This window comes from Citrus clementina, unplaced genomic scaffold (assembly GCF_000493195.1).
Source record: "Citrus clementina cultivar Clemenules unplaced genomic scaffold, Citrus_clementina_v1.0 scaffold_3, whole genome shotgun sequence".
NCBI lineage: Eukaryota > Viridiplantae > Streptophyta > Magnoliopsida > Sapindales > Rutaceae > Citrus > Citrus x clementina.
The window spans coordinates 21,591,725-21,652,672 of NW_006262339.1; the positions used below are offsets into that span (position 1 = coordinate 21,591,725).

The following is a 60,948-nucleotide window of genomic DNA, read 5'->3' on the forward strand; positions in this document are numbered from 1 at the left end:
ACATATATATACAAAATAAAATTCAATATACACTTAGGCTTTGAGTTTAAATACATGAACAAGATAATTCAGAAAACAATAAATGTACATCAAAGTTCTCCTTTGGGTAGATACTATGACACAAACAATCTTGAGGCATTTGAATTTTACATTATTGGATAATCATTTGTTTGCTTTATAGACAAGCATGTTATCTTGGGATAACATTACCAATCTACATTATACAATTATTAATTATTCCAATTCTGTTCATTATTCAGATAATAAATTATGCACATTTTTGGGCGAATAAGAATAAGAAAAATCAATAAACCCATAATTTATTGTTAACCGAATATGCACCACCAATTTATATGTAGTTGATCACGTTAATAGCCATTAGACAATTTATAAATTCACTATGATTTTAGTTTGGCCACATTGGTGATTAAAAAACTACTATACAATGAATTTTGATTGTGCAGATATTAAGAGATGTTATACAATTTGTTATTCAAGATAGCGTTTAGTTTGGTCACTTTGGTGACTAACAAATTATAGTAAAATATGAATTTCAAGTTGCATGAACATTAATAGATATCAAACAATTATTCATTATACTTTTTCGTTTGGCTGCTTTGGTGGCTTGCAAGCTATATTGTAATATGAATTTCAAATGGTATAATAGCATCATTATGATAATCACATAAAATATCTCACAACCTTTAACATATGATAAATGTCCTTGTAATGTTATACACTTTTCAGGTACTATAACAGTTTTAAAAATATTACAAAAACAAATGTAAATAAATATATGGGTACTGCATAAATTAATATTTGACCTTTCATTAGATTTTTATGCCAAATTTCAGATTCTATAATAATCTTGGAACAATAAAGCTTTATCAGGATTAAATCATTATATTTATTATCAGATTTCATTTGTCATAACATCTAAAACTTCTGGGGATATTATCAAATTATGCATGTAATATGCAAAGCCAGACCGAAAAAACCAAACAAGGGGGGGGGGTGGAATAGATTATTATTACCCATACAAAACCTCATATATCTGAAACATTCATGGTCTGGTATGAAAGTGGGTTTGTTTATAATTACTCATTTAGTGTTCAATAATCGTTTAGTGCTACAGAAACCTCATGTATCTTTAGTGCTACAAAAGGGGGGTGGGGGTTGGAATAGATTATTATTACCCATACAAAACCTCATGTAACTTTTGTGCTACAGAAACTTTCATGGTCTTGTATGAAAGTGGGTTTGTTTATAATTACTCGTTTTGTGTTCAATAATCATAACTTATTGAAGTTTCATTGGTCATAAAGAAATTGCACATAAAATTAATTCACACCAATTTTGGTTGAGGACAGTATGTGATGGCTATTGATAATTGTCTTCATGTATAATTACATAAGCACATGAATCAATTATCAGTAGGTAGAATTTCACCATTACAACCACATGCAACTATAGTATTATACAGAATACCGCAGCATCACCATTTCATTCCCATTGACTTGATATTACAGAAGTCATACAAGAAAACTATTATACATTATAATAAATTTTAATTCAGAATAACATATTTCAAAACTAATCTAACTACTTTGATTCAAAAACAAAATCCAATCTCTTAAACAGTTGATGATTCGTAAAGTCAAAGAATTGGTTCATGCTAGAATTAATTAAAATCTATAAACATGATTGAACCTGAGAAAGGATTTGTTTATTTATTTTTTAAAACTTTAGTGGAAAAATCATGAATTATCAACCCTACTCTAATACCACATGTAAATTAAATTTTAATATTTATGCTAAAAAATCAATCACATAACATAATACAAAAGATTCAAAAAAACATGATTTCACACATCATTAAACATAATTACGTACCTTAATCCAAAACTGCTTTTGATTATTGAATATGACAGTGGCAGGAAACTGTGTTTCTCTCTTTTAGCCTCTTTTGATTTTTACATAAAAATTTTTGGGCGTAACCCTAATGGGGAATAAGATTTCTTATATAGGCAGGGAGATGACCAAATTTCTCTATGTCACTTATGACTTATTTTCCATCAAAATTGAGTCTTATTAGAAAAGAAAAATCTCATATCATTTATATGATATGTCTAGCTATCTTGCAACAGTTGCAAGGTACCCCAAATTTAAGAATAATTTACTATTTATTCTTGATTAAGAAATAATTGAATAGTAAATTTATTAGTTTCTAAATGTCATTTTAAATGTAGGGTGGTTGCTTAATTTTTATTGTGATAGCTTAAACTTTTTGACAATGGCTAATCAATCAACGTAAAAGACCCTACCATGATTGTTTTTACTTTCTCTACATCCCTTTCGGCCATCATTACTCAAAGAGTTAAGGGTTTGTTTGACACATTGTATTATATTATACTCTATTGCATTATTTAATATAGGTGTATTATATTATGTTATATTTCATTAACAGTATATTATAATAATATTGTACAATGATTGGTATTACATTATACTGTATTAATTTTATTTTTTAGTATTAATCAAACATTATTTAAATTTATTATTAATTATATGAAATTATTATTTTTATATTAATTATTAATTTATGAATATAATATAATATATTTTATTTTTATATTTTATTTATTATAATAAAAATAAAAATAGAATTAAAGTATATTGAATGCTATTAAAGTAGAACAATAATAATGGCTATATTATTAATTAAAACAAAAAAAATCAATAAAGTTTAATAATAATGATGATGATGATGATATTAATAGTAATATAATAATTAAAATAATAAAATTCATGAATTTTAATAATAATAGTAGTATTAATAAAAATAATAATGATAATAATTAATAATAATTAAAATAATAAAATTAATATATTTTAATAATAATAATAATGAAATTAATGACAATAATAATATTAATATAATAAGATTGACATTAATAACAATAATAATAACAATTAAAATTCTTTTTCAAATGCCATTTTATTAAAAAAGGACTTAAATATAAAAATTTGTAACTTTTCGTATCTACTCAATTTTTCATAAAAAATAAGATAGTGTGGCGTAATTAAATGAAAAAAACAAAAGTTAAGTGGTACGTTATAACCGTTGTAACATTGTTTCATCCCATTTATATCGTTATTTTATTAAACCTATCAAAAATGTCTATACCGCCGTAACTAAAAACACATGGGCCACTGAATTCGTACACTGCTGTCTTCTCTTCCGGCGGTCAATCTCGATCTTAAGACTTGTCATTTTCAACCTTAAAAAGTTATAACGATTTAGCATGATCTTTGTCGGACGCTGACTAGATTTGAACATTACTTATTTTCAGCACGGAATCTTCTATTTCTCTTTAATTTGAAGCCCTATCACTTTGACATCATTTTTTTTTTCTGCCTTTAAAGCAAATTTTAACGGTAAAAGGAGATTATATTTTGATATAATAATAATAGTAAAAGAGAATTACAATTTGAAGACAGAACATGATCAACTCAACCAATTGTAAAAATTCAAGACAAAAACAAGAAGAACAGCAACCTAAGCATCAAATTATTATGGGCTAGGTCAAGAAAATATAAATGCATACTCAAAAGCAATTCATTTTGAAAAAATAAAATAAAAATAAAAGGGTACAAGGGCAAAGGGAGTGAAAGTAAATCACTCATAGAAACCAATGACACTAAATGCAATTAATTTAGTAATTCAAATATCCATGCATGCACATTATAAATGATCACCCTACGGGTACAGTGTACTTGCATGCTTGCAGCTTGGGGAATGATTGAAACACCGAAAAGCTTGAACAAATGGTTGCCTGCTCTGTGCTTTAATCTTGTACTTGGTCACTGTTGATCGTGTAGCGGGATCAAAATAATCTTCTTTTAAAAACTCATCATTTTTTGTTGCTTTTTTTTTTTTCTTTCGGAGACAAGTATCAATATGTGTTTAGTATAGATATTAGAGAGTGCTTAGGATTAGGATCTTTTTATGATCTAATTTTTTTCTGAGTAAATTTAATTAACATGATTGGGGATTAATAAATTAAAAAGTAAATGTAATTAAATCTTAATCACACACTAGCACTAAGATACATGTGGCACAAGATCTGTAAACGATCAAGAGAGATTAGATCGGGAGAGAATCTTAGTTCAAGTGAATTCATAGGGCTTAATTTTGGCAGGTGAAGGGGACAAGTGTTTCGTTGTGAAATTTTCCATAATTTTTTCTAAACATTAAATGCATATGGTATCTTTGCAAGTGGTAAGTGATGAAGCAAATGAATATGTATACAAAATCATGTGGATCCTAAAGTAGATGTGAACAAAATGTCATGTATTGTCAACTGCAGTGGGGTATTCTCTTTGACAACAAGGCCAAAGCATTAAAGTTGAATAATAAACCTTCCTTTGGCTGCGTTTCTAGGATATTGAGAATGTTGCCAATAGACAAGAACACTAATCTATTAATAAATTCACATGATGAGGTTGAGCATAAAAAAATTAATAAAGAGAAATTAATGAAGAAAAGACCTGCTATTTTTTTTGGAATAAATAATTTTCACTAAATCAGAAAAAAATAAAGCTTAAAGATCACAAATTAATAACTGTGGAAACTCTTCTAGCGGTATAGTAGATCTACATTTACAAAAAGCGAACTTAACTAGCACACCGCAACTTAATTACATATTCTTGGATATATCGAATCCTAAAATCATGTTAACTAAAATAGATAAACTGAGAAAATGCTGGACTACGAGAAAGAGAATTTACTGTGTAATTCTTAGTTTTTAAAAATCAGAATTTCTAGAAGCATTAAATGCTTTCCCGGCGGTGAGCAAAAAAGCGGACAAGTACAGCAAGAGGTAAAAATTAAAATGATACTCATTAGTAATTACTGAAAAAGGCTTTCACATGATATCACCTTTGTCATTGTCATGGTTTTTAAACTTTTAATTTTGAATCAGCGTAAAGATGTATCATTTGGTTATCATTGATTTTTTAGGATTAGCTTTTGGTCATTCAAATGAATTAACCGGATTCTCTCTTCAGCATCCTTAGTGAAGGACCAAGGGCGGTGATTTTTAGTAGTTTTATTTTTTGTTTGTGTTGCTTTTTATTTATCTTCGTCGTTTAGTTTGTTGAATATGACCAGAAATCATCCGTTTCAGCTTTCAATTTAATTCAATCTGATTGATAACTTTAAGTAATTTGAATAAAATATTAATGGGATAGGATCCGTAGGCCCTATTTTTTTACACAAATTTTCCCACAAAATCTCAGCCCTTTAATGCTAATCAATCTAATAGTTCAAATTAGTGTTGATGTGAATTTCTTTTTCAAAGAAAAATGAATATAATTTGACCCTAGCAAATATTATATGTCGTTCTATTATCCTTTTCTCTCTTATTTTAGCTTATTTTAATATTTTTTTCTTTATTTCTCTCTTTTATACGTAGTATTCTCTATCTGAAAAGAAATATAATGCTGAAAATATTATCTTGTTTCCTGTAAAGAGCGAGAGGGTTACAAGCTTATATACAAGTGTCAAAGCCAGCCAAATCTCTTAGAGATTGGCTAGACAGGCTGTCCTATTTACATTAAGGAATGGCATCATTTGTACATAAGGAATATCAAGGATACTTGCTCAAAATAAAGATTGTGTCTAGAATAAGAGATCGTTGAAGACAAATCTTGGAGGATGCTCATCTTTATTGTGATTTTGTTGAGATATTTGCCGCCAATAATATTTGTGGCCATGTGCCTGATTAATGGTGAGTTGTAGCTACTGATTGTATGGTTTATCACTATCAACAAAGAAAAAGAAGAAACAATAACAGTGTTATATCATAAATTAAAGAGTAAGAGAAAGTACATAGAAGAAAAAAAGTGTTGTTCACATTATATAAGACAAAAAAAAAAGCTCAGTTATGCTTTATAATTTTCCTTTTATTTCTGATAAAAATCATAGCCATACAAAGCTTATAGTCATGTACGTCTGTTTGTGAAGTGATTACTTCATTATTTAATTCTTATTACTGACAAGGAAAAAAAAGAAAAGTCAAATGGATGCAAAGTGTTGTATGACTATATTAATAAGGCTAGATCATTTTCTTAATAAGGCTAGATCATTTTCTTATAGTCATGTACGTCTGTTTGTGAAGTGATTACTTCATTATTTAATTCTTATTACTGACAAGGAAAAAAAAGAAAAGTCAAATGGATGCAAAGTGTTGTATGACTATATTAATAAGGCTAGATCATTTTCTTAATAAGGCTAGATCATTTTCTCTTAAAGCTTGAAATTGGAATATTAGATCGTCTAAGACCTTTTTTTTTTAAAAAAAAATGCTAATGAAGAAATTATGGAGGAAGAAGATGCTGTAAAAGAGAGAAAAAGATAAAAAAAGGAATTAATAATATTTAGCGTATCATCATTATTTTCAACCATCAGATTGAGATCGAAGGAACGAGATTTTGTGTCAACATTTGTGTAAAAAAAATAAGGGCTTCCAATACTGTTCTAATTTAAATTGTATTTCTTGAATCTTACACAGTAACTATCACAAGAGTTATTATATACAGGATAAATCACAGAGTTATTACTTGATATATTACTAGCCATTGGAGTGAATCATATGTTGATGAAAATATCAACTATTGAAGAGACTAGCCGTTGATATGATTTATTGCCTTGTGAGGTGCTTGCTATGACTTAATCTTGATGGCCCAATTTGTCTTGCCAAGCTAGTGAAGATTGCCAAGTTGGTTTCGATCATGTGCTTGGACAGTGGCTGAGATTGTGACTGCTTTTTATGAGGCTCGTTATTCCTTTCACTGATGATATCAATTCTTGATACCGCAATGTGAACTTTCGTAATTCTATCAACATTTGCCTAAGCTCTCATACGTGGTCAATGTCAATGGCAAAAGTAATTAATTTATTTCATATTAATGATGCTATGTAGTTAATCCATAATGTTGTGCTAATGACAAAACTGTGTTTAATTAACTTTGTGTGCTAAAATTATGGTTTAAGGAAAAAAAAAGGGACAATTATCCACCAACCACACATTTCTTTTCTTGTATTTTTTCACAAATACATATATAATTTTTTTTCTTTTTATATAATTATACTTGAGTTGACATTGTCTTTCATTCATCGACTTCCACCTTTACTGAGTTAAGAGAACTAACGGAATATTAATTAAATGATATTTTTACCTCCAAACATAAAATTATTGTTTTGCCCTAATTATAAATGCCAAAAAAAAAAAAAAAATCAGAGCTTGAAACTTAATTTACTCTGAGCTTGAAGCTGAGCCACAAGGAAGGAATTATCATCAACAAAGCTCTAACAAGAAGAGCAAAAGGAAGCAAAAGCAACAACAGAAGCAGCTGAATCTTACGGCACCCACAAAATATAATTTTCTTCTAATAAAAGAGTAAGATTCAAGGATTGATTTTCTTTCACATTCACTTCCTAAAATAATCCGGCATCCAACAAAAGTGCAAGCTTAATCCGCCATACTTTTTAACTCCAAGTTCAAATTGAAAATGGAGAGTTTTAGGGAAAAAAATCCAAAAAAATTACATTCAGACACCCTGAAAAGTATTGCTGTATATTTATAATTTATTCACCACCCATTAACAAAATGTGGGAGACCAAATTTAAAAAAAAAACAAAAAAATCTTTCAGAAAAAGGGGAAAAAAACAAAAGCCGAAATCATCATAGACACCCATTTGAAAACAACAGCAGACAAAACTTAAGAGTAAGCATTAAATTCCAACTTTTTTCTCCTTCCTTTTCCCCAACTTTCTTAGAAACAAAACAAAGAATAAGCTACAAAATATACAAATTTTTATTTGTCCCAGATAGCCGCCTTATTTTCAACAAACACGAGCTTAAATTATAGACAGCCAAGTGGCAAAAAGGGGGCAGGGGTGGCTTTAGGTATAAGCGAACAAGACAGTCGCCTAAGTCCTCATATTTTAAGAAGGTCTCATTTTTTTAGTATTTCCTTAATAATTCTCTACTTAATAAATTTTTTAAATACGTATTTTAAGAAATTAAGAGTTATTTTTGATTAAAAAATCTATTTTTGGAAACCTTAATTTTAAAGAAATATAATTAATAATATTATTTAACCATTAGTTGATTCATTATTATTATTTCCAAAAAATTATTTACCTTTTTAATTATTCAATGTTAGAATCTTTGATTTTTAGTATTTTTTTTAATTTCTATTAAAAACCTTATAATCTTAAGAATTCGTAAATGAAAAAATTTTCTTGTTCTTTTCTCTACAAAGAAAATTATTATATTCATTATTTCATGTAAAATAATTAGTTTCTTAAAATATAAAGTCCATTTTTGTTTTTGAACATCAATTCATCATTTCAAAATTTTGTACTCTATCATTTTAAATATTCTATTTGAAAAAAAAATATTATTTTTATTTATTTGTCTGTTTGTTTTTAACAGTTTTAATGGAATAAAAAAATATATCTTCTTGACTATTTTTTAGATTTTATTTTTAAAATTTTTGATCTTTTTTTATTATTATTGAAATTCAAAAATTAAAGATGAAATAAATTTTAATTCTTTTTTATGTCTTTGAGTATTGAAATTACAAAATAAATAGAAGTTTGAAAGAAATAAAACTCGTGTTTTTTCTTACAACATGAATCCCTAAAACTCTTCTCTCTCTCTGCAAATGAAGCTCTAAGAAAGAAAAAGAATAAAGAATTAAATTTGTTCATTTTGAAAAACCTAAGGAAGTATGCTCTGCACTTGCCTTTTCTAAGGATCCTGTGCATCAGAAAACTTTTGATCATTTCTTATCTGGTTTGGTACCCTGTTTTAGACTAAAGGAAAGTCTGTTTTGGGTTGTATAACCCGAGAAAAATGTTTTAAAAGTTTTGCGAAAGTATATCGGCTGGAAACCCGAGCTTGCGGACTACTGGTCCTAAGAACAGTCTTGCCTCATAAGAAAATTTCACCTAAGACCCCTCATACTCTAAAGCCGGCACTGGGGGAGGGATTTAGAGAATACGCATAAAATGAAGCAGTTGAATCCTTTCCCGCTTCACCCAGAAGATCATAACAGCAAATTAGACATGCATGATCAAGAAAACAACAATGTAATGTTGCAAGTTTCCTACTCGATGCGGCCACCGACAGAACCACCACTCTTGACAGCCTACCCACGGCATCGGAGGAGGGTCCACTGTCGTCTCCACCGCTGTTGAGTTACGGTGACGGTCACCGTGAGTGCAGTGATTATGGGCTTGTACGGATGGCGATGGGGTGATGCGATTGAGGAGAGGTGGGTGAGTTGCAGTGAGGCGGTAGATTTGAAGAAGAAGAAGAAGAAGAAGAAGAAGAAGAGGATTATTAAAGAAGAGGAAGGGAGCAGTTGCCTTGATGATGATGATGATGATGGGGATGCTGATGCTGCTGGTGCATGGCGCGTGAAGCAGGTGCAGGGGAAGAAGCTTGATTATCAGGAGATCTTGAATGCTTGGTCTGATAATCAGGAGGTCTTGAAAGAAAATACCTTGGGTTTCAAACTTGGCTCGAAGTCAAGCTTCCAATCTCTATAATAAGGAAAGGAAGGGGAGGCTATGCGTGCGAGATTAAGGCAATCGAAGGGGGAGGAAGAGTGAGGTCTCCGGGGAGAGAGTAGACGAAGAGAGCCCCACAGCGGGAAAGACATCGTGGTTTTGCAAGTTTTTTCTGTTCAGGTCTAATAACAAGTTTACCTCTTTTGATGCCAGTAAGTTATAACAGCTTAATATGGAAGTGCACAAGTCAACTTTTGGTGGAATTCTGCAAAGAAAAAAATTATATGGGTATTTGTGGAAAAGTCTAAAAAAATGAGTGGTGGTTGAATAATTGCCCCATATATCCCCCATATATATATATAAAGCAAATTGAAGATTTCTAACAACACGAGGAGAATATATTTATGAAATAACAAAAGAGGCAAGTGAAAAATAAAAATAAAACTAGATGAACAACCACCTAAACATAGAAGGATAGTATAAATAAAAATGTCACAACCGAGATTAAAACAAAGGCACCACACCAACACCACGTTTATTCTTCTATATATTATATATCTCTCCAACGTCAGATCAGAGTTCAGTCATATTAACCCCAAGCCACTTGAAGTTGCAGCTGTACTCACAGAAAGAAATAAAATTATATAAACAACCCACCCACGTGCAGATCAGCATGCATGTAAATTCTTCAAGGCACCACTGCGAGGTGCCATACACCGAGAATTTGAATTTCTCTGGTCACTCTAACCCTGTACCTCATCATTTGTGTAGCAGTAGCTTGATCATAATAATATTCCTTAGAAAACCAAACAGCGTCACCGATTTGCACATTCTTGTCTCGAACAAATTTCATCCAACCACCGGAGATAACAGGCTTTCTGTAACCATTCGAACGGATACTCAAATGAAGTCTCCAACACTGACCTTCATCGTCCGCATCAACCGCCACGAATTCTCGAGACTGCTCACCAGCTGCCAGTTGAAAAAAATGGTTATCAAGACTTTCGGTCGAAACTGAAAGTCTGACACGGGCATCAGTTTTAGTGATCTTCTTTGAGTACACCTCCATGTTTCTTGGAGAAGATATTAATTTTCTTGAAGAAGATATTAATGTACACGTCCTATAGGTATTAGAGACTTGCGAGAGTGCTCTGCAAGGCCAGTATGTGGCATACACATATTTATGGGGTTTCGGGAAGAGTATGTGGGGAGTTGCAAATTCTAATATGTGACAATTAACAAGGTTCTTTGTCATCATGTGCTTTTTAATTTTGTCAAAACTCATAATAACCATGCGAATCCCAAACCGGCAAGAAAATCTTGAGAACTTCTTGGACCACATACTGACGAAGGGTACGGCTGCGCATGGCTTTTTGACAAAATAGGCCAAGAGCCTGCAGAAATTAAGCCAACCGATCCTATATTAGTAATTCAACGTCTTTTAACAGGGATATGTATATTGAAGTTTAATCATTATATATAGAGTACTCATATTTCTAACGAGGATGTATGTACTAAAATTTGAATCATTATAATTATTTATAGAGTACTCATATTTGAACTGAACGAAAAGAATCTGACAATAGATTACTTAAAGACTAGTTCACATAAATATTAAAAAATGTGTGTGTGTATATATAGACAGAAAGGAAGTAAAAAGAGACTTGATAATATATATTGGAACTGGGATATAATTTTTGTTTATATATATATAATTTGTGTGCGTGTGTGTGTTCCTTATTTTTCCAATAAGGGATTGAAGACAAGTTAAAATAGTAAAAAAATACAGGTTTCTATACACTGCATTAGAGAGTTTTTTTTTTTCTTTTAAATTATCCTAAAATTTATTAGAGTGAGGAGTTTTCTTATTATAAAATACTACGCGCTCTTGAAAATTAAAGAAATGAACCTCGTTAAATGTCTTATGACAATGTGCGATGATTGTGGTAATTAAAAACTTTTTGTGCTTTCAAACTTTCAACTACAAGGCTGTGAATGTGCTAAAAGGGACATGCGTGTTTAATTTGGGATGGAGAGAGGTGAGGTCCGGACATCCAACCTAAAAATGGTTATATATATGTATAACAAACTATGCCACTTCCACTATCGCAATGGTCTAAACCATATCTTCCGTACCAATCAAAAGGCTTCTCACTTTCAAAATTTCAATCGTTTCGATCTCCAACAATTTGCATAATCTTTGCGGATTGCCGGACCACATTTGAAGATTTTACGTTCTGCATGGAATTTTCTATTTTTCTTTTTGATGATATCACTTGAATTTATTTTTTGTTGTTTTTCTGCTTTAAAGTAAATTTTAGCCATAATAACAACAACAACAACAATAATAACAATAGCAATAATAATAATAATAATGATGATTGTTGAACTAAAGTCTGATAAAAAGGCTGATAAAAACACCCTCCAAATGGCATTGTTTTGATATATTTCAGAACAAAAAAAATTAAAGTCATCTAAAATGAGTTTTGTTCAACTTTTGTTAAGCGTTAATTCTCATTTCAATGCTCTTATAACAATAAAGAGAATTACATTTGAAAAGAGAACATGATCAACTTAACCAGTTACAAAATTAAAGGCAAAAAAAAAAAAAAAAAAGAAGACCAGCAACCTAAACATCAAATTATAAGCTAGATCAAGAAAATAAAAATGCATGCTCAAAAGCAATACAATTTTTTTTATCAAAATAAAAATAAAATAATTCACGTGCCAGAAGTGATGGAATATTCTAATAAAAAGCTTTTTATTTGTAGGGCTTTATTTTGGAAGCGTATATGTGAATTTTTTCATAATAATAAAACATTACAATGCAATTGATAAGTGATATCTTTTCAAGTACATATATAATCATTCTCTAGTGCGACCATGGATACTAGTAAGAAAATACACTATCAAATAAAAAAATATAGTTTTCAATGTATAAAAATATGTATTTATTGTATTTCAGTGAAATCCTTTCTTTAATAAAGTGATGGTGTTCTCACTAGAGAAAGACTCTATATATATAAAAATGGTGATGGTCAAAGCAAGAGAATACGAAATCTTGTGTGTTAGGCAATAAATATGCTTGATTCAAGGAATCAATTCAAGCATATTTATTGCTTAATAATATGGACTAAAGCATATGCAAATACTTGAGCCCATATTTGATCGAAAAAAATTAGAGAAGATGTGAGAAATACGAAGGAGAGAGAATGAGAGAAATAATAGAAAAAGTGTAAGAGAGATTGTAACATTTTTCATTTTTAGTTTGACATTCTGGAAGAAAACGACTTGCCATTTTTGGAGAAAACGGCTAACCGTTTAATTCCAGAGAGCATGTTTTCTGTTCTACAGAAAACGGCTAACCATTTTGGAGAAAACGGCTAACCATTTAATTCCAGAGAGCATGTTTTCTATTCTATAGAAAACGGTTAACAGTTTATTTCCAGAGAGCAGCTTATTTGACATTCTGAAATAAAATGGCTCGCTGTTATTGAGAAAACGGCTAACCGTTTATTTCCAGAGAGCGTGTTTTCGCGTCAACTGAAAAAATGGTTAGCAGGCTTGAAAAATTCAATTGTGAATCGATGCAAATTCAAACAAAAAAGAGTGTCTTTGAAGAAGTACTATTTCTAATGGTTGTATTCTTTCAAATAAACATATTCTTCATTAAAAAATAGACACACACATTAGATTAATATTAGATTTTTTTTTTACAGATTTCTTGAGTGTTTTGGAATACAATCTTATTTGCTAGAGATTGTCTTCAGGATTTGTTATATCTTGGAGGTAATTTGCCATTAAAAACTCTATAGTAAACCAAGATTGATTAGGGTAAATAAAACCTTAAAGGAAAGTGTGCAAACACATCTCAAATCCTAAGAAATTTCTTTGTTCTTTGCTTCCATATCTGAAAATTATACCAACAATCTTTAAGGTTTTATTTCAAATGGAGGCTGAGAAGAATCTGACTTCATTTCTTAATCCTAGTGTCCATCTCGATCGTTTTGATGGCACTAATTTTATTCGTTGAAAGGGAAAATTGTTCTTCCTTTTCACTGTTTTGAAAATTACATATGTTCTTGATCCAAAATTGGAACCATTTTGAGAGCCAAAAGAAGATGATACTGAAGATCTTAAGGCTGCAAGGAAAAAGCATGAAGATGATGAATTGATGTGTCGGGGTCACATACTCAATATGCTTTCTGACAGACTCTATGATCTTTATAATTCCATGACTTCTCCGGTGAAAATTTGGAAGGCTCTTGAGTATAAATATAAAACGGAGAAGGAAGGTATTGACAAATTCCTTGTGCCTAAATATTTTGAATTTATTATGGTAGACAAAATCCATTCTTGATCAAATACATGAATTACAAATTATAGTTACTAAGCTTGGGGATTTGAAAGTTAAAATTTCTGAATCATTTCAAGTTGGGGCTATTATTGCTAAATTGCCTCAAAGTTGGAATGATTATAGAAAGAAACTTCTTCATAGTAGAGGGAACATAACTTTAGAAGAGTTATAGAAACACTTGGTAATCGAAGAAGAAACAAAATCTCGAGATTCCAAGTACAAGCATGACAAGAAATTTAAGAAGTCCAACACACAAAAATTTCCTGGAAATTGTTTCTTTTGTGGCAAGAAAGGCCATCACCAAAGTAATTGTAGATTCAAGTAGAAAAAGAAAGAAGTGAATTCTCATAAGGCCAATGTTGTTGAAGACAAATTTGAAGAGATTTGTGCTATGATTTCTGATATGCAAATTGGCATGATTACTAAAACTAATATGGCTGAAACTAAGTCTTGTGATTGGTGGCTCGATTCGGGAGCAACCATTCACGTTTGTAATGATAAGAAATTTTTCTTAGCATACAAAGAAGAAACAAAAGGACAAAAGGTTCTCATGGAGAACAATGATGCAGCCATAGTAGCAGGGAAATGAGTAGTTGCGATTAATTTTACTTCTGGAAAGAAAGTTACATTGTATAATGTCTTTCATGTATCTTCCGTTAGGAAGAATCTTATTTCTGCTAGTTGTATGTGTGAGCATAGGCTTAAGATTGTGCTTGAGGGTAATACTTGTATTATCTCAAAGAATGGAATATTTGTTGGGAAAGAGTATTCTTGTGATGGTATATACAAACTCAACATTAATAATAATGATATCAATTTAGCTTATATTGTTGTGTCTTGTGATGTTTGACATGCTAGATTAGCACATTTGAATTTAGATATTTGAAATACATGTCTAAGCATGGTTTAATTAATTGCAATGATGTTAAGTCATAAGTGTGAAATCTGCATCCAAGCTAAATTAAGTAAGAAACCTTTTCCTAAAGCCGAACGAAATACTCAAATATTGGATCTAATACATATCGATATTTGTGAGTATAATGGCATTTTAACAAGAGGAGGTAAGAGATACTTTATCACTTTTATTGATGATTGTTCTAGATACACTTATGTGTATTTACTTAGAACAAAAGATGAAACTTTTGATAAATTTAAAATTTTTGAAGCTGAAGTTGAGAACCAAAAAGATAAGAAAATCAAGATGGTTCGAAGTGATAGAGGTGGTGAATATTTCTCAATTGAGTTTGATAATTATTGTAAAGAATTTGAAATTATTCACCAAAGATCAACTCTATTTATTCCTTAACAAAATGGTTTAGCTGAAAGGAAGAATATGATCTTTACTGATATGATTAAATCCATGACTCTTAATGCAAAACTACCAAACAATTTATAGGGGGAAGCTTTACTCACTGTATGTCGTATTCATAATAGAATCACATCTTTGAAAACACATGTATCTCCTTATGAAATTTGGAAAGGAAGAAAAACCAAACTTGATGTATTTAAGGGTCTGGGGTTGTTTAGCTTTTTATAAAATACATGATCCTAAATCATCAAAGTTAGGTGCTAGAGGTATGACAAGTGTTTTCATAGGATATGTTGAAAATTCCAAAGCTTATAGATTGTTAAATTTAGATTATAATGTGATTGTGGAATCTAGAGATGTTGAATTTATTGAAAATAAATTTCAACATGATTTAAATATTGAACTAGAATCAATCATTGATCAACCATGTGGTAATACACCCGGTACCTCCATTAATAACAATAAAAGGAAAGAGTCTATGTCATCTTTCGAACCAAAGAGGATTCAATGTGAAAAGAAAGAAAAGAGTTTAACTCCAGATTTTATTTAATCACAAGCATTACTCTTCTTAATTGAAGGGGATAGAAAGAATGCACTTAACAAAGTACCATTGTTGTTAAATGTTGAAAAGGATCCAAAGACATTTATCGAAGCTATGTCTTCTAGAGACGCTTCCTTTTGGAGAGAGGCGGTAAATGATGAAATGAATTCGATCATGTCAAATCAAACATGGGTCTTGGTTGATCTTCCTCCAAGATCTAAACCAATTAGCAGCAAATGGGTGTTTAGAAGAAAGTACAATAGTGATGGTTCTTTGCAAACTTTTAAGGCTAGATTAGTAGCCAAAGGGTTTAAGCAAAGAAATGGTATTGATTATTTCGATACATATGCTCCGATGGCAAGGTTAACATCTATAAGAGTGCTATTTGCAATTGCTTTATTGAACAATTTGTATGTGCATCAAATGGATGTTAAAACCGCTTTTCTTAATGGTGATCTTGATGAAGAAATCTATATGGAACAACCTGAGGGATTTGTTTTGCCTAGAAATGAGAAAAAAGTATGCAAGTTAGTCAAGTCGCTTTATGGTTTAAAGCAAGCACCAAAACAATTGCATGAGAAGTTTGATTTAGTAATCTTATCTCACAGTTTTAAGCATAATAATGCTGATAAATGCATATATTTTAAATTTACTAATGATTTTGGTGTGATTATATGCTTGTATGTTGATGGCTTGCTTATCTTTGGAACAAATATGCAAGGAGTAAATGATACAAATCACAATTTAAGATGAAAGATCTTGGTGAAGTAGATATTATCTTAGATGTCAAAGTGAAGAAACATAGTGGGGGTTACTCGTTGTATCAATCTCATTATCTATAGAAAGTGCTTCTTAAATTCAATTATTTGAAATTTAAAAAAGCTAATACCTCATATGATTCTAGTATTAAATTACTAGAGAATTCAGGCCGAGCAGTAGCACAACTAGAATATGCCAGTGTTATTGGTAGCTTGATGTATGCTATGCATTGTATAAGGCCGGATATAGCCTTTGCAGTTTGTAAAATGTCAAGATTCACGAGTAACCCTAGTGTTGAACACTGGAAAGCAATTAGTAGGATACTTGGTTATCTTAAAATGACCATTAATTTGGGTTTGTTTTATAATGATTATCCTAAAGTACTGGAAGGATATTCAGATGCTAGTTGGGTAACCAATACAAGAGATAATAAATCCACTTCTGGTTGGATTTTTACAATTGCTGGAGGAGCGGTTTCTTGGGCTTCAAAGAAACAAACATGCATAACTCATTCAACAATGGAAAGTGAGTTTATAGCACTTGTAGCTGCAGGCAAGGAAGCAGAATGGTTGAGAAATTTGTTGTTTGATATAATGTTGTGGCCACAACCGATGCAATCTCTATCTTTGTACTGCGATAGTGAAGCTACATTGTCTAGAGCTTATAATAAAGTGTATAATGGAAAGTCTAGACATAGATTGAGACATGAATATGTGAAACAATTAATAGCAGATGGTGTTATTAATATTGTTTATGTTAGGACTAATAAGAACCTAGCGGATCCTTTAACAAAAAGTCTTTCAAGAGACTTAGTTAAGAATACATCTTTTGGAATGGGATTGAAACCTTTCATTAATAAAGTCACCAACGACGGTAACCCAACTATGTAGTAGTTGTACCACTACTCCATAGTTAAATGGGTAATAACAAGTTGTTGTTATGTGACTGGTTTAGCACTTAATAATAAATAATCACATTCGAGATATTCGGTGCAAATAGCTATGAGGCTGAGGTTGAGTATTTACTCTTAATGAAGTTCAAGTCTTACAGTAGCTGAAGACGTGATTTGAAGCTTCACCTAAGTAAACATAAGAAATGGTACTGTTTCTAACAAGATCGTGGTTTAATCTTGTAAATGTTCATGAATCCAAGATAGAGCACAAGGCCGGAATAGTGCTAAATATTGGAACATAACTTTGAAATCTGCGATAGCTTATATGTGATGTATCTCCGGTATTTACTTAAGAGACAAAGTTTAATGCTTAGCACACTATTGTCTTGTAAATATTTTGAGATACACTCACTAATTAAAGGTTAAAATCGAAAGATACGTTTTTGTATGTATAAGTTTATCATTAATAAATCAGGAAAAATATTACAATCTAGTAGAGTATTGTAAGAGAGATTGTAACATTTTTCATTTTTGGTTTGACATTCTGGAAGAAAACGATTTGCCGTTTTTGGAGAAAACGGCTAACCGTTTAATTACAGAGAGCATGTTTTTTGTTTTACAGAAAATGGTTAACCGTTTAATTCCAGAGAACATGTTTTTTGTTCTACAGAAAATGGAAAACGGCTAATCGTTTGGAGAAAACGGCTAACCGTTTATTTTCAGAGAGCAACTTATTTGACATTTTGGAATAAAATGGCTTGCCATTATTGAGAAAACGGCTAACCGTTTATTTTCAGAGAGCGTGTTTTCGCGTCAACTGAAAAAACGGTTAGCAGGCTTGAAAGTTTCAATTGTGAATCGATGCAAATTCAAACAAAAAAGAGTGTCTTTCAGATAAACATCTTCTTCATTAAAAAATAGACACACACATTAGATTAATATCAGATTTTTTTTTACAGATTTCTTGAGTGTTATGGAATACAATCTTATTTGCTAAAGATTGTATTCAGGATTTGTTATATCTTGGGGGTAATTTGCCATTAAAAACACTATAGTAAACCAAGATTGGTGAAGGCAAATAAAACCTTAAAGGAAAGTGTGCAAACACGTTTCAAATCCTAAGAAATTTCTTTGTTCTTTGCCTCCATATCCGAAAATTACACCAACAAAAAGAGACTCATTCTTAATTTTATTATTTAGTTTAATAATAATATCATCCTTTTTTTTCTTTTCTCTTCCATTCTTCTTATTTTCTATGCTCTCCTTCCCTTTCATTTCTTCAGACTAACCATGCCAAGAGTAGATGCGTACTAAAATAAATGTATACAAACAAGATTTATGTGGACAAGTTTCAGCGCATGTGGACCAAAAGGGCAAGTTGGTGAAAAAGTAGAAAATGACGATTCTCTCTCTCTCTCTCTCTCTCTCTCTCTCTCTCTCTCTCTCTCTCTCTCTCTCTCTCTCTCTCTCTCTCTCAGATACAAATTTTTTCATTGATTTTAGTTAAACTTTTAAAGCACTAAAAATGGGCTCCCGCTAAGTAGTACTCTTCTAATAAGGTTTTCTTTTTACTAAAGATTGTAAGTTTATAAATGCCCCAAATTAGGCCATATTTAATATTATGGTCATACAGTTATAATTCTATGTTACAACATTAAAGAATTTTAGTAGACACTTAAGTTCTGATTCATTACACATCATAATGGATATAATCTAATTTGCTCAACATTTTGGTATAATTCATTTTACCCTGCGAATAAAACATTTAAAATATTTAAAACCCCAATAACTTTAATAACAATACAAAAATATTAGGTTTATACAAATATAGGAAATATATGAATTGTTAAGGATATCTTTTAGATTTGAAATTAAAATTTATTATTCAAGTTTCACTTTAGATAAAAATGGACTTTTTTTATGTTTTCTATTCAGATAAAATTATTTCACAACAACTGGTAAGTTAAGAAAATAAACAATACAAAATAAGTAAATATCTAAAAAAAGTTCAAACTTAGGCGGCATTTGTTTTTTTGTATGAAATCTGAATAGACCTGAATTAGTCTGAATTCTGAATGGAGCTGAATATTTAAATTTGAATGACATGTTTATTTTTTTGTTTGAATAGGTAAAAATAAATATTAAGTTGTTTGCTTTTTAACTTAAAAAATCTAAAAACTAATATTTTTACATTTATGCCCTTACAAAATTATAATGTTAAACATATAATAAACATCTCAAAGAATATAAATAAGGTAATAAATTATCATAACATAAATCATATTCATTTGAGTACAACTCTTTAATATTTTATATCATGATTAGTATTAAAAATTGTTTAATTATCAAGCGATAATATGTTATTTTATGCTTATGTTATAATTTATATTTGTGTTTATGTAATATATTATGAATTATTAATTATGTTTTAAATATATTTAATTTTGTGTATTTTTATGTGTTTATTAGGAAAATTATTAATTTCACGTACTTCGAGGCTCCAAACAGATAAACGGAGGTCAAATTTGGATTCCGGAGGTCCGAAAACCTTAAGATCAGTCAAGATCGGCTTAAAATTGGGCTTGTGTAAAAAAAGTTGACTTTTCCTGTTGACCGAGCACTGATTGGATGATGAAATGAGCTTACAATAGATATGAGTGCATAGGATAACTGGCAATCTTGACTAAATCTCAACCGTTCATGATTCAATGGCCATGATTGTGCCACGTGGCAATGGTTGGTGAAGCAAGTTGGAGGATCCGAATCTTTGTATTCAGGTCGACTCGATCCACCCATTAACCCGCCAAATCTCAACCGTTCTTTGGGTAAATCGGACGAGTCAAATGATGCCATGTGTGATGTTGACTTTGGAAGTTTGACCATCCATTGGATCTTGATCTAAGGGTTGTGAGGAGCACATGCATGAAGCCTATGATGGACCGCAAAGCACTGGATTATGAATTTATTTTTCTATCAATAGAGCCTCATTTTTATGTTTTAATCATCTCTCTACAACTCTCTTCTTCTCAAATTCTCTCCATCTCCTTGTAATCTTGATTTCCAGGTGTGTTTTTAATATTTTGTATAATTATTTTCATTAATAAAATTAGTTTTATTTCCAATTTTAGTTGTTTTTATTTCTTTTAATTATAAGTAATTCAATTTTACTACTTCTTTTTATTTTAATTATGCTTAACTAAATAATATTAGTTAGGGGAAGGTGAAACTCTTAAGAAATAAATATGATTTAATCAAATTCTATGTTTAATTTTATAAATTAAATTATTTTCTATTTAATTTTATACATGTTTTATATTTTGAAAATTTGATTTATTGTAGACAAACAAATGAATTTGGCACAATAAATTCTTAAGATCTTAATATAAGGCATGGTGAAATGGTATTTTGACTTATTGTAGACAAATTAAATTTTGGCACAATAAATACTTAATCCATCATAAAATTAAAGGGAAAATAATAATAATTTGTATAATTAATCTTTTGGGTAATAAATCTAAAACAAATTGGCAAAAAGAATTTATTAAGTTTTATTTATTTCTAAGAGTGGATCCATAACCTTAACTAGTTCAATTCCATAGTTTCATTTAAATTAAGTTGTTTATATTCAAGTTTTAATTTCAATTTTTAGATAAAATAAAATAAACTAATTAAATCTTTTCTCTGTGGATCGATCTCGGACTCACCGAGTTATAATACAACAAGACACTCTTATACTTGGGAGTTAAAATTTACTTTTAAGTTGTGTCATATCACATATGCTAATCAATTTTATCATAGTTTGTAATGTTTTTATATGAAAAATATTCATAAAAAATTATGAAGATAAATAATGCTAATTTGAACAATATAAAAAGATAAAAAAAATAATAGTCTACCACTATATATTATCACAATTCATATATAGATGGGTAATAATACTAATTATTAAATTTTATTTAGCTAAGGATGAAAATTAATTAATTAGATAGGGATATTTTAGAAAATATATTTTAATGATAGCGTTAAAACTTTTTAAATTAAGTAAAAAGCTAAAAAAAATTAGCGTAATAACTTAATGGCTTAATTATTGAAAATATTTATTAAGTTAAAAAAACAAACTTAATGACTTAACTTATTAAAATTAAGTCAATTAAGAATTTAAGATATTAAGTCAAAAAAAAAAAAAACAAACAGCCCCTTAGTAAAAAAACATATAACACCTTAGTGCTGTAATTTAGAATTTAAGTTGATTTTATTTACAATAGAGTTGGAAATTACGGATTTAAAAAAAAATTGGAATCAAATATCTATAAATGTGGGGGGCTAAAATTTAATTTTTTAAAGAATTAGCTAAATTTCATTTATTGTTCCTGATCTTTCCAAGAATTGTTTTTTTCTATCATAGTACGTTAATTTTCTTAAAACAGCCCCCGGTATTTAAAAAAATAAGTAAGGATATAAAATGGTTTTTCGTTGACTTATCACTCAAGCAGTATTTGGTTGGACTCTGTGGTCACTGATGAGACAATTCACAGGAAAAGTAAAAAAAACAAAAAAAGTCCAAGACTGATGGTTGATAATGATCATCATCATGTGGTAGTATGAAAACGAAGTTTTGGTGGGTGTGGAGGAGCATTACTGCTTTAATAATTTGTTCAATTTTTCAAAGGAAGATATATTCAACAAGACATTACTCATTACTACAGCTGCTACAAGATAAAAAAAAGAAGCATTTTGGTAATCAAATTGAAAGGGAATTCACATTTTGGTAATCAAATAAAAATATACAATATTTTTATTTTTTCTAAATTAGTATTTAAAAGACATATTTGGTGCACAATATTAAATTTTATTTCATAATTATTATTTTTTCCTATAACAATTGTACCTTTAAGTTACAGTACCTCAATACTAAACAATATCTTACGTGCTTTACAAGTCATATTATTAGCATTCTACTCGTATCAATTAGAGACGATGACAATACAAAACTTTGATGATGTTTTGAGATATATTCCTATCCCATTCCCGTCCATTAATAACGGACAAGCGAAAGCAATTTTTCTTAGGTACTGAAACTAAGCAATAACAAGTTGCTGGTTGCTTCATTTTTTTTTATTTTTTTTAATTACTGTCAATAAAAATCAGCCTTTCCTTAGTACGTTACAATACACAATTGCACACTATTACTGGCTTTTAGCGGGTATTTGGAGGTGCCGCGGTGAAATAGATTAAACACAAAATTAACCGGATGCTCCCTTAAGCCAACCTTGGATAAGGGCGGTAATAGTTGATGGCTTTAGTTTTCGTTTTTGTATTGCTTTTTATATATACCGTCGCGTTGGCAAAATGGCCAGAGCTGGTTCAAGCCCGCGACGACCTGGCCTAGGCCGCAGGATAAAATTATGAATAAAGGCTTGGAAAATATAAGGGCCGCACATATTGGACTTGGATAAGGGCCCTTTAAAAAAGAGCTCGGGCTTTATTATATATGTATATATATAGTAAAATTTTTATATAATCATATTGTTGGGATTGGAAAAATTTGTTCTTATAAAGAGATTATAACTCAATAGAGGTATATTACAAAAATTATTTTCTTTTCTTAATTATCCCTAATGCAAGTGTTATAGAAGTAAATTATGTCATGTATTAATAATCAAATTGATATTAATGTCTTCATTAATCATCCAAGTGAATGACAAGTCAGGTATGCTTTAATTGAAGAAGAAATTATCGATGCAATTAAATAAGAATAGAAAGGAGATAATCTTAATCTTGAGGATGATAGTATAGAAATACAAAAAGTTTCATGTCAGGAAGCACAAACATACTTGAGAAGTTAGAAATATTTTGGTTTCAACAAGAAGATGCTTATGCTGACCAATTAATACATACCCGCAAGTTGCAAGATGCGGTTGTAACTTTAAAGAATAAATCATTGTCACAAGCAATTTGAGAAAGATATTTTGTTCCATCTTAATTATTTAATGTAACATGGCATATATTTTTGAAATATTATTGCTATGTGGAGGTAAGTTTATTTAAGACAGAACCTATAACTTATTACAATGTAGAGTTGTCCCAAGTTGGGACCATAATTTTTTATTACTATGAAGAGGTTATTCCTATGTAGACCATTCTCATTTGGAGGTTCTACTGTATTTGTATATAAAAAAACAATTCAAATTAAAAAAAATGAAAAACTCAAAACCCACTAACCCTAATGAGTAATGCCCCCCATGAGTCACCCACACCCACCCAAAGTGCAGCGACAGCCCACAGTGAACAGCCGCACCTTCAATTGCCTTTGCCTCAGACCAACATGGAGATGATTGAGCGAAAAAGCGTGACAAACAAAGACCCAGATGAAAAAAATTTAAAAAGGCCACCTTTGGATTTTGTTCATGGGACTTATCATGCAGCTTGGTTGCCGGGCTGAACACTGGTTGCCTTTCTTTGCTGATTCTGGGTTTGATTGCTATGTTGTCAGCTTGCTTGGTCAAGTCATTCTTTTTCTCTCTTAATTTTTCTTATTATTATTTTAAGCTTAATCTGTTCTAAGTTTTATTCATGCACTGTTAATTGGTTGTTGCATCTGGTGATTTTACTCTTTTTTGTCAATCTTGAAGCTTAATTGATTTGAATTCTTATGGCAATTTCTAATTTGAATAGTTCTTGGCTTAGTAGTGTTTTGTTGCTTCAATTTAATGGCATCACAGCATAGACACTGAGTGAATACAGAAGAAAATTTTATATTGCATCTTAAAGAAAATAAAATGTGGATGAATCTCTACATAATTTCACTTTCTCTTTTTTTTTTCCCTTTCTGTTAATCTATATAAAAATATATTATTGTTAGAATCAATTATTAATTATTTCTAATTTATTACTTATGTTAACATTTTTTTTTAAGTAGAGCTCCTGACGAAGAATTTTCTATTAGAGGGGAATTGAAGGATGAGGAAGAAGCTGGCCTACAAATATTGGATTAGTTTTTTTATATATATTAGTATTTTTGATTTATTATGTTGTATTGCTAATATTTTATGCATTGGTAATTAATTTATTATGAATTGGATAATTATTTTTAATTTAATTTTATTAAAAAATAATTTAAAAATTCACAGAAGTTCAAGTCCGGCCCAAGCCAGATGGACTTTTAAAAGGTCTAAGCCTAATCACAAAAACATGAGTTTGGACCTGGACTAAAAAATTAAATATTGACCAACCCAACTCAAACCCTTAATTTGTGAATCTTAGCCGCCACAACCCCACATTTATTGTTTAGAGTTTGACTATTGGCACCCCTCCAAAATTCTTCTGAAACCCTATTTTCAATAATGCTAAGCTTAATGCAAAAAATACTCTTATTTCTAAATAAACACATTTAATTTGTGAATCTTTTAATTTTCTATTATTTTTTCGCTCCTCACAAACAAACTTTTATGGATGATAAATTTCTTGATAAAATTCAATTAATTAAATAAAATATTTGTAAGATTATGATATAAAAAGTTTTATTATGAGCCTTAAAAGAAGGTAGATAACTTTTTCAGAATGTGTTTTGTTTATTATTAATAGTTTGTCTAAGTAAATGAAGAAAAATTTATAGAGAATTTGAGAAAAAAAATTACATGCGTGAGTTTGATAGCAGAGAAAATACAAGAGTTTTATTTCTTTTTAAAAGAGAAAATACAAGTTTGAAGTGAGATAAAATAAATGTGAGATATATTAAAATATTTATCCTTAAATGTAATTGTAACAGAAGATTTAAAAGGATTTTCGAGGGTGGCCAATAGTCCAACTCTATTGTTTATTCTCGTAGAGCAGAGTTCAAATTAACCCCAAGCCTCTTGTACAAGAATAAAATTAAATAAGCTCACCCCGCGCATCAGCACGTATTTGTCATTTGAGGGTTGATCCTTCAAACTGACTTCTCTTATTTGTATATTACAAATAAGGCAAGGCTTATGTTGCATTAATTGTACGATACAACTATAAATTTTTAAATCCTTAAAAAAAATAATTATAAAAAAGTCAATAAGTTTTAAAGTTTTATTTTAAACCTAGGTTACAACCAGGCAACACTACAAGTATTTCCATTTTCTTGAAGTTTTTCATTTATATTTACAGCAAATTTAGTACTAAGTTGCTCAACAATTTTTTTCATTTTATTTAGTTGAATCACTAACTTGTTTAATCTTATATCTATTGAGTTTTTATTGATTATGTTAATGATCTCTTGTTTTAATAAATCATGATCTTTAATGTTGAAATCTTTTATTAATTGTTTAACTTTCTTAAATTATTTACTCATTTGATCCCCTAACTTTTTAATTTGTTTCCTATTTTCTTCATTGAAATTATTAATCTAACATTTCGTTTGCACTTTATCATTTATAGATAAATTTGAGTTTTTTAATTTATTTAATAAATCTAGTGAAACTCAATTTAATTGATTATTTTCCCACATGTCTGAGTCATTGATTAGATTAAAGTGTTGAAATATTCCATAGAAAAATCCTCTTTACCTACAGCTAGAAGGTGGTAACTTATTGATTTCTATGTTTTGTAATATTAGAGGTTCTAGTAATTTATTCATTGTACCATCTTTTTAATAATTCAATAGATTTATAATATAAGCTTTGCGTACAAATAAAGAGAGGGTTTGAAAGTGACCTATCTTATTTCTACATTACAAATAAAGAGAGGTTTTGAAAAGTGACCATTCATATTCACCAAGACTAGATATACTTTCTAGGGGTGGCAATCTGGATCAGGATTCGTTTCTTCGATTTGATTCAATGTGAATTAAATAGGCTTAGGATTGAAAAAATTGATTCATTTAATAAATGATGAATTTGATTCGATTAACTAATTAAACGAATTGAATCTAGGTTTGAAGATATTGATTCATTTATTGATTTAGGATTCATTTAATAAATGTATCATAAATGAATCAAATGCGATCCATTCATTTAAAGTCTGTTTATTAGTAGTTTAAATATGTATGAAAAAATTTTAAAGTTTGATGGTAAATATAGTAATTATAAATGATAATAAGTTTGTATTTCGTAGGATGTTAAATTTGTGGTCTTTTATATTTTTTGCTTAATTTTTGCTCACTAATTATATTTTTGTAAACCAATTCATACTCAATTCGATTTGTTATGGATTCATTATAAGATAAATGAATAGCAAAAGAAATCTAGATTCGATTTGATTCATTTATTAATTATATTAAACATATTAAGCGAATCAAATGGAATATTCATTTGATAAACGAACCACATCCGAATTTTGAGATTTTAATTTGTTTAATAAATGAATCGAATTCGAATCAGTAGAGTTTTAACCCAAATTCATTTACAATTCAATTCAAATAATTCGTTTATTCATTTTGCCATCTTTAATACTTTCAGAAGGAGGTCGCTTTCAAAACCTTGTGCGCGTGAAATTCCATTTCTTATTTGCAAATAGGGAGGTAAGCACATTAGATGTGCTTTCATGTGCACCGATGTCAGACGTCAACTTCTGGTTCGACATTTCCAAGGTGTGGTAGTGGTACCAATAGGCCTTTGGCCTTGTAAGAGAGCACTTAGCGCTCATAATTTGTGAAAATAAGGGCGGAGGGTGCCTAAGGCTAGAAGGGGCCACAACACCTATAGACTTTAAAGAATTTTTGAAGTTTCTGAAAGGAAATATTAAACATTAGATATAAAAATATGATTTAGCCCTTGTATAATTAATTTGTAAACTTTATATATAGAATAAAAATGTAATTTTATATGTTGTGAAATAAAGTGATAAAAAAGTAATTTTATGTGTTGTGAAATAAAGTCAAAGTGGCCCAATTGTTTGATTATTATTTTGCCAATTGCTTTTTCATTCTGACAAAATAGTAAATAGCCTTTTAAAAGTTTGATAAAGTTTACCCATTTCTTGATTTTTATTTTGTTAAACATTTTTTCATTTTTTTTATTTGTAACAATAGCCTCGATTATTAATCAAAATCCCAAATGAAAATTGTTGCAATTGCAAGTAAAATTCCCAAGTTCCTGGCGCTTACACCACAATTATAGATGAACAAATATCTAAAATCATTTCTCTTTTAATACTTGAAATTTAAACTTATCCTCTCGGGAGATTTTCTCCAGCCCTGCCCTTCTGTCAGAGCACGTGTTCGAACCCCTATAAAAAATTATGCGATTTAATTTCTTTATTCAATTTTGAAATAATTGAGTGGAGATAGTGCATCATAAAAATAATCACTACTACAAAAAGGACTTTTACTAATACTTGGTTATGACATTTTGTAAAAAGTGTCAGTAATTATATACATATACACGATTTTTCATTTTTAACGAATAGGTATCACAAATTACTGCTACTAGTGTGTTAGTAAATTAAACATTAAAAATCACTGACACTAAAATATCAGAAGTTAAAAAAAATTATAATGATTTTTAAATCTTCCAACTCAAACCCAAGACTTCAGAAATTCAAAATTTTTACGTCTGAACCAAAGACCACCAGACCTATAGTAAATTGTATATTAAAAATTAAAAAAACAAGAATATAACAGCAAAAGCAACATCCCTAAATCTCAATTCAAATCTCTTTCCCCCATTTCATTATATTGTCAATTGAAACTTACAAAACAAACCATCACCATGCTGCTAACACACCCAAAATCTCTTCCGTCACTACATCATTGCTTACGACTAGCCACTGCCGTCATCTTCCATGCACGAAAGTTTGGTATCTATATTTTTTTGTTGGAAATTGATTGGTGAAGCAGACACACAACTAAAGTGAAATTAAGAAATAATGAGACAACAGAATCACACAGGGGCACCAGAATTTACGTGGTTCGATTTTTAGCTTACATCCACGAGCAAAGACAGAAGAAAAATATTTTACTAGTGAAATGAGGGTTACAAGTATTGTAATATTTTGGCTCACTACCCAGAACCCCAATACACCCAATCTCTCACTCACTAATCACTCAACTCTCACTAGGCTTTCTCTCCTCACAAAATGGAATTGAAGAAGAAAATTTGAATTGGATGTAGAAGAGGGAAATGAAGCCCTCTATTTATAGCTTCATTCCCTCTCCCTTTTTCAATTAAAATAATAATAATATTATTTTATTATATTATTTTTTGATTTTTTTCTTTTCTGAGCGGCATGCCATTCATTCATTCATTATTATTCTTCTTATTTCTTCTTTTTTTTTTCTCTCCTCTTCCTTCGCGATGCGGCACTAATAGTGCCCATCGCTCACATTTTGACATTCTCCCACTTGGAGATTAGATTGGGAATCAATCAATCTTCACACCATCCTTTCTGCTTCGCCATAATCATGTTGCTTACGTTTTTACTAGGCCACAAGAGAATCTAATACATACAAACTTATTAGAATTGATTGGCTTGGTCAAAACATCTGCTAGGTTATCTTTGGCATGGATTTTCGGTAAATCCATACTTCCATCTTCCACTACTTCACGAACAAAGTGGTATTGTACCCCTATGTGTTTTGTCCTGGAATGAAAGGTTAGGTTTCTTGCAATATGCAAGACACTCTGACTGTCATAAAACACAAGTATTTTCTCTTGTTTGTGCCCAAGCTCCTCTAATAACCTTTGCATCCAAATAGCTTCCTTGCAAGCTTGTGTAGCTGCCATGTACTCTGCTTCTGTTGTAGATAAGGCCAGAACGGTCTGCAGTTTTGAAACCCAACTTACAACTCCTCTTGCAAGTGTAAACACATAGCTAATAGTGGATTTTCTTTTTTCAAGGTCTCTTACAAAATCTGAATCTACATATTTCTTGACAGTAAACTTTGATCCTTCATAATATAATGTAACATTCGAGGTTCCTCTGATGTATCTCAGAATCCTCTTTACAATTTTTCAATGTTCTCCACCAAGATTTGCCATGTATCGACTGACTGCTCCCACTGCTTGTGCAATGTCCAGTCTAGTATATATCATAACAAACATTAAACTTCCCACTGCTGATGCATACGGTACTTAAGACATCTTCTTCCTCTCTGCTTCAATGGTAGGACACATACTTGAGGATAACTTGAAATTAACAGGAAATGAGGTAAAAATTGGCTTATAATCTTGCATATTGAAGCGCCGCAAGATTTTCTTCAAGTAATTCTTCTAAGAAAATCAAATCCTCATGTTATTTTTGTCTCGGTGAATTTGCATCCCTAGAATCGTGTTTGCTGGTTCCAAGTCCTTCATTTCAAAATCTCTAGCCAACTGTGTGTTCAATTCTTAGACTCGATCTTTGTTAGGGCTTGTTATCCATATACAACAGCAAAATGATAAAATCATTATATTAAAACCTTTGTAATATGCACAGTGGTCTGAATTGAGTCTGTTGTATCAAAGGCTCATGATGAAGGAATCAAATCTCTTATACCAACACCTCGGTGCATGTTTGAGACCGTATAAAGATTTGTTCAACAAAATAAGTTCTTCTTTCCCTTTTCAGCAAAATCTTCTAGTTGGAGTATATAAATTTCTTCTTCAAGTTCTCAATGAAGAAATGCAGTTTTCACATCTAACTACTTTAGATATAGGTCAAATGTAGCACACATCACCAAGACCACACTGACTGTCGTGAGTCGAACAACTAGAAAAAATATTTCGTTGAAGTCAATATATTTTTTCTGAGCATATCCTTTCACCACCAATCTTGCATGATACCGCTCCACTTGGTCATTGCCTTCACGTTTGATCTTGTAGATCCACTTATTTCCAATAACTTTTCTTTCACGTGGTAGTAGTACAAGTTCCCATGTCTTGTTCTTGTGTAGAGCTTCAATTTCTTTTTGCGCTACTGTCATCCATAAATTAACATCTGGACTGTTTAAAGTTTCATGGAAAGTTGGCGACTCTCCATCTATATTAGAAGACAGTATGCAACATTGATTTCTATAACATACTTTGAGTGCCACGCTAGCGGTCGTATCTTACAAGTTGACCGTCGAACTTCTAGAGTCTTGAACTTGACTGGTTCTTGTTTCTCGTGCTCTAGTGCTGCTTCAGAAGAATTTGAATATTCTTCTCCCGAATTATTTTTCACATATACCGGTATAGTCTTTGACTTTTCTTTTACAATGCTATCATCCTCATTTGTGCTTTACAGTTGATCTTCTACAAAGATAACATCTCTACTGATGATTATCTTGTGGGTCGGCAGTGGGGTCCCACAAACAATACCCTTTTACTCCATCAACATACCCTAATAAGATACACCTCTTAGACTTTGGATCCAACTTTGTTCTTTCTTGAGCATTATATATCACATACATAGGACATCTAAATGTATCAAATGTATGTAGGTGAGAATAATCAACTGGCTTTCCTGTCCACATCTCCATAGGTGTTTTCATCTCAATTGTTGTCGATGGAGATCGATTAACCACATAACAAGCAATTTTGGTTGGTTCTGCCCAGAATGAATTAAGTAGACCAACAGTCCTCAACATAGCCCTTATTCTTTCTGTAAGAGTTCCGTTCATCTGCTTCGCCACTCCATTCTGATGGGGAGTGTATGCCACCGTGAATTGTCTTTGAATACCTTCTCACATACAAAAAGTAAGAAACTCATCCTCTGTATACTCTCTACTGTTTTATGTCCTCAAGAACTTGATCATTTTTCTAGATTTAAGTTCAACTTGCACTTTGAATTCTTTGAATACTCGAAACATATTTGATTTTTTCTTGATTGGATACACATAACATCTCTTGGAATAATCATCAATAAAAGTCACCAAGTACTTTGCTCCTCCCATGGCCATATCTGGTGATTTCTAGACATAAAAATGAACCAAATCTTAAATGCATTTACTTCTGGCAACATATATGTTGAACTTCAATCTATGCTGCTTACTTGTAACACAATACTCACAAAATGGTAAGTTTACCGATTTGAGCTCTAGAAGTAATTTTCGCTTAGAGAGAATCTTCAAACCTTGTTCCAACACGTGACCAAGTTTGAAATGCCACATCATTATTGAATCTTCTCTATTTAATGCGACACACGCATCAACCTTCATTAAGTGTTTCTTCTTTAAGTATGAATAGATTAGCACCGATCTTCCTGCCTCTAGCAATCTTAATGATGCCATTTTCTACATGAGTTTTGCACCAATGACTATCTATTTGTTCTAAAGACAATATATTCTTCTTTAGGCTTTTAACATCCTCAATTGTGCAAACCGTACCATTAAATATTTTTATTTTGATAGTACCGATACCAGCAATCTTTAAGGCATAATCATCACCCATATATACAAATTCTCTTGAGAAAGGTTCATATTTGTAAAACCATTCTTTCCGAGAGGTCATGTGCCAAGTAGTTCCTAAGTCTATAAGTCATACGTCATATAGCCATTTTCTACTTTCTGAAACAGCCGTTGCCTCATTGTAGAGAATTTTACCATCATTCGAGGTACTTGCTACACACCCTTGAGCATTTAATGACTCAAGATATTTACCCTCTTTTCTCTTCTAGTTGTTCCAACACTCTTTCTTGCCACAGTTGTAGCATTTGACATTCTTCTTACTTCTTGATTTTGATCTACCATAATTGTGACTCCCACTAGGGTCACGTTCCGCTGATCTCTCTCTTGTCACCGATAGCAACTCTGCTTGTTACGAACTTGCCAGTCCGTCTTCCTTATTTTTCTGCTTACTCTCTTCATTTAATACAGAGGATGCAACATCATCGAAGACTAGAAATACGACCAATAGCTCTAATACCACTGTTAGAAATTGATTGATGAAGCAAACACGCAACTAAAGTGAAATTGAAAAATAATGAGATAACATAATCACACATGGACATCAAAATTTATGTTGTTCGCTTTTAGCCTACGTCGATAGGCTAAGACAGAAGAAAAATATTTTACTAGTGAAATGAAGATTTTAAGTATTGTGATATTTTGGCTCAATACCCAGAACCTCAATACGCCCAATCTCTCACTCACTAATCACTCAACTCTCACTAGGTTTCCTCTCCTCACAAAATGGAATTGAAGAAGAAGAGGAGAATTGGATGCAGATGAGGGAAATAAAGCCCTCTATTTATAACTTCATTTCGTTTCCCTTTTTCATTTTTGTCTCTTTTGCTATCATCATCTCCTATCATCTCTTGTGCACCAAAGTTGGAAATCCACTGTTGTGACTTATGATTTTGGGTCGTCACCGGTAATTAATCAACCACCGTCATCACCCATAGATCGTAACTGCTTCCATCCATCATTAATATTTAGACGTTCATCACCGGTAATAACTTCTCAGCCTCTATCTAGCTACTGTCATCGTTGCCGTACTGCCTCAATCTCATTGTTGCTGCTATACTGCCTCAATCACCATTCAAGGTAAGCTTAAATGAATAAATAAAGCATGAACAAAATGGATAATGGACCTAAATGTCCTGTGACTATCAAGAGAATTCAAGGGTTAACCGTGCCTTTTTTTCCCACAAATTTGTATAAAGAATTCTTAGTATTGCACTACTAAATGTCGTGTACTTCTTACTGAAAGTAATTGCTTCTACATTTGATGTTATAATAAACTTTTAAGATCAATTAACATTGTGGCTTTAGGTTCTTTGAAGTCATAATTGATTTCAGATCAATTGATTTAATTTTAATTTTCTTATTTATCATAATTGAGTAGTTGAATTTTTTGTTTAAACAGAAATCACAAGAGAGTGAAATACTAGTTATACAACCCAAGCGGAGGGGGAGGGATGAATTGAGTTTCTAAAAATTATGCAATGCTTGAACAAATCTTAATGCAAATCTTAAACAAATTCAAAACAATAATAAATAAACCAATCAAAATGTAAAGAGATAAGGAAAGAAAGATTCAAACTCAAAGATTTTTACGTGGTTCGGTCAACCCCACCTACGTCCATGCCTCCAAGCTCACTGGGCTTGAGGATTCCACTATCCAAACTTCCAAGGTTTCAAGAACTTTTACAATTGACTCACAGGTGTCAATAAACCTTTACAATAAGAGATTATCCCAAATCTCTTAACCCAAGTGTATCCGAACACTTGCAATCACTCAAACATAAAGATTACAAATAAATTTTCTCTCATACAATGTGTTTGATTACAAATGATAGCTCAATGTGTGAATGAATGAAACAAAAAAAAGTTTGAAGCTTAATAATAATTGTTTACTCAATAACAAGCTTAATGATAACTATTGGATATATTTTTGTTTGAATTTGATTGAGTCATTTTATAGTTGGAGCTAAAAATTAGTTGTTGTTGACTTTTTGCACACAATCGGATCGCCGTTTAGCATTTATTAGATTGTCGTTTTGACTTGAGCAAGTGATTGTTGTGACAAAAATTCAAATTGTCAAATCGTCGTTATCAAGATGTTGGATCATCGTTAGTGTCCAGTAGCTAATCTTCAATTATGTTCGATGTCGGATCACCGTTAGTGTCAATAAGCTAATATTCGATTCTGTTCAATGTCGGTTTGCCATTTGCTATAGTGACTGCTACAATGAATTATTTTCTAAAATTATGGCTTTGTCCCAAAACATATTCAATTAGATCGTGAACTTGAAAAACAGCTAAATGTATGAAAAGTAATTTGAGCTTTTAAAAACTGAATAATTCTTAATCTTATTTGTTATCATCAAAATCATCATTATAAATATATACATGTTAACAGAGAGTTGACAATAAGAAGGCAAACAAACTTTGTCAGATACCATACTTCGAATTCTTTGGGCGGGAATAAATTACTTATTTGGGTGGTAAGTTAAGACTTTCTATTCTTTTTTCATTTAAATTGATCCATTTTATATCTTTGCATACTTAAGGTTACACTGGAAATTAAGCAGGGTAGTGCCTTTAGCATTCACTGTAATTTATTACTCTTCTTCATGATTCAATCGATTGGAATGAGATTCTTAGAAAGTTAAGTGGAGTGCCAGTGGATAGCAGTAAAATTAGATTGCTTTTTTCTTATTCTTTTTTCCCCTCACTGGGGGAAAAGTTGGTTAAGCCAACTCAACGACATATAAAATTATTTGTGAAAAAATGAAATCTTCCGCCAGAATACTGCTAGGAGTATTAACGAAACAACCTTTTGGGAAGCAAAGAAATAATTAACTATCATATTAGTTTAAAAGTAATCACTGATTACCTTCAGAAATTTAACCTCGTGTTTAAGTGGTTAGAAGAAGTATGGTACACTTAATGCTTTTCTTTTCCCTATGTAACCGGAAGAGCATATCTGTTTTTTTTTTTGTTTTTTTGTTTTAGCTATGATCATACCTCTAAGTGCATTGGTATCATAATTGTGATTGAGGTTATTGGTTTTGTCGACTTGCAGACCTGCTTCTTCCACTAATTTGGGCGCTCAGTGGTTCATGCTGAGTATCTTACACTTTGAAAGTGGTTCATCATGGTATGCAGTTTTCCCATTTGTTTAAATGATATACCTTTGCAATTATTGAAGGATTTGCTCTGCATCATTCTTTATTTGAAACATATATGTCAAATAAACATGAGGTTACAAATTTTGTATGTTTGTATCTGTACTCCAACTAAATAGTTTTCACGGCCAAAAGTTTATTAGTCATATAAATGAACGAAGGCCATCATCATTTTGCATAATAATTAATGTTTAAGCTTGGGGGTTACTTGATTCAAAAAAGTTTCTTCTCAATAATCTAACACAAGCATGAACTTGATGACTCTTAAACCTTAATAACGTAAATTTAAAAAATCACAGGTAGAGAATATTTATAAAATCATCTTTTATAATTCGAGGCAATTGTTAGATTTAAATTTCATGAAAATCACCTATACAAGTTAGGAAAAAAAGTCTATTTAGAAATTATTATTAGCCTTAAACATTTCTAAAATCTCCCATCAAACTAAATAAATTGCCTTGAGTTGTATGTATTAGAGTTTAGATGAATCTTTTACAGTAAGAAAATCAATTCCAATATAATAATTTAAGATTAGAATTGAAGAAATTAAAAAGAAATTAGAGTCTTAATTAAGTACATGTGTGGAGTGTCATGAGTTATATTTTCTATTTGGTAATCTGAAGTTATTCTTAATTGCGAATTAAATTGGACATATTAGTAATATAAAACTTTATATTGTTGAAATATAGCACTATATAGGGTGCTTAAAGTATTATTTACAGGGTATAAATTATCCCACTTTCTTTATATCTAAAAGATAAATTGCTTTCTCTCTTTGTATCATGTGGAAATTATAAAGTTGAATGGCTAGGTACTTAAATAGAATTAATCAATTATTCTTTTTTTTTATTTGACATTATTCTCCATTTTTGATTTAAACGCTGCGTTTGCATGAAAAACTTCCTTGATTGCTGTGTCATCCTGTCAATGTGTTTAAACCTAAATATTTGTTTGCTTAAACCTAATAGTTAAAAATTAGAACTTCTTGATCGCCACCATGGCAAGCGGCTCACAACCACCAAAATCCCACTCTCTTCATTGACCGAACATGAAAAAAGAAAACTTAAATGATGATTAAACAACATGAAGACATTTTTATTTTAAGTTTTAATTTTTATTAGTTACTTCACTTATGAATTAGCTCGACCTATTAGAAAGCCATTAGGGCCCATCTTACTTTTTCATCTCCTATTTCACTTTCAAAGCTTCTTTTATGTCAATTTTGGAACATAATTATAAACCTTGTAAATATCTACTTTTACCTGTCTATCTTTTACTACTCATCACTTGCATATGTTTTAAGAGAGGTTAATGGCAACGATAAAAAAAGTGGTAGCTAGTTTTTTTTTTTTTAAAATTTGTTACTCTATATTAATTAACTTATGAACTTTTAATGATTGGTACAATACATATTGTTGGAGAGATTATGTGAATAACCATGAATTAGTATTTGGCAAATACAAAATGTACCATAATATATCCTCAGAAGGAAATAGGATCGAAGGATGGATGTGCTTTCGTTGGAAATCAAATATTAAAACTCAGATAACACAATGCTTTATTGGGTAGGATTTGTCAAATTTTTAAAATAAATTACTAGCTTTAAAATAAATAGATTTGCTTTAGAACGCGGTTGGCCAGGTTTTAATAAAGGTACGTGGCGTTGTATCTAGATCGATGCAGAGCCAAGTCTGCCTTTGGAATCAGATCTGACTTAGAACAGATCAATATTCCGCACATTCTAGTTTCTAGTCGATATACCAAATATATTTACCAAGTAATTATTAAGTTCTTTAAGCAAGCCTAGCAACAATCATACATCTAAAGGCTCATACACAGTACCAGATCTGGATCCCAGAAATGGTGCTCTGAAGGATTGGAGGGAGAAGAGAAAAATACAACTGAAGATTGAGATCTGGTCTCGTTGCCTCAGAGGAACGTAGCAGTTGTATGGCAGATATGATATAGATCAGTCTGCAAAGTATGCATAAAATTTAAATAAATTGCGGAAATTAAAGTACAGAAATTTAAACATTCATGTAAAGCTTTAAATAAAATTTACAAATGCGTTAATGCTTTAAAATAAAACTGGAAAATGAAATGCTTACATCAATTGCTTTTTCTTTGTAAAGAAGAAAGAAAAATTAATCTTGAAGGTAAGGAACTATTCTGTAAACAGAAAATTTCCTTGAACCCTTCGGATTCCTGGTTCCCAGAGAGAGAGAGAGAGAGAGAGAGGAGAGAGAAGTTCTAAACTTAGAAATGAAAAACCTGAGGAGTCTCAGTCTTCCTCTCGATTTTTATACAAAGAAATTTTTAAACTGTAGACTGTAGCGGAGCTGTAGCATACAGTAATCTCTGAAACTCTCCACTGTAGACTGTAGCGGAGCTGTAGCTTTGTAACAAGAATATACGATTCAGGTGAAGAGACATGTGCGCTCTCACTTGTGTCCAAGAGACCACCCGAAGATACAAAATACAAGAAAATACACATAAAAATTACCTTTTTTTTTTTGAATTTGAAAATTTACAATTATTATTTACAATACTTTATTGGAGAGAAAATTCTGAACCAGTCGTCTTCATTTTCATCTCCAAGAGAAATGAATGGCTCTTCATCTTCTTCATCGTCTTCAGAGGAGTCTGCTACTGAGGACTTTGATCTGGAGGTGAGGAGCTGTTCCATGACTTTAAAATATTCATCTTCAGTTTTGGCGCTGGCCAAGAGAGATTGGGCTTTGGATTTTTGGGTTAGAAAGGTTTGTTGGGCTTTGGAACCTTTTATGGTCAGCTGTAGAAAACCTTTGGAACAGAGCCAATTTTTGATAAGGGTGTCAGTTAATTTGGTCTGTTCATCAAATTTTGACCACTATTTTACTTTGAAGGTTCTCTGGATAATGAGTTGGGTTTCTTGGGTATGAAATCTGAAATTCCACATCCATACCCATGGAAGAAAGAAATTTGTACAAAAACATAGAAAATGAGGAAATCTTTTCTCTGATTCAGAAGGGACATAATGGGCTTTGAAGATGTTTAGACAATGGGTGGCATTTGGAGTTAGAATTTGGGGTATTAGGCCAAGGGAGTTCCACCATTGTTGGAACCAGTTTGGAAGGCTTTGGACGGTTATTTTTGAGTTAAAGAAAAATAGCCATGAATGGGATTTCTTTGGGTTTTGTATGAAGAATGTGTTAAACCAGGCTTGTTGATAATCCCAATAGGAATAGGTCAAACAATGTGGTAAACGCATTTGAAAATTTGGAGGGAAAGATTTTAATTTGTGAAGTTGATCACCCCACTGGTTTGGGCTCAAGACTTTGGGGATAGTAGCCGTAGAGTAGGCTGGTTCTGAATGGGTTTCACTGAGAAAGAAATGCTTGAATTTTACGGACTCAGTGGCTTCTAAAATGCTTTGGTAAAAAGATTGGGGTTTTGTCAAATCCCATTGTTTGAAAAACCATCATTTGGGAAAAAACTTTGAAATAGCTTGAAAAGGATCAGTGTGGTAAAAACCATCTTCCATTGTTAAAATGTTTTGGAAATAGGTTTTATCATACCAATCGGAAGTTTTCTTTGAAGGTGTTGGTTGGGAAAGAACAATTTGAGAAGATGAACTTTCACCAGAAAGAATAACAGTTTGAGAAGAGGGTTTTGAAATTTCTTTAAAAATCGGTTTTTGTTTTTCAATTTCTTCTTTTGGGGAAATTTGGCTTTGAGAAAAACTTTGTAAAGCGAGCATAAGCTCAGGGGATTTTGAAATGGATTTCATCCATTCATTTACCTACTCATGTGTAGCAAGGGCTTTAGACTGGGCTTCTTGATCTTCTATCATATCGATCCAGGATTTGATTGGCATGGCAGAAGAGAGCAACTTTTCTTTAGGTGGAGAGGTTTGAGATTCTTTGGAAGGTGTTTGGGGCACAAGGTCCTTGAGGATCCCCTTCCCTTTGTCTTTTCTTTTGGGCGGCATTTATCTGTTTTGGAGAAATTTTCTAGTTAGAAAATCAGGAACAGAGTTTTTATCGCCTTTAATAAACTCAATATCAAAATCAAAAACACTTAAAATAGCTTGCCATCGTGCAAAAATCTGTTTTGATGCAATGTTTTGAACATCTTTTTCTAAAACATGTTTTGCAGCTTTACAGTCTATTCTAAGTAAAAACTTCTGATTTAGTAAATCACTTTGAAATTTGGAAATGCATAAGACAATAGAAAGAATTTCTTTTTTGATAGTAGAATAATTTTTCTGGCATTCATTCAAGTGTGCAGAAATATATTGTACTATCTGTTCTTTATCATTTTCTTTTTGCTTTAATATACCTCCATAACCTAAATTAGATGCATCTGTTTCAACAATTTTAGGTAATGCAGGGTTTGCAAGATATAAACATGGAATGCTTTTAACAGAATTCTTTATAAGCTTAACTACTTTGGTATGCTCATCAGTCCAAGCAACAAGATTTTTCTTTAATCTATCATGCAAAGGTTTGGACATCCTGTTAATATTAGGACAGAAATAAAGAACATAATTTAGGCTTCCTAGAAACCTCTATAATTGAGTTTTCTCTAAGATTTTATCGGGGAATTTATCTGCAAAGACAAGAGAACATTCAATAGGAGTAATGGTTCCTTTGGAAATATGATGACTAAGAAACCTAATTTTTGTTTGGAACAAGGAGACTTTGGAACTAGAAATAGCTAATCCAGCTTTTCTAGTGGCGAAGTAAAAAGTCTTTAAATGCTTGAAATGCTGGTCAATGGTTTGAGAAAAAATTAGGACGTCATCAATATAAACAATGCAAAATTCTGAATAAGGGTTGTAAATGTCATTCATGATTCTTTGAAATTCAGAAGGTGCATTTTTCAAACCAAAAGGCATAATAGTCCATTTGTATTGTCCAAAAAGAACAGTAAAAGCAGTTTTGTAACGGTCATTAGGATGAATTTGAATTTGCCAAAAACCTGACTTCATGTCAAATTTTGAAAATATGAAAGCAGAATGCAGTTTTTGAAGCAAATCCTTTTTATTAGGTATTGGGTACCTAATCCATTTTAATGCTTTATTAAGGGGTTTATAATTAATGACCAGTCTTGGTGTTCCTATTTCAATTTTAGAATTTTTATTTACATAAAAAGCAGTACAAGACCATGGAGATCTAGATTTCACTATGAGTCGTTTAGACTCCAAATCTTTGATCTCATTTTTACAATGTTGTTCCAAATCCATGTTTATTTGAATTGGACGGGCTTTAGTGGGAATTTGTCTTTCATCAAAAGAATGCTCATAAGGCAAATCTACCAAGTGTTGTTTCCTATTCCAAAAGGCAGATGGTAGATCAGCACAGATTTCTTTTTCAATGAGAGCTTTGAAATCAGAAATTTTCTTTTGTATGAAATCATTTTGTAATTGGCTTTGAATTCTATGTAAACTTAAATCCTTTTGTAAAAACATCAAATCATTTTGTCTTGAACGAAGAAGATTATTGATTTAATTCTGGTAAACAGAACAAGCTTTAACTATATTCAAATTCCTTATTTTTGGCTTTTCAATAAATGGGAAAACAATTTTTTTATTTTTTGCTTTAAAAGATATACTATCGTAATTGACAGTATATGGAGTAATAAGTCTTATAAAATGGGTTCCCAAAATGACAGCATGGTGTATGTCATTTGCAAGAACAAAAGAAGTTTTGAATTCAAAACCATTGTTATGAAATGAAGCTTCAACTTTAGAGTTAACTTTAAGTTTTGAATTGTTGGCGACAGAAAGTCTTTCTTTTGTTTTCTCATGAAATCTTTTGGGGACAATGTCCTCTCTTATGCAATTCAAATCGGCACCAGTGTCAAAAAGGGCAATGGCGTCAATTGCAAAATCATTTGAAAAAATTAGGGTAATTTTAATTAAATATTTTCTCATAGTGATTTGTTTTAAAACAAATAGAAAATCATTGGGTACAGACTCAATGTTTTCTAGATTTTGGTTAATTTTATCATTATTATCAGAATTGGATTCATTATCTGAATTATCTTGTAATTGCTTTTGTAAAAGAAGTTGGATAGTTTGGGAATCATTCTTTTGCTTTTCCTTTAATTCTCTTATTTCAAGTTTAATATCTTTAATTTCTTTCTGAAGATCTTGGATACTGGGGGTTGTCTTTTTTGTTTTCTTTTTGTCCAAAATTTCAGGAAGATCATAAGAGCTTTTTTTAACAATTGGAATTTTAGAATTCTCTACTTTATTAAAATCCAGAGTTTTCAAAAGCTTATCAAGATATTCTTTTTGAAGATTTTGGTCAGAAATATGCTTTACGAGCTCAAGAAAAGTTTCTTGATCTTTAGTTAAAACATTGATTTTCTTTGAATAAGAATCTGTTTCAGAATCACTACTGCTAGATGCAGAGGTATCTGAGTCAATAAGCTCATCGACCTGAAGAGGGTCACTATCTCTCGACATGGAAGACTTAGAGTCAGAGGACTCTATAAGAAGAGAGGCAACTTTGGAGAGGGTTTCTTCATCAAGGCCAAGTTCATGAAGCTTTCGATTCATTCTGCAATACTTTGCAGTATGGCCTTTTATACCGCACTTATGGCATATGGCTTCTTTGTAGTTGAAAGGGGCTTTGTGTCTAGGTTTAAATTCCTTTTTCTTAGAGAAGTTGGGCTTCTTATGAGGCTTCAAGGGTTTCTTATAAGAAGATTCTCTAAATTTTTTGAATGGCTTCCTATGGCTTTTGGATTTGTAATGTTATATATAGGGTATGAGGTATACAAACAATTATATGGGTTATTGCGAAGTTGTTACTGGTGGGGATATGTTACAATATTGTTCCTTGTACACCATGAAAGAGTCTCATGACTTCATGAACAGTGGGCCATATATGTTTCCAGGTTAATTATAGGCCAAAATCACAAGATAATATACGAGTAATGTATGATGATTTTTGCTTCCAAATGTCGAAGACTTATTATTTGTTGTGTACTAATTGATTTTATGTATTTGTAAGTGGAAAAAAATGAAGCTACATATGGATATTCAGTAACATTTTTGTGGTTATTTTAGTTGGTTAATGTTTGTTGAAATTTAATTTAGTCCTTTGTTGTTAGAAATTGTAGAAAGCTTAATTTGATACTTATGTTCTTCTTTTTCGAACAGTGGTATAATTAAATTATGTTAATTTATGTGATGTCTATGGGATGTTCATTATGTTCATTATATATTTAATATATTTTGAGTTTTCTTTTGATTGTAAAACAAAATAGAAAAAAATATAATTAAAATAAAAATATACTATTAACGAAAAGCAGCATAACATCATCAAATACTGACAATGAATATTTTAAAATGACATTAATAATTTTTGACGTTATTGAGTTAGTGTGCTCCTGATTCTATAGTCACATAAATCACTGACATGTAAAGAGTATCATCAAATACGAACACCATCATGTAATTATTTTAGTGATATTATAGTGATACAAATCATTGACACAAAAATTACTGGCACTAAAAATTAGCCTCAGTGTATTGTGGTTTAAGCATTACTGACATAATTAATAAGTGTTAGAAAAAGTAATTACTGACACTAATTTAATGTCAATAAAGCCTATTTTTTTAGTAGTGAATCTAAACTTGTCTCAATAAAATTTTGATAGTCATTGTAATATCAATGTAATTTAAAAAAAAAAAAAGAGTGGTTGTGGTAGGCCATAATCTTGCAAAGATCTGTTAGAGTAGCTCACTATGTTGAACAAAAGAATGAGAAAGCTAAGATGGAGAAAATACAGAGCAAGGGTGCTAGCAATGCCAGCTTAGCAAAATTAGTTAAAGTTTGTTACAAGCACACTGTGCATTGTACTGAAGATCAGTTAGTTTAACAACGATTAGTTTTAGATTAGTTAAAGTGTGATCATGATTAAGAAATACATATATAAGCTGCTACACTGATACTATTTTGTCAAGTTGTTGAGATATAAAATTCATTAATCATTTCCAGAAATTTCGATCTATTTTCTCAATAGCCAAACAACTTCTATTTCATTTTCTTTCATGGTATCAGAGCCAAATAATGGTCAGTTCCAATAGCACAACATCAAATCCAAATCAAATGAATACAAATCAGTCATCACAGATCTCATTTTTCGTTTAGCACTCCAGTTAAACTAGATCGATCAAACTTCATGATTTGGTGAAAGCAAGTTCTCACTTCAATAAGAGGAAATCCTCTTGAGGATTTCATTTATGGTAATCAAATCATACTAGAACAATACATTTCTAATACAACAGCAGATGGATCAGTGCAGAAATTGATAATCCAGCTTACATTAATTGGCGAACTCAAGATTAAATTTTGCTTGGCTGGATCTTATCTTCCATAAGTGAAGGTATCTTTAATACTATTCTTAATTGTGAAAATTCATTTGAAGCATGGAGATCAATTGAGAAACTGTTTGGAGTACAATCTGAGACTATAATTATGCAATTGAGATATGAAATGAATGTTCTTAGAAAAGAAAATATGTCTGTTGAAGATTACTATTTAAAAGTGAAAGTTGTTGTTGATAAACTTGCTTGTGCTGGGAGTCCTATTTCTGATAAAGACTTGTTAATGTAGATCTTGAATGGTTTAGGACCTGGATATCTAGATCTTGCTTCAATAATTACTGCTAATAAAATGTCATATGATGATGTTTGTGCATTACTCTTAACACATGAGGCGAGATTGGAACAAAATCAAAGTGCTAAGGTCATGTTTAATGCAAATTACGGAATGGTGAATGCTAATTATTCTCAAGTTAGAGGTAATAATAGAAGAGGTAGTTATAATGGATATCAGGGACAATTCAATGCTGGTAATGGGAATAAAAATAGAGGCAGAGGAATGTTCTTCAACACATACTCGAAAGGTTTTTCAGTTGGTGGTTATACTTGTAAAGTTGGTGGTAGAGGACAAAAAATGCTTGTATATTCTTATAAGCCAATGCTTCATAATAGGAATAATTTCAATATGATTCATGGTTCATCCTCAATGGAGATGGATCTAATGACAATGTGCCTATTTGTCAAATTTATCATCAAGCTGGGGATATTGCTGATGCTTGTTGGCGCAAGTATATTGATAACTATGTTCTTCAACCTAGATAATTTGGAAGGGGTAAAGGAGAAATTTGCTTATATGGCTAATTTTAAGCCACAAATTAGATATGTCACACAATTTGAATATTCATTTGCTGCAGAGTGTCCTTGTTATCAGACACTTGATATGCATTCTTCAGCAACTCACTATACACCTGATGTTTTCTCTACTTCGGGAGCAGCCTACATTGCAAACTTTGATGGGCCAGCTGATGAAGGGTGGTATCTTGACAGTGGAGCTACACACCACATCACCAATAACATTACTAATATGCATGTTAGAGGTCAATTCACTGGATCAGATCAGCTCATTATTGGAAATGGACAAGGTTTGCCTATAACACACATTGGAGATGCATTTTTTTATCTTTAAAAGTTCCAATTCTAAACACAACTTGAGCCTACCAAATTTTCATGTGATAATAATATTTTTTGCCTGAGGGGATCCCTAGGATAAATTTTTTAGACTAAGACGGTTACATTAGAAGCCCTAAAAATTAGTTAATCTTAATTTTTTTGGAACGTATGATAACTCTAGGAAATGAGAGTTATTGCATCAATTCTAGACTTGAATCAAGATCACTTAGAGAACACATAAGGTGTTTTTATTACATTTTGCTTAAACATTCATTTTAGTTGAGTTTTAATAAGTTTTGCTTGAATCATAGTAATTTATGCTAAAAATAGATATATAATTGTAGGTTCTCGGAAAGTCTTAATTCATGAGGGGATGTTGAGACATTAGATAAGCAAGAGGAGGAAAGAAGACGGCCACAAAAGAAGAAAAACACAATCGGGAATAATGCAGTGCTATTGCGGATGTTAGAGCAACCCGCGCTGTAGCAATCTGGAAGTAACGCAGGAGAAAACTTAGGCGCGGGTCAGCACATGTTTCCTAATTTAACGCATGCACGCTCATGGGCTTTTGTTTACCCTAATTTGCAATATAAAAGGGAGGCAACACTATATAGAAAGGCGGTAAGAGAATTATCATTAGAATAATTACAAGGAACGAAGAAGAAGATCATAATTGAAGAGTGTTGTTTCGGCAACATTGGAGAATCATGCAGAATTATTTGGATTTGTCTTTCACCGTGCTCAACTTATATTTATCTTCTTCCTTTAATTATTTTGATGTATTCCGAGATTAATATATTTATGTTTATTTTTCTCATTCAGAATATGAACTAAATTTACTTGTAGTTGAGTGACAAATAGTCCAATGGGTTCTTGATTGTTCTTATATGTTGTTATGGTATTACTGTAGTATTTTACTCTAGTAGTTTTTATAAATATAACTGTTATTTCGGTTGACCACCCATTTAATAGCTTCAATTAATATAGAGAAGCAAAATGGCATGTCTTAGCGGATATTATTAGAGTACTACTTGATCTTAAGTCGAGTTTCCTAGATTAAGTTATCTTGAATCCCATAAGGGCAATACTTGAAGTTAAGATTTGTGATACACTAGAAATAGGTGTTCACCTTATAGGGTGGAGATATTAAAGGTTATAATGCCGTACCATAAATATATTAGCAACTGGTCATTGTTAATAGATTTAAAGGTATGAGACTTCCAACATGCGATAGCTGATGATGCAGATTTATTCTGCCAAGTGCTGCAATACTTATTGTAACAACTGGTACTGACTTGATAAACAACAGTCACCCCATTAGGAGAGTTTGATCATTCAACTGCTATAATCTCAATTGAATCTTAGACATATTTAACCTAGTTTATTTTATTACAGTATTGTTTTATTTAAATCTCTCGCGATCATTAATTACGATAGAATTACTTGACAATTGTTTGTTTCGGTCTTAAGTTGATTTGCACTATTGGGATTGCTTTAGCATTTCGAGTAACATCAATCCTCGTGGAGACGATCTTGAATACTCATCACTTTATTACTTGTTGTGTATACTTGCACATTGGCATTGGTAGTAATTGCTTATAAAAAAGAACCAACAAGTTTTTTGCGCCATTGCTGGGGATTGATTTTTTATTTTTTAAGTGTAAAGTAAATCTTGATAGCGCCAAATTTGATTTGATTTATTCTATTTATTGGCAGATCGGTACATGCATGCGCAAAGATAGATTTGTGGTATTCCAATTTGATCCTGAGATTGAAAGGACTATCAGGAAATTGCGAAGAGAACAAAGGAATTCAAAAATTACTTCAAGCATGAATAATTTGCAGGATGTGGGAAATTTGAATCCTCACGGGCCCTTACAACCAGTCAATATTCAAGAAGAGCAGAATGAACATGCTAATGGGAGACAGCCAGGCAACAACAATATTATTTACATGGCTGATGACAGAGACAGAGCTATAAGAGATTATGCTGTGTTAACTCATCAAGTTGTACACCATGGTATCATCAGACCTGAAGTAGAAGCTGCAAATTTTGAGTTAAAGCCAGTGATGTTTCAAATGTTGCAAATAGTTAGTCAATTCAATGGATTGCCAAATGAAGATCCTCATCTCCATCTTAAATTGTTCTTGGAAGTAAGTGATGCTTTCAAGATTGCTGGAGCAACACAAGATGCCTTAAGGTTGAGGCTCTTTCCTTATTCCTTAAGAGATCGAGCAAGAGCATGGTTAAATTCGTTACCATCTGATTCCATCACTACATGGAATGAATTAGCTGATAAATTCTTAATGAAATATTTCCCACCGACAAAAAATGTAAAGTTGCGGAATGAGATTACTTCCTTCCATCAACTTGAAGATGAGAGTTTGTACGAGGCTTGGGAAAGATTCAAAGAATTGCTCAGAAGGTGTCATCATCATGGTATTCCTTGTTGCATTTAATTGGAAACTTTCTACAATGGGTTGAATCCGAGTACAAGGTTAATGGTGGATACTTCAGCAAATGGAGCCCTGTTATCCAAATTTTACACTGAAGCTTATGAAATTCTGGAGAGAATTGCCAATAATAATTATCAGTGGCCTTCAGTCAGGCAACCAGCAGCAAGAGGATCAGCAGGGGTACATAACATAGATGCAATTACAGCCTTATCAGCACAAGTAACCTCATTGACTAACATGGTAAAAGCCATGACAACTGCTCCAGCAACAGTAAAACAAGTTACTGAACTTTCTTGTGTATACTGTAGTGAAGAACATGACTTTGATAATTGTCCTGGAAATCCAGCTTCAGTAAACTATATGGGTAATTTCAATCAACAACCTCAGAACAACCCATATTCTCATACTTACAATCCTGGCTGGAAACAACACCCAAATTTCTCATGGAGTAGTCAGAATCGAATTGCTCCAGCATTAAATGGACAAAATAGAAACACACAACCACCTGATTTTCATCAGCAGAGTCAAGGGTAAAAGCATATCAGTCATGATCCAATCACTTCACTGGAAGCATTGATTAAGAAATACATTGCAAAGAATGAAGCAATTGTGCAGAGTCAAGCTGTATCCTTGAGAAACTTGGAAAACCAAATGGGACAACTAGCCACAGCAATGAACAGCAGAACTCAAGGAAGCTTACCTAGCAACACAGAAGACCCTAGGAGGGAGGGCAAAGAACACTGTAAAGTAATTAATTTGAGATCTGGAAAGAATGTTGATATCCCAGTTCATGTTACCAAAAATGGGATGAAATTCAATTCAGCACAAAAATTACCTCAAAATAGAAGCATGTTACAACAACCTCCCTATAAAGACACTGGTTACATGGGCCAAGCTACAACAACTACAGAGGAAATTCAACCAGAACATGCTGAAAAAGAAGTTACAATACCAGTAGTCACAATCTGCACCAAACCAAACAAATAGAGTTTGATATCTCCTGAAGCCACCCAGCAGTTTAGACATCCACCACCTTTCCCACAAAGGTTCCAGAAGCAAAAACAAGACAAACAGTTCAGCAAATTCCTGGAAGTGCTGAAGTAATTGCACATAAATATACCTTTTGTGGAAGCTTTGGAGCAAATGCCAAATTATGTGAAATTTCTAAAAGATATCTTGGCACGAAAAAGAAGGCTAGGAGAGTTTGAAACTGTTGCTTTAACACAGGAAAGTAGTCATATGCTCCAGAGTAAAATTCCCACAAAAGTGAAAGATCTAGGGAGTTTTACAATATTATGCTCTATAGGAACTAGGTATGCTGGTAGAGCACTTTGTGACTTGGGAGCTAGTATTAATTTGATGTCATTATCTGTATTTAAGCAGCTGGCAATACGGGAGTGCAGACCAACAACAGTCACTCTGCAATTAGCTGACAGATCTCATGCATACCCTGAAGGAAAAATAAAGGATGTACTGGTGAAGGTTGACAAATTCATCTTTCCAGTTGATTTCATTGTACTGGACTTTGAAGTTGATAAAGAGGTACCCATTATACTTGGAAGACATTTTCTAGCAACTGGAAAGACTCTGATAGATGTACAGAAATGAGAGCTCACCATGAGAGTGAATGACCAACAAGTCACATTTAATGTACTAGAGGCTATGAGGAACCCTGATGAAGTAGAAGATTGCAATTTCCTAAGTGTATTGGATTTTGTTGTAGCAGACGGAATGGACAGATGCTGCAGTAATGCACTTGACAAAGTCACCATCTTTGAGGATGTCGAAGAGGAAGATGTTACAGCAATTCAGACCGATTGGTTGGACAAAAAGCAATCTAATAGGCACAATAGGTTTATTGAACACCTAAATCTTTCAGACAGGGAAGTAAAAATAACTTTACCATCTATTGAATCACCTCATAGTTTTAAATTAAAACTGTTACCTTCACATTTGAAGTATGCTTATCTTGGTCAAAACAACACACTCCTTGTAATCATTTCTTCTACTTTGGATGCAGGTCAAGAACAGAGTCTAGTAGATTTGCTGGGAAAATACAGAAGAGCAATTGGATGGACCATGACAGATATAAAAGGGATAAGCCCATCAATATGCATGCATAAAATCTTGTTAGAAGATTGCTCCAGCAATTCAGTGGAGCACCAGAGAAAGTTGAACCCTATTATGAAAGAAGTGGTGAAGAAGGAAATCATTAAATGGTTGGATGCTGGAATTATATACCCAATATCAGATAGTTCATGGGTAAGCCTAGTTCAATGTGTTACAAAGAAAGGAGGGATAACAGTAATAGCTAATGAGAAGAATGAACTTATTCCTACAAGGACAGTGACTGGATGGAGAGTATGTATAGATTACAGGAAGCTCAACAAAGCCACAAGGAAAGACCATTTCCCATTTCCATTCATAGATCAGATGTTGGACAGACTTGCTGGAAAACAGTACTATTGTTTCTTATATGGGTATTCAGGCTACAACCAATTACTATAGCTCCAGAGGATCAGGAGAAGACTACATTTACTTGTCCTTATAGAACATTTGCCTTCAGAAGAATGCCATTTGGGTTATGCAATGCTCCAGCAACTTTTCAGAGATGCATGATGTCTATATTTTCTGATATAGTAGAGCAAACTTTAGAAGTTTTCATGGATGACTTCTCAGTTTTTAGAGAAGCATACAATGATTGTTTACACAACTTGGAATAAGTTCTTAAAAGATGTGAGATGACCAACTTAGTACTCAATTGGGAAAAATGTCATTTCATGGTGCAAGAAGGAATAGTATTGGGACACAAGGTATCTAAGAATGACATTGAAGTGGACAAAGCCAAGATAGAGGTAATAGATAAATTGTCACCTCCAATTTCAGTAAAGGGTATTAGGAGTTTTTTGGGTCATGCTGGATTTTACATAAGATTCATTAAAGATTTTTCCAAAGTAGCTAAACCACTATGCTCATTGCTGGAGCATGACAAACCTTTTCACTTTGACAAAGATTGCCTTTAAGTATTTGGAGAATTAAAGAAAGCTCTGATCACTGCTCCAGTAGTTATATCTCCATACTGGACTTTACCATTCGAACTGATGTGTGATGCTAGTGATCATTCTGTGGGAGCAGTATTAGGGCAAAGAAAAGATAAGGTTTTTCATTCCATATACTATGCAAGTAAAACTTTCACTCCAACACAGATCAACTACACCACTACAGAGAAAGAGTTACTAGCAGTAGTATTTGCTTTCGACAAATTCAGAGCTTACTTGGTGGGTACTAAAGCAACTGTTTACACAGACCATGCAGCCATCAAATATTTAATTTCAAAGAAGGATGCCAAACCAAGATTAATCAGATGGATCTTATTGCTTCAAGAATTTGATCTGGAAATTAAAGATAGAAATGGGATTGAGAATCAAGTGGCAGACCACTTGTCACGGCTGGAAGCAGACACTAGTACATTGACAAGGAAGGGCATCACTGAAACATTTCCTGATGAACAGTTGTTGGTAGTACAGCAAGCACAGATGCTGCAGCAGTCAAAATCTCCATAGTATGCAGATTTTGCTAACTATTTAGTAAGTGGGTTGCTACCACTTGAGCTGAAGTTTCAAGAGAAAAAAAAATTTCTTCGTGATGTTAGAAGTTATCAGTGGGATGACCCACATTTATATAAGTTGTGCTCATATCAAGTAGTACGAAGATGTATTGCAGCAGGAGAGATTCCCCATATACTGGAGTCATGTCATGTTACAGTATATGGAGGACATTTTGGTGGTCACAGAACAGCTGCTAAAGTTCTGCAATCAGGTTATTACTGGCCCACTATTTTTAAAGATGCTTATGAATTTGTTAAATGTTGTGACAAGTGTCAAAGGATAGGGAACATATCTAAAAGACATGAAATGCCATTGACCAACATCCTGGAAGTAGAGGTTTTTTATGTCTGGGGAATAGATTTTATGGGACCCTTCCCACCATCCTTTGGGAACTTATATATTCTTGTTGCTGTGGATTATGTCTCTAAGTGGGTAGAAGCTGCAGCATTACCTACCAATGATGCTAAAACAGTGGTGGCTTTTCTTCCGAAAAATATTTTTTCTAGGTTTGGCACTCCTAGAGCAATTATTAGTGATGAGGGTACACATTTTTGCAACAAAGTCTTTGCTGCAGTAATGATGAAATATGGAGTTAGACACAAGATAGCAACAACATATCACCCACAATCCAATGGTCAGGCTGAAGTGTCCAACAGAAAAATTAAAAAGATCTTAGAAAAAGTGGTGAACCCAACGAGGAAGGACTGGTCTTTACACTTGCATGACTCTCTATGAGCCTATAGAACAGCATACAAAACTCCACTCGGCATGTCTCCTTACCGAATTGTTTATGGAAAGGCTTGTCATTTGCCACTAGAGCTAGAACATAAAGCACATTAGGCACTGAAGAAATTAAATTGGGATATTCATACTGCAGTAGAGCAAAGAAAGCTTCAACTTTGTGAGCTTGATGAATTACGGCTATTTTCATATGAAAATGTAAGAATCTATAAAGAGAGGAAAAAACACTGGCACGACAAGCATATTCAGCACAGGCAATTCAACCCTGGTCAACTAGTATTGCTCCACAATACAAGACTAAAATTATTTCCGGGAAAGCTCAAGTCACGATGGATTGTTAAAATCTTATCCTCATGGAGCTGTTGATCTTCTAGATGAACAAACAGGTCAAGAATTCAAAGTTAATGGACACAGGGTTAAGCATTACATGCATCCAGCGGCAGATTGTTCAAAGGATGTGTTACTCCTTAAAGAACCCAACTTTTGAACAATGAAAGAAGGTCAGGCTGAAGGACCTTAAATCAAGCGCTCCTTGGGAGGCAACCCATTGTGGAGACAGCCACTTCAAACCAATTTTGATCTCCTTTGGTTTTGTTGACAGCTCTCCCTCTTTATCATTTCATTTAATTTTGTTCTTTCATTCTAGCTATTTGATTTTATCTTTTCAAATTATTGCATTCTTTACTTTTGCTATCATTTACTCTATTTAATTTTAATTTTAGAATTAATTTTAGTTTGTAGGAAGTATATGTGACAATTGAATTCCATATTGACAAGTGAGGTTGTATGGTGGCAGAGTGCAGAGATGAGCCACGTGTCAGAGGCTTTAGTGTGGAGTATGTAACCGTTGCTAGAGTAAGCGAATGGGTGCTGCAGCAACTAATTTTACCGTTACAGTAAATTAAAAGAGAGAGCCTCTCACTTACCGTTGGAGTTAAATCATGACAGATGGAGGCATGAATGTGGATTGATAAATTGGATAATCTAATAATTTTTTTATATGCTAGAAGGGTATAATGGTAAAATTATAATAAATTAGAGTGTAAATATCTTTTTTGAAATGTTAGGGAGGTTTTTGTCCTTTTGCCTAAACGTTTGGAGTGTATTTGTCCTTTTTCCATTTATCAATAATATTAGTAATCTCAATATTTGAGTTTTAATATTATGTATTACTTATCTATTAAATGATTGATTTTATAATTTATAAAATTATTTAACCATCACCTAAAGAATGGATGCTATATCATTCAGACTGAAATTAAAACTTTAAAATGTTGGATACTTAACGGTGGTCTTAATTTATTGATACAAAGTCGTTGTATTCTATTAACAATCATCAATCAAACAATCACTTATGGCTGATGACAACACACTCTTCAAAGAAAGTTTCCCATTGACAAAATCTACGACGGAATCTACTAATATTTTAATATTAAGTTTAGTGGATCCTAGTATTAAAAAAAAACAAAAAGTTTAGTGGATCCTAAACTGTTGGTCCCACGACACGACAGAGCAAGGACTATCCCACACAAGTACTCCTAGAGCACTAGCCAAAGGCACATCGATCAAGCCATGACAGCCCAGGATCAGCAAGAGATCGTCACCAATTTTGAGGGTGTGACATCAGTTGCACCCTACGTACATTTATTTTTTTATTATTGGTAACAACTTTTCGTTGTATGTACAATCTCTATTTTTTTTAACCATATAAGTTATGTGAAGTTGTTACATGTAACGATAATAAAGTGACTGTTAACAAATAATTTGTTACAAGCAGCGTAGTAATTCTTGTTATGGTACGTGCTTAACAGAACCCCTATTTCTGATCACGAATGGCTACAAAAAAATCTCTTGATTTCAGCAATTTTTTCTGTTTGAATATACGTAGACTATGAAAATTTATTGTTCCAGATTTCTCTAATATGCCACTTTCCAATTTTCCGTAATAAAATCTGGTAATTTTTTTTCCTTTTTATCAGGACTAAAATTCAGCATCAACACCCTGTAAAATTTTACATTAAAAAAGAGGATGAGAAAATTTAATTCTAATTACAGTAGTCCGTTATCTTCGGAATGACTGATCTGAGTAAAAGAATGATGGTGAGATGATCATTATCATTTAAATTAAAGATAAGTTTATAAAAATTAATCACTTTTTATATATCATGTTTAAAAAAATAATTTGTATCGTGGTCGTGGTATTTCTGTGTACTCTTACTTTTCATCAAAAGGGTACGAGCTACGAAGGAAACAAAAACTAATAATACTGATAAGCAAAGAAGAACGATAAATAACAAGAATGTTAAAAGCATCACTCATAAGGCGATTCCGAATTTCTGTAAAGATAGTTTTATTACATCACCTTATAGGTCTTCATTTCAATAAAAATGAAATTACAAGACACAAATTTAAGTAGGACATATGATTTTTCAGCTATTCTGATACAATTGATTCATCCAAATTAAAGTTTTTTAACTTTTTTGATTTACTTAAACAGCTTTGTTGTCTTTCACTGTATCAGCAGCAAGTTGCCTAAAGCGAGAAAGAATATAATCTCCGGTTTTGATTGTAGGGTATCTGAAAAAAAGAAAAAGAAAGAAAAAGGTAGAAATTACATTAAATTAAATTAAATCCGATGATGAAAGATTGCATGGTTGTAACGACAAATACTTTTCAAATAAACAAATAGTATTTAAAAATAAATCTCAACCGATCCTCTTATGTAAAATATGGATTATAAAATAAGGGCTTGTAAAAGAAATGATATAAGAATTTGACCTGGGTCAATGAATTGAAATAGAAATAAGATTTGTAAGGTTAATTGAACTTGAAATCTTAACCACTAATTTGTTAGTGAGTTAGTATTAAAAATAAATTAAGTCTTATTTGATATTGTAGTTGAATAACTATAACTTAAAATGTACAATATTAAAAATATTTAACAAGCACTTATTAATATAATTTAAAAACTATGTTTATTTATCTCACACCTGAAAAAAAAAAAAAATAATATCGTTGTTACTTTTGTGAAAAGGCAACATAAAAGAGTTCGGTGGGCTGATGACTTACTTGGGAGGATTGTCTTCGGACTTGCATGTTGGCAAGCACTCAATAACATAATCATGACTTGGGCATAGAAACAGTCCAGTCTGTACAATATAAAGGCACAGTAAATGAAAATTCTTGGAAGATTTAACTGATTGTACAAACTATACTAATTATAAACATAATACAGTACTAATGCAGTATGGCCTAAGGAAATATTTCTGGTTCATGCAAAAATTAAAAATAAAGAGAGAAAATACATCTGAGCTATACAAATTATTTGAGTGTGCAGGCGATTGAGTGTTTATTAGTCTTACCGAGTATCTCTCTTTGCCGAATACAACTCTATGAAGTATGGACCTGTTATCAAATTTAAGAATTTGAAAAAAAAAGAAAAAGGCATAGGTAAATATATATAATATATTATTCTCATATGAAAATTTATGGTTTTATTCCTTCTAATGCTAATGGTTTTCTAAAGTATCATTTTAGTTAAGTTTTTTTTTAGGGCTTTTTATAAGTTTTTAGCTGTTTCTTAGGTTAGCTCTTATGCAATGTCTTTATGCAATGTCTTTTTTAAGGGGTAAGACTCAATTTGTTCACGATTATATAAATTGATAATAGCAATAGAATTAGTGATGTTTTAAGTAAAATTTAAGGAAAAATAACTCTTAGATCCTTAATATTTCTCAATTTTATCAGTTAGGACTTTAATCGGACTTAATAGTAAATATTTAACATACAAAACATTTCACCTTTTGACAAAGGCATCATATTAGGCTAACAGTATGTATGTACCGATAGTTATACAAAATTTTAAATTGACCTAAGAGTAAAATATTTAGATTTATCTACAATTTAATTTGTTTAAATTTTAGAGCTAGATTAAATTCAAATATCTGATCAAGCTCTTAAGAAATCTAGAATTCATCCGAGTAATTGAGGCATAACCTGAAAGCACCATTGCTGAGCATTTCCAACATGTCACCAACATTCACTATAAATGCTCTACAAAATCAATTTAATAAGAAAGGCAACGTCAAGAATCCAGTTTATACATGATTTGTTTGTTTTGAATATATAGAGTATCAGAACAAAATGATACTTGAAACTTAATTAACTCACCCTTTGACAGGTGGTATGGCTTCCCATAGTTGAGGTTGAGCATTTTTCTCCCTGCAAATCTGCAATATTATTATATAATAAAAATTTTAGTAAAACAAATAAGGTGATAATAGCTAATGATAAATGTAAGTAATATATATATTAGTAGAATGATTGATTAATCGATGTTTTCTTACTTGAAGCCCCCATATTTCATCTGTTGCCAAGAGTGTAATAAAATTCAAGTCACAATGTGGTGGAGCTCCAACAATTTCCTTGGAAAAATCGGTACCCGGAACTAAATATACAAAAGCAAAAACATGCACATATAAAGAATATATATGGAATGTGATCAGATACACATATACACATACATACACAACAGTAAGAGAAATTTGAAATGAATCTTTTGTAATATTTAGTATTTTTAATAATTACCTCCGTAATGAAACATATTGGAGTAGCTTGCAGTTTTGTTGCCAAGTATTTCTGGTTGATCGAAGAAATCAACATTGAGATCAAGAGCATGGGCTATTATTCTCCCAATTGCTCTTCCAACATTTCTGAAAATATTAAAAATAACAGAAATAGTTATTAAAGTCTTTAAGTTGTAACATTTTTCTAGTAATAAATAAATATAAATTCATCTAATCCCTTGCCCAAATATCGATCCAATTAGATTGTTTTGCTCGTTTCTAAGAGGTAAGGTCGTTACATTACCCTTCAATTAATTTGTAATATTTTTTTTTTTAATTTAATAAATAACTTAAGTTGTCGTCAACAGTATAACCTCTATAAATTAATACTAGATAAATTAATAACTTCTATTATATAATACTTTTCTGCAGCCCCAACTTAGGGCAAAAGATTAAATTAATAATTTCGATATATATTAACAACTTTGTGATCCTATTCGTATATAAATTAATAATTTACTAAAATTACAAATATAACCATTGTGATATTTCATTAAATAAAATATCACTCTATTGTTACTTATTTTACTCTATTTTTAATTTTTTATTGAAATTTAAATAAAATTTGATCTAATATTTTTTTTTGGCTTATTTCTTCTAGAAGATCCAGGATGAATTCTAAAACTGTTGGAATTTTGAGACTTTTTTGTTAATTTAATTTATATTTAATGGATTTATTCATTTTTAATTGATTGGATTGGTAAACAATAAATTTCTAGTTGGTTAAAATGTATTTTCATTGAATTATATATATACACACACTCTGTAAAGTAATAAATTATTAATTTATCGACTAATTAATAACTCTTTCAATTAATAGATTTTGCATGGTCCCGACATTATTAATTTATAGAAATTTTACTGTATACGTCTTTATTTTAAGCTTTGATGCAATATTCCTTTAAAACTTATTACCTTTTCCTCCAAATAATTTGTAATCTTTCTCCTTTTTTAATTAAAAAATATCTTGTGTCATCAATATATGCGTAAACCTTGTTGTGTGAGGGTATTATAGGTTCAAAATTAGTGAAGGGGCAAATGAGCAAGACCCGATGCAAAGCTTTTCAAGAAAACCTTGCCCTTGAAAGCCCAATCCCTACTGGGAACCGGGCCAGACGCATGTTTTCAGTATTTTTAATAATTGGATTTTTTAATTTCTTTTAAAAGCTCTAAAACCAGAAAACTGAGGCCAAATTAATTTTATAGTGGGTCTAATAAATTTAAGAATTTGTGATTTTAAAATTAAGTTTAATTTTAAAAATCACTTTTAAAGATTGCAGGACGGAGCCGTCCCGAGAAGGAACTGAAAAATCAAGGCCTGGGTAGACCCTGGCCCGCCCTTTGGTATAGGGCCGGGCTCAAGTCCTAGTGGGATGGGCTGGCAGGGCCCAACTGTGTCCGGACCTTTTTTTTTTTTTTTTTTTTTTTTCTCCCTGGTCAATCCTATTTGAAACAAACATGAATTTTAGACGACATTAAAAGTGTGAAAGCAATGGCTCATCCAAACTTACATCGTCTCTTCTTGATATCTCATCATGGTTTCTTTCCATCCAGGCAAAATATCTAATAATTATACAACGCAACTCACAAAATGTTAAAAAGTTGGGGAGATAGAAATATATATATTTAACAAATGCATTAATTTGAACGGTTGGAGGAAAAGTTATTATCTTGAATTACCTGCTGGAGGCCAAATATTCGGGCCATAGAAAAACTTTCCACAATTTGGATCATCTTTAGCTACATCAACACCAATATGATACGCCTCCCCAAAATCTTTGGGAAAAAAAAAATAAAAAAATAAATATAATAATCTGGACTTAATAACTAAGTTGATATTAATTACTTTGTGCAGACAGTTCGTTATAATTTTTTTTTTCTAATTTCTATGAGTTTTGCCACACTTTAACATGTCTCCTTTCTTTAAAAAAAGAAAAAAAATTGATATTTATAAACTTAGACAAGAATGCCAAGTTAATATGACCAAAGGAAATTAATGCTAACCCTTTTGTTGAGTCTTATTATCAATAACTGCTTGAGCAGGTGGTCTGTAGCCTCGGAGACTTTGGTTCCAGAAAAGTTTCTTTTTTTCATCCATTGGCAGCGCAAAGAATTTTTTCATTTGGCCGAAAAACTCATTCATGAGCTCCTCGCTTAGTCCGTGATTTATTACGTAAAAAATTCCACTCTCCATGCACGCCTGAACCAAACAACATAAGCGAGCACATTTGGGAGCAAAACGATGATATTGTAAAATTGGAGGGGCTATCTCGAAAAAGGTATTTTTCATGTTAAATAACGCTAAAATTTTAATGAAGTGTATTAACAACATCAAAATGGCCCTATAGATATGTAGTTGGGAGTTCACCTGTTTGAGTACAGCAGCAGATTGATGAATATCTGGGTTGGCGAGATCGATGCATTTAAGGTTGTACACTGGGATTTCTGATCCATTTACTGTTGAATGATCAGCCATTTTCTTTATATCTGTGATGAGCACTTCAGCTTCAAAAATTCTTTAAGGCTAACAATTTATGGAAGATAAAATTACAAGCTCCCAAGTGTGTGTATTTCAGTATTTAAACTACGTGAAGGCAACAATACTCCACTTACCACAGAGAAAAGAATAGAAAAGAAAAAGATAAAAAGGCAGCACTCAATAGCCTAACTAAAAAAAAGTTAATAGTATCATCCTGTCAACAAAAGGCAAACTTTTAAAAATAAATTAAATGTTATTGATTTGTAAGCAACCTTTAAAATTCAAATTAAATTAAATGTTGATTTTTAAGACACTTTTATCAGATTTCAATCCAGATATCTGTCTGTTACCCTGAATATGATAGTAAGAGCATATTAGAAAACAATATGTAATACTATCATGCCACTAGCCATATATTAAAGTATTTTTATTAGTTATCTATTGCAGTGCTATATTGACTCAAAAAAAGTTCACGACTACAATGAAGACACAGCACTATGTGGTGGCACTTGATTCCAGCAAAAGACAATTAATTAATCCAACGATTTTTAGAAAGATAGAATTATTTTCACTCTAAAAAGTTATTTGGACACACTTTTATATCGGACATTGTATAAGAAAAGTTTAAAATTAAATAGTACTTTAAACGCACAAAAAAAATCATTAATGGTAAATTAACTCATTGGTAAATTAGTAATATAAAGTTTCATAAAAAAATTGGGAGTCTAACTTTTTGAACTTATAATTTTCCTCTTAAACGCACATTCTTAATACACACATCATTAAAATTTGAAATTTTAACTTTTATCCCATATAATCTATATTTCAAAAATAACATTAATTAAATTATAGGAAAATTATCTCAACACTATATCTGTTTTATCATATATATATATATATATATAGATATATATATATATAATCATTACAAAATTTTAACATATTCTTTACATATCTTTTACTTTTAAACTTATATTAATCAACAACTTTGGCACTAGCAAATGACCATTTTACCTCAACATGAATTAAAAGACCATTTTATTCTACAAAGTTTTGAAAAATAAAAATATTATAATTATAAGAATATCCATGAATTTAATGAAACAAATAAATCCGAAAATCTAATGTGTTTATTTTTTTTATAATTCTACGTTCATTTAAAAATTATCATGTTAATTTTCTGTAATTATAATTTCATTTAATTTTTACAATTAAATTAAGTATAGGAAAGTTTCTTAACTTTAATTATAGGGAAGTTTGCAATAATTATATGGAGCTTTTCTCTCCATGTTAATTTTTGTAAACTTCCTATATTTAATTTAATTACAAAAAATTAGCATGATAATTTTCAAATAAAATTATAATTGTAAAAAATTAACATTTTGATTTTGGATTTATTTGTTTAATTAAATTTATGAATATTCCTGTATTATAACATTTTTATTTTTTAAAATTTTGTAAAATAAAGTTATTTTTTAATTCATTTAGGGGTAAAATGATCATTTGCTCTTGACAAAGTGGTGGATTAATACAAGTTTAAAAATAAAGGTAATGCAAAAAACATGTTAAAATTTTATAGTGATTAAATCTAGGGAAATTATTCACCATCCACCTATTTTTTCCAACTTTTTCAAAAATACACAATTCTTTTTTTATTGCTAGAATCCACTTGAAGTTACATTTCTTTTTACTTTTTCACTTCTGTTTGGAGACCGTTAAGAAAACTAACGGAATATTATTTAAATGACTTTTTTACCCTCAAATGTAAAAGATAAATCATCCACCGACCACTTGTTTTTTCGTATTTTTTCAAAAATACACAATTCTTAATTTTTTTTTTTTTTGCTGAACTCCACTTGAAGTTATATTATTTTGCACCTATCCACCAATGTGACATTGTGAAATGACAATTTTACTCTTATGATATCAGCAAAGTTATAACAGTGTTATAATTAGAGTGGACCAATGAAAAAAATGTTAATTTCAGGAGGAGTGCAGTAAAAAAAAAAGATTTGTGTATTTTTTAAAAACGGTGAAAAAATAGGTGAATTGTGGATCCTTTCCCTTAAATCTATATATGACAAAATAGAGGTTATAATGAGTAGCGCCTCTCTTTTGGTGGTGCAAATAGCCCTACCCTTTTCAAAATTCAGGATCATCCAAATACACGGTTGTTGGAAATTGTGAGGTATTTCAAAATACAAAAATTAATAATGCACATATAGCCTTCACGGGCTTGGCCCATTTCGTAGCCACTTGATGAAAGCTTATATATTCATTACGTTGGATTAGAAAATTAGTTTTCAACTAATTTGAATTGTTCAAGCTGAGCATATCTACATGTCAGAGGACGTGGCTTTATTTTAGCACCTTAGATGATTGATATCCGGTTTTTAAATCAGTTCATGCATTGATTCGTGGCAAAAATCAAGGAAATGACTGTTGTAATTCAAGGCTGCTGTGACTGATTTGAGTGTGCCAAAAAAAAAAAAATCTTATCATCCTCTTTATCATCATTAAAGATACACACTTTACCTGGAAAATCAAATTAAATCAGCTGTTATAATCAACTGTAGTTTGGAGTGCACCATTACAGTTGGAGCACCAT

The 60,948-nt window shown here is 31.4% G+C and overlaps 1 protein-coding gene, 1 long non-coding RNA gene and 1 other non-coding gene across 3 annotated transcripts; all 3 read right to left on the reverse strand.

The window, feature by feature from the left end:
* Positions 1-46,767: 46,767 nt before the first annotated feature.
* LOC112100432 lies at positions 46,768-46,874 on the reverse strand. The gene has a single exon (XR_002906804.1). It is a non-coding gene; the product is annotated as a small nucleolar RNA R71 (small nucleolar RNA).
* Positions 46,875-53,744: 6,870 nt separating this feature from the next.
* Positions 53,745-54,631, reverse strand: LOC112100297. Its single transcript, XR_002906627.1, has 3 exons — positions 54,599-54,631; positions 54,306-54,385; positions 53,745-53,813 (listed from the first exon to the last, which is right to left on the reverse strand). It is a non-coding gene; the product is annotated as an uncharacterized LOC112100297 (long non-coding RNA).
* Positions 54,632-55,201: 570 nt separating this feature from the next.
* LOC112099690 (2-oxoglutarate-dependent dioxygenase mpl2-like) lies at positions 55,202-57,959 on the reverse strand. Its single transcript, XM_024187122.1, has 7 exons — positions 57,866-57,959; positions 57,542-57,637; positions 57,373-57,424; positions 55,824-55,948; positions 55,583-55,683; positions 55,407-55,465; positions 55,202-55,289 (listed from the first exon to the last, which is right to left on the reverse strand). The coding sequence occupies exons 1-7, from the start codon at positions 57,957-57,959 to the stop codon at positions 55,202-55,204; spliced, it is 615 nt and encodes a 204-aa protein (XP_024042890.1).
* Between the last annotated feature and the right edge of the window lie 2,989 nt (positions 57,960-60,948).

Coding starts and splice junctions, on each gene's coding strand:
- LOC112099690 (XM_024187122.1), bottom strand. CDS start 57,959: ATGGATGAAAAAAAGAAACTTTTCTGGAACCAAAGTCTCCGAGGCTAC. Junction 55,684..55,823: donor CAATATGTTTCATTACGGAG/GTAATTATTAAA, acceptor TTGTATATTTAG/TTCCGGGTACCGATTTTTCC. Junction 55,290..55,406: donor GCCATACCACCTGTCAAAGG/GTGAGTTAATTA, acceptor TTGATTTTGTAG/AGCATTTATAGTGAATGTTG.